General features: G+C 34.2%; 3 protein-coding genes and 1 long non-coding RNA gene across 7 annotated transcripts in view; 2 read left to right on the top strand and 2 right to left on the bottom strand.

The window, feature by feature from the left end:
• Window positions 1-29,777: 29,777 nt before the first annotated feature.
• Window positions 29,778-32,101, top strand: LOC143083724 (uncharacterized). Its single transcript, XR_012980856.1, has 4 exons — window positions 29,778-29,933; window positions 30,633-30,729; window positions 31,061-31,171; window positions 31,881-32,101. It is a non-coding gene; the product is annotated as an uncharacterized LOC143083724 (long non-coding RNA).
• Window positions 32,102-32,565: 464 nt separating this feature from the next.
• On the top strand, window positions 32,566-33,779 carry LOC143084280 (uncharacterized). Its single transcript, XM_076260689.1, has 3 exons — window positions 32,566-32,668; window positions 32,874-33,100; window positions 33,541-33,779. Exons 1-3 carry the CDS (start codon window positions 32,658-32,660, stop codon window positions 33,777-33,779), a joined length of 477 nt encoding a protein of 158 aa, XP_076116804.1. The 5' UTR covers window positions 32,566-32,657.
• Window positions 33,780-37,285: 3,506 nt separating this feature from the next.
• Window positions 37,286-55,817, bottom strand: LOC143081980 (2-oxo-4-hydroxy-4-carboxy-5-ureidoimidazoline decarboxylase-like). The gene is made up of 3 exons (XM_076257590.1): window positions 55,706-55,817; window positions 39,266-39,450; window positions 37,286-38,197 (listed from the first exon to the last, which is right to left on the bottom strand). The coding sequence occupies exons 2-3, from the start codon at window positions 39,447-39,449 to the stop codon at window positions 37,854-37,856; spliced, it is 528 nt and encodes a 175-aa protein (XP_076113705.1). The 5' UTR covers window position 39,450; window positions 55,706-55,817; the 3' UTR covers window positions 37,286-37,853.
• An 8,874-nt stretch (window positions 55,818-64,691) lies between these two features.
• LOC143083723 (nuclear receptor ROR-beta-like) overlaps window positions 64,692-72,089 on the bottom strand; it is a 13,573-nt gene continuing 6,175 nt past the window's right edge. For 3 of the 4 annotated variants that reach the window (XM_076260008.1, XM_076260007.1, XM_076260009.1), the window contains exons 3-7: window positions 71,799-71,955; window positions 70,846-71,132; window positions 68,595-68,823; window positions 66,524-66,763; window positions 64,692-65,002 (exon numbers count right to left, since the gene is read on the bottom strand). In XM_076260008.1, coding sequence (XP_076116123.1) covers window positions 64,761-65,002; window positions 66,524-66,763; window positions 68,595-68,823; window positions 70,846-71,132; window positions 71,799-71,955 — 1,155 coding nt within the window. In that variant the 3' untranslated portion in view covers window positions 64,692-64,760. The remainder of the gene's footprint in view (window positions 65,003-66,523; window positions 66,764-68,594; window positions 68,824-70,845; window positions 71,133-71,798; window positions 71,956-72,089) is intronic. The other variant, XM_076260010.1, reaches the window with a different exon arrangement.

Here is a 72,089-nt window from a genome sequence, read left to right as displayed (position 1 = left end):
AAATGCTACATAAGAAGGAATAACTTTTAAATCTTTAAATGATAATGTGATCATTCACAAAACCCGTGTTCAGTTGCCTGTCTTAATAAAGTATGAACCTTAAATAATAGATTTGGGTCCATTAGCCTTGACTTGAACTCAATAATTGTGTTAGGCGTTGGAATGGCTTTTGTTTTTCTGATGTAAATTTTCTATTTTGCCGACACAACTGACAATAACTTGCATATATGTTTATGTCTCCATTATCATAATAATATATTTCGTGATTTTCTAGCAAAGTTACTGTATCTTTAATTTCATTTAAATAAGCTTAAAGTTGATAGTTTTATTTTCATTGATTCAATACATCTAGCTTGTACTTGCATAGCCCCGTTCTAGCTCTGTAAGTTCCCGTCTAATACTTTTGATTTCTCTTCGAAATGTGTAATAAATATTTGTTTTTAATATAACAGAGCTCCAGATAAACTGCTTATTTTCGTGATTACACAATTAAAATAATCATAAACGACTTCCTTATTTCAATTCAGAGTTCTAAAACAGAACCAATTTTCATTTCAAAACAATGCGTTCTCAATCAATCTTTCCTTTATCCAATGTGTTATAATTTCTAATCGTTTGTTGTTGTCGCGTTAACTACTTAATGAAAATTAGTCTTAAACAGTCATTTGTATCTAAATATCGTCTGGAAAAATCTAAACAAAAAATAAATAAGTCACTTTCAGTGTCTTAAGCTGGGGTCACACATTCACGATTGTTACTTTCGTCCTTGACAGGACCATTCCTGATTAAAATTTGTCAAAATTCTGATCAAGATCCTGTGAATCGTGAATGGAAATTCAAATTTTAACTAAAATTTGTCAATTTTTTTTTTAATCACGACAACAATCATCTAGTGTTTAGGAAGCGTCGATATTCAACCGTTTCCAAGCGAACTTGTCCTGATAATCCCGTCTCAATCCGATTCTAATCCGATTGGTATCTTTCGCATGGTAAAAATTCGACCGAGTCTGTCACGACTGTGTCCCGATTCTACCGAATGTAATCCGACAGAGATCAGACAGTGACCAGACAGTGAACCGACGCAGAGGAAAGTTATCCGTTAGAAAACTGTCGGAATATTCGGGATGATCAGGTACTGTCGGAACGTTATTTCTATCATGGTCCGCTCTACCACATTGCAAACGGCTTTGTCTGGCAAAGTTTGTGTTCTGTAATTGACGGGACTCTGACGTGGGGATCATTGACGAATTTCGTATTAATAACGGGATTGTTTTAAGACGGTTTCTGCAAAGACGGTTCGCATTCGACAAGATCTGGATGCAATCATTCCCGTTTCACATGACACCGTCCAGAAAACACAGAACATTTTTAAGATTTTGATCCGATACAGCAAAATCTGTCACGACATAGTCACACTTGTAATCCGACTAGAAAAAATCGGCTGAGTTTCCCCGAATATTACGGGACGCACCTAACTTTCGGGGTGCTTGGCCGAACTATCCGGACCATTCCCGACCCGTATGAATCTGTTACGAACTTAAACGACTGCGTTCAGAAATTGATAGGACATTCCAGATAATTGAGAATAGTAATCCGGCATTTTCACTTTTCGTGTATTATCGCTGTCTGGTCTCAAACGGGAGCAATAACCGGCAATGTGTGAACGCCGCATTACAGTCAATTTTCACTATCAAGTGCGGTTATCTCAGTACTGTTCAGACAAATCGGTTGCAGTCAATTGATATAAAAATAAGAGATGGTATGAATGCCATTTAGATAACTATCCACCAAAGTTCAAATGAAGTTGATATAAGCAATTATAAGCAACAACAATAAGAAAAACCAATATCGTATAGTCGGCTATAAAAGACCCCAACATAAACAATGTGAAACAATACAATTGAAAAAACTAGCGGCCGAATTAATAAAACAAATAATTGACGAAAAACAAATATGACAGACATAAACAAACGACAACCACTGAACTACAGGTTTTTGGATTTGGACAGGCTTCTGACTTGGGACAGGCACATAAGGACTGTTGCGGGGTTGAACACGTGTGTGAGCGTTGACATCTGGTACAATGATGTTACAACACCACACAAAACAAAAACAAACTGTAAAAATCAATTGCAATTGGCTTAACTCAAAAGATCAGTAGGAGGAACAAAAAGAACTAACAGTACTGTTCAGTAGCTTTTCGGACAATTCAGTATGAAGAAGTGTGAAAAGGTAGATAACACAATAGATGTATATTAAGTAATATAAACAAAAACACCTATGGTATACATTGTGGCTTAACTTATAAATTTAACACTTTTAAAAATAAAGTGACTTGTAAGAGTTTTTGAATGCAGATATACTTTTTGATTTTTTAATTTCACTGGACAGTGAATTCCACACTTTTGGATCACTAAAAGAAAAACTTGATTTGTATAATTCTGTATTTGATTTAGGGACAATAAAATTATCCGATGATGAAAGTCGAGTATTGTACGCTTGTTTGCTACTTGTAGGCACAATAAGATTTGATAAATATGTTGGTGCCAGTTGGTGTTTTGATTTATACATTAATAATGATTTGTGGTAAAATATTCTCTAAGGAACAGGAATAATTCCAGATTCCGTAAATAGTGCAATAAATGGTCTACGAATATCGTGTTCGTTTAAAATAATTCTAGCTGCCCTTTTTTGCAATTTTAGTAAACTGCCAACTAAAAACTTGTTACAGTTTCCCCATACTGAACGACAGTAATCAAAATGTGGAAGAATATACGCATTGTAAAATAGAATTCGTGCATTGTGATTCAAGTATTTCTTGATTCTTTTTTATAAAGCTAATGAAGAATTAACTTTTTTGATTATATGATTAATTTGATCATGCCAAGAAAGAGTTTTGTCAACAAAAATACCCAGGACGTTATCCCAGTGACTTTCATTAGACTTTTGACCATAAATGGATACATTCAATGTGTCATTACACATCACAGACAGTTTTTTTTTTAACCTATACACATTGTCGTAGTTTTTGACACATTAACTAACATTTTGTTTTCATCAACCCATTGACAAATATTTTCTAATACAACATTGAGTGTCTGACTTATATATATATCTTTTGTCTTTTCCAATTACAGAAATAGTGCTACCATCAGCAAAAAGATCAAGATTATGATTTGGATTACGCAAAGGCAAATCATTAATAAATATTAAGAATAATATAGGAACTAAAACGGACCCTTGAGGTACAGCTGCTTTTAATGTAGATACATCTGAAAAAGTATTTGAAATTGATACGACTTGATGTCTATCAGCTAAATACGAAGTAAACCAATGAATTGAATTATAAGAACATTTATATTTTTGTAATTTTTGAAGGAGCAGTTTGTGATTTAGAAGATCAAAAGCTTTACACAGATCTAAAAATACTGCCCCTACTAAATTTCCTTCATCAACGGCTTTCAATCATTTATCTAACAAAGAAGTCATAGCAGTTTGACAGGAATGGTTTACACGAAAGCCTGATTGCATGACATACAATAGATTATATTTGTTAAGCAAATTCATCAAATGAGTTTTTACGTGTCACTCAAGGATCTTAGATAGTAATGGTAAAATTGCAATAGGTCTGTAGTTAAAAATGTCATTTTTTGAACCTTTATTTTTAAATACTGGTAGAACTTTAGCCAGTTTGAATAACGATGGGTATACTGATTTTCTGATGCTTAAATTAAAAATGTGGCATAATGGAACTGAAATTATGTGACATTTTTAAAAATTTTGCACTGATATTATCAAGACCTGTTGCTTTTTTCTCATCAAGTGTGATTAATTGGTGGAGAATAAATTCATTACTTATTCGTGGTATTGTAAAAAAGATATTTTCTGATACACGACATGAAATATAATTATCAAGTTTTCCAGAACAACTGGTGCTTGAGTTTGAATTAAGATTAACATTTTCAGTAATATTTATAAAATAATTATTGAAAGTATCAGTAATGCTTTTAGGGTCTGTAATTGGTTTATTGCTACAGTCATTTAAGATTACATGGTCATGATGATTTTCACTACCATTTACATTATGCAAGTGTTTCCATAATTTGCTGCTATTTCCTTTTTCTTGTTCTAATACTTCAGTATAAAAATTTTGTTTTGAATTTTCTATGAGGTATTTAACCTTGTTTCTCCAAAATTTATAGTTATATGTGTCTTTTTTCTTATGATGATAATCACGTTTATTCATGCCCTCCTTAATTTCATCATTTATTCCCTGATTTTGATAAACATGTTTAACTCGCTTTTTAATGAGAGAAGCATGATGATTTAACACTTCAGTAAACATATTTATAAAACTTAGTAGCGCTTCATCAGGATCATCAATTTCTAGTATACTGTCAAAGGGACATTGAGATAAATGGTGAATAAAATCAGTCTCGTTGAAATATTTTGAAGATCTATAAGTTATATAATCATGAATTTGCTTTTTCGTTTTGAACCCTCTTTTATGAGAAATACATACTGGATAGTGATCACTGATTGAATCTTTTGGAACTGCAATATAATTAATATTTTCTGGCAGATTACAATACACATGGTCAATTAAAGTAGATGAAGTTTTAGTTACTCTGGTAGGTTCTGTAACCATTTGACTCATGTTGAAAATATTTTTGATGTGTGACCACTTAGCATGTTTTTACTTGACATTATATCAATATTAAAATCTCCCGTAATAACAGACTTGGGGTAATTGTAATTGTAATCGTTAATCAGCTGTAATTAGGTCTTTCCACTTTTCTGTGGAAAGACCTATTGTTTTTCTTCTGATTATTTTTTTTTCTTCCGCCTAATTTTGTTCTTGCGATAAACATTTGTTTCGCAATATGTCGCTTAGATATTTTGTATATGATATCGAACAGTTTATGCGCTTTTGAAATTTACCCTGCGTAAACGAATACTTTTCTTTGTAGGAGTTATCTCCCCAAACACTGTTTTCCTTGTTATGGCATCTCCTTCGCAACCGTTAAAGATTATGACAAATTTATTTTACAAAATTGTTCGGTACATCCTCAGTAATTTTTGGCGTATTTGGATCGAAGCGATTCGAAGAAATTTTATAGGAGTTATCTATCTTTTCGGAATAAATTTGTCGGTATGTTTTTTTAACTCATAAACCGTTAACCGTATAACCCTGGAATGTTTTTATTTGAGTCCCCTGATTCCTAACTTAGAAAATTAGGTCAAGGTCAAAGGTCAAGGTCATATTTTAGATTTTCATATGTCTTTGATTTCCCTATAACTCTGGAACGGTTATAGATACAAAAAAATTAAGCAGTGAAAAATGCTTGGTACTTCAAGGGGCAACTTTTTTTACATTATGACTATATTGATTTTACCATCATGTAAGGGACATAACTCCCATCGATGGTTTTTAAAAGGCCATTTTTAGGCAAAACTCTTAAACAAAAGGTCCTTGACCCATAGGGTCTTTTGCAATGACCTTGTGGAGCAATGACCTTGACGAAGGTTACAAGGTCAAAGGTCAAGGTCATCAAATTATGTGGTTTTGGCACTATTTAAACAGTTTTATGTGTGTTTGAATTTCAACCAACCAACCAACATACCAACCAACCAACCAACCAACCAATCAATCAATCAATCAATCAATCAATCAATCAATCAATCAATCATGATCATGATCAATCAACCAATAATGATCATGATCAATCAATCAATCATGTTTCCGTCTCATGTGTTTCTTATAGGGTTCAACCAACCAACCAACCAACCAACCAACCAACCAATCAACCAATCAATCAATCAATCAATCATGATCATGATCAACCAATCATGTTTCCGTCTCATGTGTTTAATATAGGGTCCAAGATCTTCTTTGTGTCTTTTTCCGTGTTTCAATTGACCCTATCCAATGTGTTTAACCAACCAACCAACCAACCAACCAACCAACCAACTAATCAATCAATCAATCAATCAATCAATCAATCAATCAATCAATCAATCATGATCATGATCAATCAATCATGTTTCCGTCTCATGTGTTTAATATAGGGTCCAAGATCTTCTTTGTTTCTTTTTCCGTGTTTCAATTGACCCTATCCAACGTGTTTAACCAACCAACCAACCAACCAACCAACCAACCAACCAACCAACTAATCAATTAATCAATCAATCAATCAATCAACCAATCAATCAATCATGATCATGATCAATCAATCATGTTTCCGTCTCATGTGTTTAATATAGGGTCCACGATCTTCTTTGTTTCTTTTTCCGTGTTTCAATTGACCCTATCCAACGTGTTTAACCAACCAACCAACCAACTAATCAATTAATCAATCAATCAACTAATCAATCAATCATGATCATGATCAATCAATCATGTTTCCGTCTCATGTGTTTAATATAGGGTCCAAGATCTTCTTTGTTTCTTTTTCCGTGTTTCAATTGACCCTATCCAACGTGTTTAACCAACCAACCAATCAACCAACCAACCAACCAACTAACCAACTTATCAATCAATCAATCAATCAATCAATCAATCAATCAATCTGTATGACTGTTTAATCATGACAGTTTATTGAAGGAACAAACTCTCAATTATTCAAGAAAAATTGAAATTTAATATTGTTCTTACGTCACTTCTGAAAAAAAAATCCACATGTTCTCTGAAACTACAAGTACAATCGACCTCAAAATTTGCAGTCAGCAGGGCATACATGTACTAAACGTTTATAAAAAAACTTGGTGCAGATATCTCTCAAAGCTTTTCCTAGAGAAAAGAAATGGCAATGCCGTAAAAATAGCTTGCTAGGTCCGTAAATCTCAGTAAAAACCTACAATAAAATGTCCGCTCCGAGTTTGAAATACTAATCTGTGTTACAAACAGGTGCTGAAAAATGTACATTATCAGAAAATAATCAATAAATGTGTTTTAAAGTTACACCGGATCAATTAAATCCAAAACATGCACTACTTGTGAACTGTCATCAAAATGTCAATTTCCTACAATGACAAAAGAAATTACATTGTGTACATTCCATCTCTATAGATGTTGTCTGTTTAACGTCCCCACCTAAAAAGACTATCTTTTCGTTATTATAAACCCGTGTCACGTGATGTGGCGCGCGCGCTGTACCTAAAATAAAAGAAAAACTTTCCAAACTAAACATGAAACTTCTCCGGTAACAATAATATAGACCCCATACAGAAACAAACAAACAAACAAACAAACAAACAAACACCCCCCAATTCAATTAATTTTACAGGGGGAAAGACCCCCTACAATTGCTTTTTTAAAGCAATTGATTTATATTTGATTACAATTTTTCAAGTAATCAGTGTAATCATTAATCAGCCAAAAATCTAATTACATGTAATTTAATTTAATCAATTACTTTTCAAAATACCCTGTAATTATGATTACTTTTTGATTACATTCTGATTACAATAAAAAACAAGAATGTGTCCAAAGTACACGGATGCCCCACTCGCACTATCCTTTTTCATGTTCCATGGACCGTGAAATTGGGTAATTATCTAATTTGGCATAAAAATTAGAAAGATCATATCATAAGCAACAAGTGTACTAAGTTTCAAGTTGATTGGACTTCAGCTTCATCAAAAACTACCTTGACCTAAAACTTTAACCTGAAACTCCCACTTTCATTTTCTATGTTCAGTGGACCGTGAAATTGGGGTCAAAAGTCTAATTTGGCTTAAAAATTAGAAAAATCATCTCATAAGCAACAAGTGTACTAAGTTTCAAGTTGATTGGACAAAAAACATGTTGGACTTCAGCTTTATCAAAAACTACCTTGACCAAAAACTTTAACCTGGACGGACAAACGGAACCACAGACGGACGAACGGACGAACAGAGCCACAGACCAGAAAACATAATGCCGCTCTACGATCGTAGATGAGGCATAAAAATCTAAAATTGTGTTTTTGGTCATAAAATGAACCTCTTTGTTATTCATATTTGATAAATTTTTAACATACTAAAATGGTTTGGTTACTTTAAGCATGTCTACTTCAGTAAAAAATAAACTGTTACAGTATTGAAAAGTCATCATTAGCCTAAGCAGAGACATATAATAAAATTATATACCTTTTATCTTGGTAAAAGATATTGTACATGCATGTATATTCATCGTTTTATAATGATCTTCATATTAATATTTGATAATAACTGTTATATTCAAGTAATACTTTTCTTTAACCCTGAATTATAATCTTTTGTTAATTCTTGTGATTTTTGTCAACTTTGAATTGACAGGAAGGAGACTAATTAAGGTTTGTTTTTATTGCAATTACCAATTGAGTATAGCTGTAGGGAAATATATATGATAAAAGATAAATCAGACATGAAAATATATCTAATTAGCACAAACTAAATTAAAAGTTGGACAAAGATGTTGTTTAGAATTTAAAAAAATTGGACTGGACATGTAAAATGCAATGATTTTTAGTACTTGCATATTGTTTACAATTTGGTTAAACATTTCTATTAAAACATAGTTTTAACCAGTAACTTTAATTCATCCATATTTAAACTTCCATAAACTGCAACTTGGAATACATATAAATTATGAAAGAGGTCAGAAGACATACAAAAAACTCTTATGATATATCTTTATTAAATTTAATTCAAAATAATTCAGAGATCATTGGTGAAAAAGTGTAATGTATTTATATGTAGTTAAATTTGGTGTTTATTTAAATAGATGAAGTTTAATTTGAAGTTATCTCTTTATAATTGAACCAAATAAAATACTTTCTCAAAAATGCTATAGTTATATTGAACGTTTATCATTCACATCATTCAAAATGTTTTGTTTTTAAATTCATTGTAATCAGATGTAATCATGATTACTTTGCCAATGTAATCATTAATTTAATCAGATACTTTCAGAAATGATGTAATCAATAATTTAATTTAATCGTACAAATGACAAAGTAATTGTAATTTAATCAATTACATTGAAAGTAATCGGTCCCATCTCTGCGTAATAATAGTTTCCTTTTCTTCAGTGTCAACTTTTAGCATCATGGTTTCAAACTTAGTAACCCAGTGAGCATTACTATTAGGTGGTCTATATACATAACCTAGTAAAATAGGCTTTTGATGATTTTCGGTACTTATACATCTTCGGATTTCAAATGTTTGGTTTTGAGCGTTCCTGATGAAGGTAAATCCAGAAAAGCGCTTCGGACGCAATAAATTATTAAACGTGTTGTTTTATATTTTTACATCACTGGGTCGATACCTCTGCTGGTGGACTATCAGTCCCCGAGGGTATCATCAGCTCAGTAGTCAGTGCTTCGGTACTGACATGATTAAACAAACTTTACTAAAATTGTCCGTTTATAAATTTTGAAATTATTATGAAACTAAGGTTTCAACTCCCTCAGGCAAAGTTGGCTTTAGATGAATTTGGCTATTTATTTTAGGTATTTTTAACATATAGCTCTTCAACGATTTTCGGTACTTATACATCTTCGGATTTCAAATGTTTGGTTTTGAGCGTTCCTGATGAAGGTAAATCCAGAAAAGCGCTTCGGACGCAATAAATTATTAAACGTGTTGTTTTATATTTTTACATCACTGGGTCGATACCTCTGCTGGTGGACTATCAGTCCCCGAGGGTATCATCAGCTCAGTAGTCAGTGCTTCGGTACTGACATGATTAAACAAACTTTACTAAAATTGTCCGTTTATAAATTTTGAAATTATTATGAAACTAAGGTTTCAACTCCCTCAGGCAAAGTTGGCTTTAGATGAATTTGGCTATTTATTTTAGGTATTTTTAACATATAGCTCTTCAACGATTTTCGGTACTTATACATCTTCGGATTTCAAATGTTTGGTTTTGAGCGTTCCTGATGAAGGTAAATCCAGAAAAGCGCTTCGGACGCAATAAATTATTAAACGTGTTGTTTTATATTTTTAATAACTTCTATCCACATTGACTCAATTTCTTGCATTTCCAAATCGTCCCTTCTAAGCGTATTTATTTGTTTTGAAGTATAAAGTAAAAGCCCACCCCTAGATTTATCAATTCTGTCTTTTCTATGTAAATTGAACCCTAGAATATTGATCTCTTTATTTTTGACACTATTTGAAAAAAATGTTTCACTCAAACATAAAATATGCGTGTTTGATTTTGATTCCCAAATTAAGTATTGTATTTCGGCAAATTTTGGTAAAGCATGGTTTATATTTAAGTGACAAATGTTAAGAGATTTGTGTGGGAAAATAAAAGGATTGATCTGGGTATACTTGAAGCATTCTGATTTTTGCTTAAGAAGAAAAATAGCAATACACACATATACAATGAGAATACCTATAGAATGACATAAAATACAATCGTGTGCTTGACTTGAGCAGAGTTCAAAAGTTTTCTTCTAATTCCAGACGTATGGACGAAATGAATGTGGATGTTGATAATCTTGAGTGGTTGTCTCTAATGGTGCATATCTCCTCCCTGTTATCCTCTGTTTCAAATTGTGAATTTGAATCGTACAATCTAAGCATTGTGTTAACACAAGAAATAACGTTATGGCTTAGAACTTTAGCACCTTCTACGTTGGTATGAACATGGTCCTGAAAAAGCAATTGATTAGGACGATTGCCGTACAAAAAGTCTAACGTGTTATCCAATATTTTTACTTGATTATCTTCAACTGTTAGTAACTGATGGTTGACTTCAGAAATAGTATGGTTTGACTTGTAATCTGTAGGCATGATGAAATAATTATTTGCGTTTCCGGTAAGCTCTGTTTTACCGTGTGAAGAAGATTTTTATAATCATTTATTATAGTACGAACAGTATCTCTATCAGACACATTGTTGGTTCCAACATGCACAGCTATGACATCAACAGAGTCGAGTTTGCCATCAGATATATATTCTATAAGGCAATTCTCAACATCCCTTATGCTTTCTCCACGGATAGTCTTTACTTTTGTTGTGATGCTATTTGTTGTCATTTTTCTGGCCGACATTCGTTTTAGTGTAGAACTTCCTATTAGAAATAAGTTTCTCTTGTTATTGTTTTTCTCAAATAATGGATATTTAGGACGTTCCACTTCTGTCACATGATACTGAACGTTTGGTATTTGTTCACACCTTTGTCTCAAAAACGGTTCTGGTGTGTTTGGAGTAGTTGATTGGCTTGTTCTATACTGTAATCCACTTTTAACTGCATTACTGTATGTTCCAGGTGTCATTTTTGTTGTGGTTAAATTATTTTTTTCCCTTTTGCTGTTTGGGATACTGGTATGTATTTGGGCAACTTTTTCTTGCATAGCCATATTTTCGTTAGATGCCTTTGATGATTTAACTTCTTGATATACTGAGTTAAGTTTATCCCATAAACTCTTAGATTTGTCAACAAACGTTTTGTATTTAGAGTTAATGTCCGCTTTTATGATCTGGGTTTGTTCTAACACTTCTTCAACAGACGCTGATGTTGAACTAGTTTGCACTTTTACTGTGTTTGCCAAGGAAACAAATTTATCATTGATATCTTGAAATTGTTTATTTGAAGTGTCAATGTGACAGTTTACAGTGTCGTTTAAATTTGAGATATCTTCAGATGTAGATAGAAGTAAACCTTCAATTCTTCTTAATGCGGAAATAACACCAAATGATGGCGAGCTGGTCTTATTGCTAATTTTCTTTGTTTTTTGAATTGTAGTACTCCGGCGTGGGATAATTAGTTTCATCGGAATTGTTTCATCATCATTATCACTACATTCACTTTCATCAATTGTATGAATTGTGATTTGTTGTTGACTTTGCATAATGTTAGTAGATGGTGTTTTAATATTTAGTGCATTTTTTTGCAAGTTTGTTGACCTCGATTTGTTCACTTTCAGAATCTCGCGGAACATGTACCCAAGATACATTTAAATTTGTTGACAAATTGTCAATCTCTGACCATAATTCCCTGTTTTTTACATCCTTTCCGGAGGATTTGAGCTTCCAGTTGTTGTTTTTCTAGTATGTAATATCGCTAGAGATCTCCCTTACCAAATATTCGCTATCAGTTTTTATGTGAATATTAACTATATTAAGTTGATGAACTTGTTGTAAGCACTTAACTGCAGCAAATAATTTTACAGTATTATTGGTTTGCTTGTATGTTTCAGGAACTAGACCAGAACTATTTCTTGTACTATTTTTCTCCCAGAATATTCCAAAGCTTGCCTTTGCTGACGGCTTTCCGTTATTTTAACATGCACCGTCAATGTATAATACATCCATTTTTCAATGTTTATAGACCTTAGGTTGCGAAAACGTTGACGTCTTTTTCGCGGAATTTTGCACTATGACGAGTAGGACATTGTTATGAAAAACAAATAAAGAATTTCATAGTTATAATTAAGTTTTAGTTTTAATTAGTGTTTGAAATAGTATTAATGTTCATACCGTTAACTTTGTATCCAGTTTTACAACTTGTAAATTTGTCTGATATGTCCAGATCTGTATTTCCGTGACGGTAAACTTTGATTCGGTCGATCACTTTGAATAAAGTTTAAATACACTCTTGGAAAGTTCCTGAAATTGAACTAAAGTCTTGCATTTGGTATTTGTTCTGTATGAAAATAATTGAAAAACTTTGATTCATGAATATGCTTCCGAAATTGGTAAACTTCTATCCGAATCAGATGAGCGAATTTTTAAGCAGCCATTATGTTTGCATGACGTCACAAGTATCAATAGTCGGGAAATCGGGAAATCGAGAAAGCAAGAAAGCAAAAACGCGAAATCGAGAAATCGAGAAATCGGGAAAGCGAAAACACGAAATCGAGAAATCTATTTCATTTCCCGTTTTCGCTTTCGCGTTTTTGCTTTCTTGATTTCTCAGTTTCGCGTTTTCGCTTTCTCGCTTTCCCGATTTCCCGATTTCCTGATTTCTCAATTTCTCGATTTCTCGATTTCCCGATTTACCGATTTCTCGATTTCGCAATTTTTTGTTTGGAAAGTGAAAGGAGAAAAGGCGAAAACGCGAAAAGGCGAAATGGCCACATCCGGCCACCATATTCAATAGTTTATTGTTCAGTCTTTTAAATCAACATAGGTCTACTAGTTGTTAATCGTGGACCCTGTAAGCATTTTAAAAATTGTTTACCTTTTAATTTTCCCTTGCAAACAGTTGTCATTTACCCAATCGGTACCAGTTCATATAAGACTGGGATAAACTTTAATCTATTTTTCGAAGTCCGCATATCACTCATCAACTGATCAATTGGTTTACCGTCATTATCCTAATCATTATTGTTTATGTTAGATATGCTATTCGGAATCTTCACATTGAGTGAGAAGAGACACAACCCGATAAGGAATATGAGCCCATAGTCCATATTTCTTGTGAGGCCGACCGAATAAAATTATAATATTATATTATACTAGTAACCATATGATAGATGTCAGTTATATTATCCTATGAAAATTACTAACTAAAAGTTTTAAAATGTAGATTCAAAAAAATAGTTTGATGATATTACAATACTATATAATATTTACTAATAACTTGAAAGTAAAATATTTTCAGTTTCATTTTGTGTCTAAATGTTTTGTCCATATGATACTTAAGGGGGTGTAACTGGTTGGTTTTGGGGAATTGTTATTAAAAATCCTGTAATGTCAAGTCTGTTTCAGTTGTAAAACAAAAATTATCGCATAATATAAATACCAATCGTTTGGTGCAAGCATTGCAGAATTATCTGAATGTAGTTAGTTTTTGTTTTGTTTTCTGTTTGGTTAGTTGATATTTTGTCTGTACAAAAACGATTCATATAGTGTTTTTTTATAAATTGAAAAAAACTACAGCATGTTCAAGATAAACATAAGCAACACTAGTTCATGACATAAATCGATTTAACAGACAAATCAAGGTAACACTCAAAACTAAGAGAATCGCATGAACTCCGAATGGATCGATCCCGGGTACATCGAGAAGGAAGGTATCTTCTGCTACAGTGTATACATGCCCAAGTCAGGAGCCTCTGACCTTTGTTAGTCTTGTATGATTTTTAATTTTAGTTTCTTGTGTATAATTCGGAGTTTCGTATTACGTCCATTATCACTGTATTAGCATACATATTTTTAAAGGGGCCAGCTGAAGGACGCCTACGGGTATGGGAGTTTCTCGCTACGTTGAAGACCCATTGGTGGCCTTCGGCTGTTGTCTGCTCTATGGTCGGGTTGTTGTCGCTTTGACACATTCCCCATTGCCTTTCTCAATTTTATCACCTATCATGCTATTTTACACCATTTCAACTATCACAATTAGAATTAGGATACAATCGGTAAAATTATAGATTAGACAACAGTTTACTACTCTTGTATCTAAAGATCCGAGATTGCGAAAACATGTCGCTAATGAGTAGAGGCACATCTACATTATAACGGTCTACCAGTTTGTGAGATGACGGCAAAACTGATGAAGTATCGATTTCAGTTGAAAAGATGATATATATCTGTGATAAGCAAGACACTTTTTTGAACTTGCTTTAAATAGTTTTCCTTTGTCATAATTTGAGAAAGAATGTTTTCTTTTTGTCGCAATTTTGTAGGGCAACTTGCACACTTTTTTTCAGAAAACTTTAAATTCTGAATCATCTTGTTCTCCTGGCCGCTCCAAATTTTAAACTTAGTCTTTGAACAATTATAATCTTCAAATAACCCCAACTTTAATTATGTCAATTGCAAGCTATATAGTGGATTCATACCAAATAAAGTCAAAAGTTGAAGAGCATCGTAAACCCAATATTCTTAAATGTTTTGACAAATACAGCTAAAGTAATATGTTCTTGTGACAGACAGTTATCCCCTGTTTGAAGTACAGTGTTTCTCATTCGAATTGCCTCCTTTTTATATGAGAGAAACAAATGCGCATCCATATTAATCAAATACCAGTTATTGTCAGAAATTCGCAATTATTTGCAAATATATTTCACAACAACTCCAATTTGAAACATTCTTTTACCTAAAAGGCTTACCCTAAAGAAGGTTTACCTGTTAAACACTACGGACTTAAAATTTATATCGCCTTATAACTGACAAAAATATAATTACATGCGTAGTTTTTTTGTGCATGGAACTGAAAAGGATGAGAAAGTTACCGTCATCTGTAGATTTCGCCACTAAATGATAGAAAATTATACCAAATCTGAACATAAATTTCATACTCAGTTTTGTTGTGGTACATGTAAGAAGAGACGGAGGCATGTCAAATAAACCAAATATATTGTCATTCATTCCAAAAATTCCGAAACTCTTTTTTTTTTGCTAAATCTGAACGGGTCATGACTTTGTCACTTGAAATCAATTAATTTTACTGAGTTGTGGAAAGCATAGAATACGATTTTCAAATTTATAAACCTTCTCATAAGACATTTGCGTTCTAAGGCAAGCTTTGATATTACTTAGTCTGAAAACAGTAAGTTTTCTAAAACCAAGGACGTAAAAAAGTGATGACGTCATGTCCCGTATGCATATCATTCCATGAAATGTTAAAAAATGGAAAACCTGGCATTTTCTTACTTTAATCAGACGCAATTTTTGAATGAAATAAGATTGTGTCTGAAGATAATAACAGTATGCAGTACTTACGGAACGCGTTCGTTATTGCATTACATGTCAGGTGTGGTAATTGGTTACTGAGGGTAACTGGTCCTCGACCAGTAATATAAAAGAGATAATGCCCTCTAGCAGTTAAAAATATCCCTTTTCACTGTCTTGTTTAGTGTCGTGTATCTAAATTTAAAAACTTTGTCTTACATTTGCATTTAAAATAAAAAAAATTCTTTATATTTGTTATGGTTACTTGGTTGGGTCTGTCTAATTAAACGGATAAAATATTAACCTATTTAGAAAACGCAGACATAAATGGCTTTTTGTAGACCTCAGGATTCCTAGCCAAGATAGGATCTACCAATTTGGTCATTCATGTCAGTTTAGCTAGTCAGAGTTTCTTAAAAATCTTTCAATTTCCAACTTATTCTGCCAGGAGCATCGAAGAAACATTTAATTTAGCAGAATATTGAAAAAAGGCATCGATACTCAATCGTTATAGTTCTACTATAAAATTAATGGAAAAATCAGACAAATTTAAAAGCAAAATATTTATCAAAATAATTTTGATATTCTTTTATCATGTTTCGTGTGTTTATAGATAGACAAATTACTCTGTTTGTTCAATTCACCGTTTCAGAATCTAATGCATTCTGGGTAATATTTTTAAAAGTGTACACCAAAGCGTGGTGATTGGTTTAAAACGTCCTAAACAATCGAAATTCAACCAATGACGTAACGTTATTTTCATTTTGGGGTACGGACAATGAAATTACCCATAGTCCTTTAGATTCTGAAACGGCCAATTCGACGTTCGTAACAACCGCATTGTCTAAGAAATATTTCCAGGGATAATTATATCAATTATTGTGTGCATGTTCAAAAAATGTTTGATATTTCTTTTTTTCTTTTAGTCCACAAAACTAAGGGTAACTAGATCGTTCAATATATATATTATTGATATTTTACATTATTTTGATAAATATGATACAATGATTAAAAAGTACAAAAAAATTTATTGATAGTCTTGCATAAAATATGTTAAGGAATTAATTAATCTTAACGAAAATTTGCTAATCAAATGGCAACACCAAATGATAAAACACATCAAACGAATGGACACCAAATGTCATTTTCCTGTAAATTTGACCATGCCACAGTCAATTAGATACATAATAATTCTTAGATCAAGAAAGAAGAATGTATTCCTTCACAAGTATTACACACAGTTATTAACAGCAACCCAGCAAATAGAATGAAAGTGAAATATGAGCGAGTTGACACTTTAGCTCTAGCTAAATTGAATGATAAAATTAAACTGTCCTATTAAAACCAAGCAGCATTGACACACTAGCAGATGATTCTACCCTATTGGACCTACAGTTCACCATCGTTGTTATCGATCCAGTAATAGTCACAAAGTCCAGGTCAAATGTTTTACACGACTGGAGCAAATATATCCTCCAAAACGTGTTCTATCCTCCTACTTTGTATAGACTTTGGAATCTGATTTAACCAGGTATCAATTTTAAACTGTCCACAGTAGAAAGGTAAACCGAGGTCTTTTCTAATGTAATTGTACATTATCATGGTACCTACAAATTAAAAAAGTGAATTATTAAGAGGACATACGTGATGGAGTAGAAACTGTTGGCCGTAGTGATCTAGCTACAAGGTGTGACTCTAAAGTACATCGCTTCAGATATTCAGAGTAAAAAGATGGTTAAAGAATGAAAATATTTAAAGCTTATTGACGTCAAAATATGTTTCCTTCAATAATATTTGCAATACAAGAGTTACGGGATGTTTCCCGTTGAACTGTGAAGGTAGTATCAGCGATTTATTGTTTTTCTCACTGGCAATGCAATATATTTGCACTTTTCCCCATTTCTCTACGTTTTTGACCCACTCAATATGAAAAGAACGCGTGGTTGTTCTGTAGTAGGACATTCTAGTACATAACCAGGTAAAAGCAACAAATAGAAGTAAAATAAAACTTACAATTACTGCAATATGTTGCACTTTTAATTATTTTATGTTTTCTATACACGACAAAATCATCGAACACATTTAATACTTTCCCCTAGTTGCACCGAATGCAAGCTTGCAGTAACTTCGTGTAGTTGCTCTCATTTGACTGAGTACCAGAATGTCCTACCAAATAGTACAATGTATGTAACCTAGCGAAAAATCATATGTCCTGATGTAAAAAGTCGGTAATATGAAAATAGTCTTTTAAGTTTATTACTGACAACCACAGGACTGGTACAAAGTACACACATGACTTAGCGGCAAGGTAAGAACGAGTTAAGGAATAAACGTTTGAATTAGCAAATTACACTTGTATAGATATAGTTCTATTCCCTTTTATTTTTTTTTGTTATGTGTGTGTGTGGGGGGGGGGAGGGGGGTCGGTACCATTGCATTTTTTTTAAATAAGATAAACTTAAGATAACTATTTGTTGTTATGTTTTGATTATTGGCTATTACATTTAATTCCAAGGAAACTTTACAACATTGGTTGATGTTAATTTGATATTAATGTCGATTTCATCTTTTTCTTACATATATTTGCATATTCGTTTAGTATAATGAGTGTAAATCGAAAAGTGGATACAAACTATTTTTCCTTTTTACTAAAAAATTAAAAAGTTTAATATTCTTTATTCGGTCAATTAAATTATGGACTTCCCCTAAGATTTTAATTTGCCTTGGAATTCGGTATTTGTGTTATACATTTTTCCCCATTTGCTGTCAGTACATAGGATTATCATGTATTAATTTTAGTATGCGATTAAAATTGATCAAAGTGAAAAGTGAAACCTAATGACAGTTGTTGTAAGTGTATCGTTAATAAAGAGAAGTTATTGGTTATTTGAATTGAACTCACTGAAAAAGTATAATAAAGTAGAAACGTAAATAAGAAAAGTCGTATTTCCTTCACCGTGTACAAATACGCCACGAACCTTTACCCATCTGTTGGGAAGCATCGACACCTCCATTACATGCTAATCTGTATAGTGCGGACATTTTGTCTGAGATCTGTTGCTTCACTGCTGACTGCTCTTCCACTGGTCGGGTATCCGCCACCTTGGCGGCCATATTTTCAGAGGAAAATAGTAATTCGTACCACAATATTTTATCTAGAGTTGACTCTATATCTGGGTATTCTTGTACCAAAATATCAATTTCTTTCAAAACGAGGTTTCGAATATGACGAAGATCGACTCCTTGTACAGTGAGTAGAAGTAGGTTAGCTGTCATCATTTGTAGAATTTCTGTCACTTCTGCTGTGATTCTTGCACTTACCAAAGCCATTGAATTAATTGACTGGTTATGCATTTCCGCACTTAATACATGATTACTCATATGGTTGACACAATGATCGATCTCAGACATATACGATGCCATTGCTATGTCACAGCCTTTAAATCCAAAATCATGGTTGATGTCACATCCACTCAGATTCGGTGGCCATCCAAAATTCAATTTCTCATTCACAACTTCTGTAAATTGAGCAAAGAGCAGCTTTGCACAGGTTCCAAGCGCTTGACGTGTTTGGTCCATTGCGATTGACATCGTTTCACCTTGGAAATTTCCGTGACTTAAAATCGTGTCTGTACGGTGATCGATGCTTGGATTATTGTTTACACTGTTTAGTTCAATAGTTATTCTTCGACATGCTTCGTTTAAAGTTTCAATTGCTGATTCAAGCCATTGAGGGTAGGTACGTAAACTGTAACGATCTTGCTTTAAGACTCCATGTCTATCTGGGAGATGCATGTCCAAAGTCGTAGTTGCTAATTTACTGTCTTCTAGAATTGCCAACATATTCTTTGCAACCTCTTTCTGACCTATATGTGGTAGACATTCGTGGATAAGAGGATGGAAGTTTTCTGTTCTTCCTTCCATAGCTTCAATGGACAATCCAGTACACACTTGTGTAAGAAGAAGGAGCAGGTTTGTGTCATACAATACCGGAGCTGAGAATCCAGCAGTGAATGAACATGCATTTACCATTCCGAGCCCCTCTTTCGGTCCGAAAATAAGTGGCTGTTTTCCAGCCTCTGTTAGAGCTTCTAGACAAGACATAGTTTCCCTTCTTTAAATACTTTCACATCTTCTCTACCGATCATGACTGCTGAGATATAACTAAGAGGTATCAGGTCTCCACTGGCACTAATAGATCCACGAAGAGGAACTTGGGGAGTAATATTTGTATTGACAAGATCTAATAGAGTTGTAAGCACGACGGCATGAACCCCAGAATATGCTTTTGTCAGACAATTTGCTCTCGTAACCATAGCAGCCCTTACCTTGTCTGATGTAAAGATTTTGCCAATTCCTACATTCATAAGACAAATAAGCGCTTTTTGTAAGTCCTCGGGACTCTCAGAACGAACATCTGCACTGCCACCAAAGCCAGTGTTTATCCCATACACAACTGATCCGTTTTCTAACTTTCCTTTCAAATACTCTGCATTTGCTGTTAATTCTCTGAGGAAGTTCACATCAACTCGAACTTTCAATATTGGCTCAATGCTGATCGCAAGGACTTCAGGAATGGTCAGAGTATTCCCATTGAGAGTAATACTGGCTGATATGTTATTGCGTTGTTTGATGTATATATGATAGTGTCATACGTGTATGAGAATTAGCCATTTCTGTCTCGCTGTAAAATTAAAAATAAATTATACACTAGAGATAGAAATCAGAGGTATCTAGTGTCTTTGACATACTATATGGCGTTGTATTACTATCAAATTTAAATCACACGTTAGCCATTATATCTCATCATGACCTGCCATGACATTCTCAGATTTATAAGAGGTGTATCGCAATTTGTTTGAATTATATGATAAATATATGCTCACAGTCAATGTTGCGTCACATTTTGTGAGGGTCAAACTTATAAATTTAATTAGTAATTAGTAACACTGCGTTCAGACAGTAATGAATTAATACTTTTAAAGAAAATCCAATATCTATTCTTCGGATGTTTTGCTTCAATATATTCTTTGCCATAATATTCATTAGTAACTAAAAGGTTTTTCAAATGTGTGACATTTTTATAAACAAATATAAAAAACGCACGACGATATCAATGATAAAACGTGCTTGGTATTTTTAAATATTCAACACTTAATGTTTCTCGTACCTCATAGTTTTTAAAAACATACATTTTTTGAAAATTTCATAGTATAAATTAACAAACTTATAAAGATCGTTTGTTTATGTTGTATCTAGAAACAAAAAAAAAACACGTTTTAAAGTGTCTTTATGTTCATGTTGTGTACGCTTCGTTGTCGTTACACCTTTTTATACTGTACGCTTCGTTGACACAATATTGCGTTTGTCAATGAATTTTGCATGTATTAAATTATGCTTTGGTATGATTATAACCAATATGCATGTATGAAAATAATAATTTCCCACCATAACATGCAGACAGCAACCCATAATATCCGTTATATTGTCGAAACACTCTTGGAGGAAATTTGTACATGTAAAAAAATCCTTATGTATACGAAAGTGTAAATTGGTAGAAATAGTTATCAAAGGTAGGAACATACAATAACTCGACAGATGCAAATATGGCTAAGCATACAGATACACACGTCCGATTTACAAATATATAATTTGATAGCATTTTTGAAAGTGTTTACCATACGACATTTAATGTACGGTTAGGTGGTGGTTTTGGTGCCCGCTAACATGTTCACCCAAACCACCACCTAACCGTATTCTGTATGTGCCTGTCCAAAGCCAGGAGCGTGTAATTCAGTGGTTATATATATTTTTTTTGTTCACTGTTTTGTGCATAAATTGGGCCGGTAGTTTTCTCGTATGCATTGTTTTACATTTGTCATTTCGGTGTGTTTTATAGCTGACTATGCGGTATGGGCTTTGTTCATTGTTGAAGGCCGTACGGTGACCTATAGTTGTTCATTTTTGTTTCGTTTGGTCTCTTGCGAAGAGTTGTTTCAATACCACATTTTTTTTATATAGACAGCAATCAAAAACAATCAATGGATTATAGGTTAAGCCTTTTGGCCTGAATCTCAGAGGCGGATCCTACGGGTCATAGAATACAATAGAGTTACATTAAGGCTAAAGAATATGTATATACAATAAACATGTAACTGATAGCAACAATAGTCATACAGTTACTTTTATGTGAAGATATAAAGATGAAGAGATAATTCTTAATTATACCTGGTTTGCTTTTTCAATTATGTTTTTTTGTTTGTTTAATTTTTAAGGTATAAAGATTATGCTTAATTTCCTCGAATATTACAGTCTTTCTACTGTGGTGCCAAAATCTAAATGATTGGTCATTCTGGTTATTATAAGCACCTTAAAGTCTATACCCACCCATATACATTTCATTCAAATTTTTACTATTTCGGAGAAGACCAAAGGGACCATATTTATATTCCCCAGTTACCCCTGGCGTCATGGGTAAATTATGCAGATGAGCAAAGCATCAATCAAAAAAAATGAAACGTTTCGCAGTTGGTACTGAACAATTTCTGGACCCTTTTATTTGTTGATGACACGCGTACGTAATGGCTGATTGTTAGTTGCTTAACGTTCACTTGCAAATATGTCATGCATGTTCAGGATAAGCACAAAGTAGCAACACATACTACATGTAGGTCCTGGAAGGAGACCCTCCGGAATTACGTTAGGGAAGTTTGGACTGCCACTGGATAAAATGAGGTATATTGAATAAGGACTCAAATGTTGCCTTTCAACAGGTCATTTATGGACATCTCATAAAGTTTTTGCAGGGGTTCGTACAGTATAGTTAGCGTAGTACTCTCTTTACACAAGACATTGAATTTTATATTCCCATTCGGACTGGACGTGACTGCGTACTTTTACATCCGACACAACTAAACGGGTGGCCGACTTCAGTCAGGTTTTACTGCCGTTCGGAAAAAACCAAAATGACCATATCTAATAGTATATTTCCCAGTCATCCTTTACCAAATTCTTTCATTAATAAAAAAAATTTGGCTACAATATAGAAAGTTATGCTGTACCGGTTAATCACTTCACATTATTACAATATATGCACACTTATGAGAACTCATAATACCGTACATCCTCTTGATACTGTTTATATTTGGCATTGCACAAGTCCATACGTTTTATTACGTCTTTACCTAAAAGCGTTGGACATATACTGATTAATACTTTAGATACATGATTTACCTCTTAGTTGTAATTCGCTTTGAAATAACTATCAGTTACTTAAATTACTCCTTTGTCGATATTGTATATGGTTTTTCTGCCTTGTACCGACATTTTGAGTTGAGCCAATTGCAACTGTACAGGTTTTTTTTTATCATGTTGTGCTGTTACACCAGTGTCTCAGGTTAAGGAGAGGGTTGGGGGCTCACGTGTTTAGTTCCGCCGCAATTGTTTTGTGTCGGTCCAACGTCAGGAGCCTGTAGTACATTGGTTATATAGATCTGTCATTTTTTCTTCTTCCTCAATACATAATTCATAAGTTATAAAAATAACCGTTAGTTTTATCGTTGTTTTTTTTGTTTTTTTTGTTTTTTTTTTTTTTTGTTTTTTTTTGTTTTTTTGTTTTTTTTTTGTTTTGTTTTTTTTTTTTTTGTTTGTTTTTTTTTTTATCGGGGCCTTTTTTAGTCGACTTTATGGTATAGGTTTTCCTCATTGTTAAATGTTGTACATTGGACTACAATAATTGCTTTATACACCCACTTCATTTAAACTTTGGTTGAAAGTTGTCTCACTGGCCACCACATCACAAAGCTTTATTTGTGACGGTTTTTGTCAACGAGTGTACAGTGATTATTTAAAAACGCACAACGAACGCGTCACATTTGATTGAACGAACAATACAGTAAGAGAAAATTTATTTAGTATGATATAGCGTTTATTCTAAGTTCTAGGGAATATTTGAAGACACGTAGTAATTCAACGTATAGTTATTTATTATTGTTTAAGGTATTAATATGCAAAGGTGTATGCACGAAAAGATATTCAGCATTGTTTACATCATAAAACGTATGAAATTGCACCATGTCTGTGCGTTTTGCATCTAGCAGTTTTATCAAACGTTCTATGCAATATCTAAAACGTACAACAACTGTATAATTGAATAAATAAACTAACATGCACATTGACATATTTATATATACTCAAATAAGTTCTAAAGAGGCATTCGAAATTGTTGTCACACCAAATGTTGTCCTGATTATCGCTTCGAACGCGTCAACGTCCGGATTCATTTGTATCGGGGTTATACGGGGTGCTTAATCATCGGTCACACCTTACCGGATAGCTCGAACGGACGCCTAACGGATAACTTTTTTTTCAATCCGTTTATGTCCGTTAGCCGTCCGTTCTTATCCGTTAGACATCCGTCCATATCCGTTGCATGTCCGTTAGATATCCGTCCATATCCGTTGCATGTCCGTTAAACGTACGTTTTATCCGTCGACGTCCGTTCTGTCCGGTGGAAAATATTGAGCATGTTCAAAACTTTGAACGGACGTCCAACGGATAAAATGTCCGTTGAACGTCCGTTAGGCGTCCGTTTTGTACGGTATTCGTCCGTTTCGTTTCCGTGTTGTATCCGTTACGTGTCCGTTATACATCCGTTGGAGGTCTGTAAGATAAATTCACCAACGGACTTCTACCGGACGTTTAATGAATAAAACGGATGTTGAACGGATGAGAAACAAACTTCTACCGGACGTATAACGGATAAAACGGATGATGAACGGATCTGAAACGGATAAATGCCAATTGAAAATTTAGAAATGCCAATTATTGGTATGTCAGATTTCTTAAGGTGTGTGAATTCTTATTATTCATAATCGATCTTAGAGTATAGGCACGCTTTCACAATCAAGCAGTTCTTATTCAGGCCAGACACTGCCCTTTGACAAAATTTTTGAAGAACAAACCAAAACCAGTTACACAGAAACATTTTGAATATTTATTCGATTTACATATATTATTATTGCACAAGGATAATAGTTACGCTGAACGGTGCCCACTGGTCACCTGAACAGAAACGGTTAAAATTGAGTCTATACGCGACAAAAAAATAATTGCTGCTATACAATACGGATATGATCTTAATGCAAAGTTCTGGAATAACCATATTTCAAAGGATACTGTTGAGAGAGATACAAAAAGTAAAAAATAATAGACAAATAATCAATAATCATAATGATTAACTCAAAACAAACAATTGAAAATTTATAGAAGATTCACCCTTTACTCTATTAATATCTTAAAGTGAGTGACATGGCTTATTTTTCAGAAAAAAAATAACCTAATGTCCTATATTGCACTCTCATGACATATAACTAAAAAGATGGAATGCCTCGAACTCAGGTACCTTGAAACTGCCATTGGTTACCTCTGGTCACCCTACACATAAACTAATAGTGCTTACAGTTACACTGGTTATTTTATAAAAATACATAGTTACTTTATTAACCTTATTCCTTTTGCAGATAAATTTACAGTGGTTTTTCTAATTACCTGACACAAATATAGATATTGAATGGCCTCCTACACAGCTATTGAATTTCTTTACATCTTGTCACCTTTTACATAATTAATTGTGGTGCCCTCTGGTCACCACATATATTGAATTTGGTAACCTCTTGTCACCCTTCAGATATTTTGAATTTACCTACAAATTATAAGATACTGAATTTGGTAACCTCTGGGCAACCTTGTCGACCTAAACAGATATTGAATTTTGTTATATCCTGTCACGTTTTACATAATTAACTGTGGTGACCTCTAGTCACCCTACACATATAATGAAATTGGTTACCTGTTGTCACCTAACACTTGTATTGAATTCCCCTAAAAATTGTAAGATATTGAATTTGGTTACCTCTGGTCACCCAACACATGTATTAATTCCCCTCAAAATTATAAGATATTGAGTTTGGTTACCTCTGGTTACCCTGGCAAGCCTTCACAGATATTGAATTTCGTTACATCTTGTCATCTTTTACATAATTAATTGTGGTGACCTCTGGTCACCCTACACATATATTGAACTTAGTAACCTCTGGTCACCCTTCATATATATTGAATTTACCTGCAAATTATAAGATACTGAATTTAGTAACCTCTGTCAACCTTGTCACCCTAAACAGATATAGAATTTTGTTACATCCTGTCACGTTTTAAATAATTAACTGTGGTGACCTCTGGTCACTCTACACATATATTGAAATTGGTTACCTGTGGTCACCCAACACATTATTGAATTCCCCTAAAAATTATAAGATATTGAATTTGGTTACCTCTGGTCACTCCGGCAACCCTCCACAGATATTGAATTTCGTTACATCTTGTCACCTTTTTTTATAATTAATTGTTGTGACCTCTGGTCACCCTACACATATATTGAATTTGGTAACCTCTGGTCACCCTTTACATTTATTGAATTTACTTACAAACTATAAGACACTGAATTTGGTAACCTCTGGCCAACCTTGCCATCCTAAACAGATATTGAATTTTGTTACATCCTGTCACGTTTTACATAATTAACTGTGGTGACCTCTGGTCACCCTACACATGTATTGAAATTGGTTACCTGTGGTCACCCAACACATGTATTGAATTCCCCTAAACATTATAAGATATTGAATTTGGTTACCTCTACTCAGCCCGGCAAGCCTTCACAGATATTGAATTTTGTTACATTTTGTCACCCTACACATATATTCATTTTGTTATCTTTAGACACTATGAATAAATATTGAATTTAGTTACCTTTAATAACCCTAATTAGATGTTTAATTTGGTAATCTATGGGCAACCTACCAAGAATGTTGAATATGGTAAACCCTGGTCACCCTACAATGATGTTGAATATGGTTACCTCTGGTCACCCTACAAGGATATTGAATATGGTGACCTCTGGTCACCCTACCAAAATTTTGAATATGGTTACTTCTGGTCACCCTACACAGATATTGAATAAGTTTACCTTTAGTCATCCTACAAAGATATTGCATATGGTTACCTCTGGTCACCCTACACATATATTGAATATGAAAACCTCTGGTCACCCTACACAGATTTTTGAATTAGTTATAAAATTGCCATCCTACACAGATAATGATCACGGTTATATCTGGACACCTTTCACATACTTTTAATTGAGTTACGTTCGGTAAAGAAACGTATATACTGGCTTTTACTACCTCTTGTCACATTAAATATGTCTTGATGTTGGTAATCTCTGGTCACCCTACTAAGACAAAAACAATCAAAACCAAGGAGTAAACAGATATACCAAAAGACATTTACAACAACATTAAAAAAGTAAGGAACAACAAAAATCTTCTTAATCATGTGAGTGAGGTTAGATGTTTTGAAAGCTCCCATCGTGTGAGTTCTGTAATAATGAAAGTGTACTGATGACTGTTGAAGAGTTTTTGTATAATTAATTATACATGTATTACTAAAATATTGAATTTAGTGACCTCTGGTCACTCTATACATATATGAACTTTAAATACCTCAAGTGACCTTACACAAATACTGAATGGGGTTAACTCTGGTTACCCTTCACATATTTTGAATGTGGTTACCTCTAATCATACACAGATATAAAATTTGGTTACCTTTAGTCACCGTGCATAAATATTGAATTTGGTTACCTATATTTAGCCTACTCAAATATTTAATTTTATAAACTTCGGTCACCCTACTCATACATTGAACGTGGTAACCTCTGATCAACCTACACAAATATTGAAAAAGGTAACCTCTGGTAAACCATTACATATATCGAATGTGCTTACCTCTGATCATCCTACACAGATATTGACTATGGTTACCTCTGGTCACCCTACACAGATTTTGAACATGGTTACCTCTGGTCACCCACACAGATATTGGCTATGGTTACCTCTGGTCATCCTACACAGATATTGAAACACCTTTAGTCACCCTACAATAAATTGGCTTATGTTACCTATGGTTACAATTCATCAATAATATAATCAATATAGTAACTTCTGGTCGCTGTACACATATATTGAATTATGTTGCCATTGTCAACAAATATATATATATAGCAATTGGCTCGTTTTGAATGTGGTTACCTCGGGTCAACATACACAGATATGAAATTATTTATCTTAAGACACCATGCATAAATATCGTAGATTATTTTCTTCCGGCGCATTTTTTCATAATTTGCAAAGATTATAATTAATGAATAGGTTAGAAATAAATCAAGAATAAAATGATTAGGATAAAATAGGCTTGCCAGAGAGTCATTTAATGCATCTACATTAAATATCGGACGCTTGTACGAAATATTTTAATAAAAAAACAAGTTTGAAGCTGAATAGCATTGATAAAAAAATATTCCAGAAGACATATATTGATACAATGACATATATTGATACAACGACATATTTTGTGCTGATTTGAAAAATCCTTAAGCTCAAAAAGATTTTTACTAAATTTGAACTTAATTGTAATTGCGACGAATTTAATTTCTATTTCTTTATCAATAGGGGAAAAAACCAGCGGAAATATTGTGAAAAGCATGGAAATGGGCTAGAGTTCAAAGGCATTTTGATGTGCACGATAGAAGATACTATCTGACACCAGTTGACATTAAGAATATATGTCAACGTTACAAAATGGATAAAAGGTATCAAAACATAATCAAAAGATTTACTTAAAATATGTACTTACTACTTTGTTCTTGTCAAAAATCCAAAGAAACAGGCTTAGTCTCTACGTATCCAGTCATCGAAATATAACCATTATCCGGACGTAAGCTACCTCTGATTACTTGAACCAAATCTTTATATTGAACGTACACAGACAAAGACTTTGCTACCTCTGATAACACTTAACATATATAAAGATTTTGGTGACCTCTGGATAATTAACACAGATATGGACCTGGGTCGCCACTTGTACCCTTAAATGTTTGCAGAATTTGATAATCACTTTTCACCATTTTGTTAACTCTGGTCACCTTAAACATATATATAATGATACACAGATATTGACTAGGGCTACCTTAAACATACTTGTGTTTCCTATGTCTATTTTAGATATGTAAATAATCTATATTCCTTTTGAAACCGTACACATATATTGACTTTGGTTACCACTGTTCACCGCAACTTTGTACCAATCCAATTGTAATTATGCACTTCACACAGTAAATGAACTTTGGTGTTTTCTGGTCAAATTATACAGATGTACTGTTGACATTGGTTCTGTACATGTCAGTACTTGTATTGATCTATGATATTTCTACAAAAGTTGGTTAAATTTTTTATTTCCTCATTTGTTTTAGAATTAAACAGAATGATGCTGTAGCTGTACACGAGCTATGCACACAAATACTGAAGGAAGAGATAATTTTCTACCAAGAATTGAAAGAGTAATTGTTCTTATATAATAATGTACTTTTGTAAATTATAATGACTGATATAAACATAATGCTGATAAAGAGTAATTCAGAAATTACTGATTGATATCCTGTTTTGTTCTTCAGACATGACTGGATTGCCTTATGTTCAAATGACATTTTTTTATAGTACTCGTCTGTCCAATTTCGAATATGATTTTGTCCGTAAAATGTTTCAATGAGAGCTGTACAGATGAGTTTTCTGTAGACTGAACGTATATCTGACTTCTTATAATAGATGCTTTGTATTTTTGGTTTTTATCCTTTTAAGTGTTTTTAGTGCTACACTTGTTCACAAGTCATATATTTTGTCAATAGATTTTACATTTTTGTCTTTTCAGTTTTAATTGAGGTTATATAATATGAGTACAATGTAGCTAGTTTGTCGTCTTCTCTTTCATTAAATGAACATGATTTCAACATAAAATATATAATTCATACTCATACTTCTAGACATTAAATATGTAACATTTAGGGGAGTACAGCCATTAGAAATCATTTACCAGAATGAAGCACAAAGAAAGAGAATGATGAAACTAGCAGAAAATGTGGTGTTTTTAGATGCTACATATAAAGGTATATACTTATATATAATCATGGAAATTTCAATTTACAATATTGATACGTGTAAAAAAAATGAACTGTGTGACAATAAACTTACAGCATATTTTTTCTTTGTTTATGGATTAACTGCCTATGGTTATTCATTCTATGCTCTTGTTGCAAGAGATGAACAGCAAGGCCGGGGCACTCCTCTTTCGTACTGTATCTCGTCAGATGATACTGGTGAAGTTGTCAAAATATTTCTGAGATCTCTGAAGACTACGGTTGAAAATCATGGATTTGATTTCTGTCCAAGGTTTGTGGGTATCAAAGTTGACAATATTTCGAATTCAATATCATTGCTTATTAACACTTTTCATTTTCGTCTTATTATTTGTTTACAATTAGTTACATTATTCGGAGTCAACACCAAACCTGATATGGATATAAAAGATAAATGAAGGCCGTTCAATTATATCTTTTAATTAATTTGTCTGTCAAAATTACAGGTTAAACTATGACATTATTCACATATTCTTGCAGTGATATTTATTTGACAATTGACCAATAGACAATGCTATGAAAGATTCATCTAAAGAAACATTTTTTCCTGCATATCAAAATTAATACAATTAAGGTCAACAACAATTTCAGTTGAATTTTGGCAAAGAATATCAGATAAATAATTTTGCATAATAATATTTATCTCATGGACTAATGAAACTTACAAAAACATCAATTTCCTTAAAAACTTTTGAGAGTGATCTATGGAAGGCCATAAAACCAAAGCATGTAAGATTAATTCATAGTCAGGTTTACATATAACATAATAATTAAAGCTTTGTTGGGCTTGTTTCCAAAGTTTTCAATCACAAATTGAGAATCTAATTGATATAAAAAAAAAATAAGAATTTACATAATTATTTACAAATGAACAAATAGTATTATAGAATAAAACCAATATGAGATAAAGGTACAAATTGTTGATACTGCAGTGTTACATTTTGTTTACTAGATCTTTTATGGTAGACAGAGATACCAAAGAAATCAGCGCAATTAATGAAGTATTCCCAAACAGCTCCGTTTTACTTTGCTGGTTTCATGTTTTACAGGTATTATATCATTTAATATATTTATCATACATTTTACCTTATTCTTTATGGGAAAAAAATCAGTTATGAAATGAGAGTTATTCTGTGAAATTTCACTCTATTGAATCAATAGGTATTAATTGCATTGGATTTAACATTTTATATCTTGTTTTTGTTTATAAGCCTGAGGTCAGTTTTGATTTAATAAATCAACTCTTTCGCATTAATACTCATAGATCAAATATTATCTTGTTGAAAAATAATTAGTCATGATATATTTAAGACAATATTAAATTATTATTATCAAGAAATCTTTAAGACATGAACTAAATATAAATGATTTGGTTTACAGGCTGTGTACAGATGTTTGAATAAAAAAGAATCTGGTGTATCAGGACCCATGCACGCACAAACCAGAAAAAAAGTTATTTACTATATCAGAACTATGAAAATATGTACCAAGGTAATCAAACGTGCTAGTTAAGACAAATAAAATATAAAGAACCTATGATACCACAGTAAAATAGAATAATTTTTAAATTGGTCAATAATTTTTAGTTGTTCCTGACAAATTCAAATAATGTATTCGAATATTAAATATGTACTAGGTGAATGTTAATTTACATTGTATAACTGGACCTGAATCTGATATTTTTTTTTATAACAGTCTTATATGCAGAGGATGTGAAACATTGTTTTTAAAAATTAATCACGAGTTTCTGGCTTCACAATGAAACACGATTGGTTATTGATATGTTAATATTATAAGAAAAATCCCTGTAGAAATGAGACATCAGCATGATCAGTGGGATCTTTTTCTCTTTTTCCAATATTGTAATTGTTTAAATATCAAAAGATGATAAATCATATCAACAAGATTTTTCAAAATGAGTCAATTAAAACGCAATAATAATAATAAAAAAAATATAATCAATGAATTCTAGTGGATAAAAGATAAAAAAAAACAAAAAAAAAAAAACAACAGTAAAACATATAGCAATGAATCTCTATTGAATTATATCAGTAAAATAATTTAGAAAGTACAAAGAGTTGCTTAATGCGATTTAAAGATCTTACCTATAAATGTACAATGCTTATGAGTACATGGGTGTTTAATCTATAAATTCTGTTTCTATACTCAAAAGAAATGTGTCAATATAATTTTTTATCAGAAAGAAGACTTTTCTCAAAAAGTTCAAATGTTGCAAGAGAAGATGCATTCCAAACAAATAACAGACTACTTGTTAGGCAACTGGTGTACTGACAAGTGGGGATGTCGATGGGCCAACTATGGAAGACATGTTTTTATGAAGATCAAGATACAAATAACTTAGTTGAAAGGTTATTAATACATTATATTACTATACACCTTATATATTACAAGATCGAAATTTTAAGCATCATCTTTTTATTATCTGTTTGATAATAGTAACTAAGTATATTTTATTGTGGGGATAAATTTTCTGAACTGTCTCTGTTTTTATGACCTGAAGTATTAAAAGTGTTACACTTTGTCTAAATCCTACTTCTTCGTGGGTAACCAAAGACTTAAAATGATATAAACTATACAATTTTTAACTATACGGAGAGATTATTGCCGTTTTTTCATGATAGGGTTATGCAAATTTAATACAAATATCATAATCGTCAATGCAAGTCGATAATTACATAAAAGCAGACAAAATGAAAAATGTAGTTTAGCAAAACCTGATGTGTATGAGAACATTAAAAGAAAAAATATAATGCTACTTATAACATTCAAATGTATACACATTAAAATTTTATGTACTTTCTATTTGTACATTCAAACATAAATCATAAAACTAATTCAAAGTCATTAAAATTTTGCCGTTTTCAGGTTTTTCCTGGGCATGAAATACCACTTCCTTGGTGGGTATGCCAATATCAGAGTAGAGGACTTACTAATCCTACTCCATTGAAATGTAACTATGTTTTATGAGTAAGTAATTTTAAATTTGTCACAATCCTGTTCTTCTTATCGTTCACTTGAATCGTCTGAAATTAGAAAGATCATTTCAATTTAAGATGCAAATACATTGAGTATTAAATACTGTAAATTCAATTTTTTAAGAAATAATTTATTAATAGGTCTTTGAATTATGTTTTCATAATCAAAAATAAATAAAAAAACATCGTAATTTTAGCTATCTAGATGAACTCGAAAAGATTGGTCGCCTGAAAAATATGGGAGGACAAAGGGAAGACAAAAGTAAATTGACAGCAGAGAATATGCTCAAGGCAGGACTCGACCAAACTGTGCAATGGACTTCTTCCACAGAATGCACTGTTCCATCACAGACAGCATTTGGGACGTTTTATAATGTGGACATTGTCAATGTAGTGTGCAACTGTCCAGCTGCAACAACAAGAGGTAAGTTTTTTTATTATCTTAAGTCAGTTCAACAATGTTCAAAAGTACACCATCAAGTATGAATTGTTGAAATCAAGATAATTAATTTCGGGTGCCGTAAATGGTCCCGGAAATGCTTACCCTTCTGGAGCACCTAATTTTTCTTCAGGTTTATAGTTCGTGTTGTTTATTATTGTTTTTTTACTGTTGTTGTAAATGTCCTTTGGTTTTATGAGTCTCCCCGGTTTTGTTGTCTTCCAACAAGGCTTTATCAACCGTCATCGGGTTATGCAAGTGCAGATAATCATTTGCCTCATCAACTTGTCTAAAACGATGCGATCCAATTTAAGTAAATCTTTACTGAATGTTCATTGGTGGTTTTGTTTAAAGTTTGTACAATTGGAAGTAAACCATAAGCTAGGGTACAATGCATTTATTTATGTTCCATTACTATTTTTCAGGAATGTGTAAGCATGTTCATTTAGCTGAATTGATTGCTTCTAAAAGGAACATCGACCTCACTGTAGAGCGCAGATCAGAAGCAATGAATGTATTTAATGCAGAACAATATTTTTATGACAAAGATAACAACCAGGTAGAGGTTTTGTCCAGATTGGGAAATGTATCAGTTGTTAATTTGACCTTATTCAAATGTATATGTTTTGCCAATAGCCATGGTATACATTGTATCAGTTGTTAATTTGACCTTATTCAAATGTATATGTTTTGCCAATAGCCATGGTATACATTGTTTTTGTGTGATGGTAGCAAAAATGGTAGTTCCATCACCTGACATAGAGTCTACTTCAATTGATGAAACAAGACAACAATTAAAGGAAGACAAAGAAACAACCGACCAGGCTATTACAAGAAAAAATGAGTAAATCAATATATATGTAAACAATAAAAATTTTCAGACAATTGACGTGAAAAAAAATAAAACTATTTTACAAGCACTCACAACGGCATTACATATGTGTAAGACAACCAACTTTTCCAAAACAACAAGAAAGCGAAAGCAACAACCACTGTTTCCAATCAGAAAATCCAAAAGTTCAAAAACTGATCATGACTATTCAGTTAGCCGAAAGTGTGTTCTGAAAAAAAACGGGGGCGTACAGATAATGATGATGGCAGTTTTAAATCTACCCACAGAAAGAAAGGATCCATTCGTAAACCATTTCAATGTAAAAAATAATGAAATATTATACTGATTTTGAAAAACTGCTTTTTCTTGATATTCATTCAAAAATTGTATATGTTACATTGGTGCCTAAAGGCTTTAAATGTAGGACATATACAGTTTGCTCTTGAAATGTTTTGCAAAGATACTGATGTTACCAAATGTATATAATTTGATACAACAATACCTATTCCTAATGAAGATTTTGTCAAGCAGATACATTGGCTAATTATTACATTGGTCTAGGTCTGTTTGCTGTCTCAAGTAGGTTATATTTTTTAAGCAAATGATCAAATATGTTTTAAGTTAATATAATGCGTGTGATGTGTCTAATAAATTATTACCTGGCAGCATTGTCTCTATTGTCTTCCAAAAGGCCTCAAAAACTTTCCCATGCATTGCCTTGTTAACATTTGTTTTATTTAGTTCGCCTATAATATGGTCAATAATTTCTCTGCAAATATAAGTTAAGACAGCAATTTTATTATTACAGGACATTTCTTTACCTACATAATTTTATATAATGACACCATTTTAATTCTTCTAGTTTCAATAAGAATCATTTAATCTAAACAAAGAAAAGACTTTACAAGAATGCATTTTATTTTATTGACTTAAATATTCTTTTTAAAATGTTTTAATATGTTGGTACTATAATGTTTAATTTATATCATTAATAACAAAAATTGTATTCAATAATTTCAAATGTTTCCTAGCTACAATAAAATAGAGCATGTTAAACCGTTGAAAAATACATGAGAAAAGCAATGTTATACATATCAACAATAAAACATAGGACAAAGTCGAATTGTGAGGCCAAATTAAATAGTAATTTGTACATCAATAATTATAAGTCAATTGTTCTACCTAGCTTTCCGATAAAAATGTAGTGTGGATTGTTTCAAGTTTATGACCAGTAAGAAGTAGATTGTATATGAGTTTATAGTTAGTATTCCAACGATGCTAATAATTTTAAAATGATTGATTACATGTCAGTTTGCTTTGATAGGTTTATTATTTAGTACACAGAGAAATATGAAACTTGCACAACCTTGAGTTGTTGTGGTCGGGTTGTTGTCTCTTTGACATATTCCCCGTGTCCATATAGTTATATTCAAACAAAATCTATTTTTGAACAGCTGGTAGTATGTTTGTGTTTGAATCATGTTTTTTTTTTCAATTACTTATGATGTGTCATTTCTCTGTATATTAAAATGATAACTACACATTTCCATTTGCAGTTAACACACTTGTTCATTTTCTATATATACATTTGTAGACCTCGAGTACAAAAAGATAGGTTGCATTATAGACTTGATTATGAATTTATGATCTGAATTTTGTTACAAATTAAGTCTAGAATAATTATTGAAACAGATAGGCAATTAATTGAATAGATGAGAATACTCAGTTTATAATTGATTGTTTAGAAGATATCACCTTAACTAGAAATGGGATTTGATAACCTCTGGTGTCCTTAACATGCTAGAATGGGGTAACTTCTGGTCACCTTATTCATATATTGGATTTGGTGACCTCTGGTCACCTTTTGTTAATATTGGATTTGGTGACCTCTGGTAATTAGATTAAGTTACCTCTGGTCACCTTATGTTTAAATTGGATTTTCGATTATGAAACGCAGTAGCTCCAACTGGATAGCCCCGGGATCCTCACCACTTAAGACTGATCGTAAGATTTGTGCGCTTTTTCCTACCGTTTCCTCGGCACCCTTATCGCACACTTCTGCTGTGTACTGTTCGAGTAGCGCCTCGGGAGTTAGATGCTCCCTTGCTTTGGTAGGTAGCGGCACCGCCGTCGCGACGTGGTCCGTAACACCCTTATCCGGTTTCGACTTGCATGCGTCTTTCAAACTTTTACGTTTGTCGGACACCTGTTTATTTGTCTTTCCCGGCAAGTGCAAAGCTATTGCCTTGTTAATGTTTTTAGTACCGCCAACTCTTCGCATAATGCTTGGAGCTTTTTGACTTCGTCCTCACTCCAGACTCCCCTTGGTTTGGATTTGGGCTTTTTGTCAGTATTTGAGCCGACTTCTTCGATTCTTGTTCGATTCACCCGTTTCCGTTCTTTATCCTGTTTGACATTTTGGATCCGGTGAGTGTTCCTCAGATCCGGATGTGCATGTCGTTCGTGTTGGCCTAGGCCTATTTTCGACTTGAAGTTTCTCTCACAGATTGTACAGGGGAATTGCGCCTCCGTACTTTCTGCCACCGAGGGATCGGCTTCGACCTGGTCTTCTGGTGCGAGTGGAGATGTGGCTGACAGTGAAGCGACTGCGTCTGATGGATCTGCTTTTCGTAGCTCCCCTTCGTGTACAGTCTTGCTTGTATCGCCCTTCTTGCCGTTTTCTACATTTAGGGAAGTGGCAGGCTGTTTACCTCAGACGATTTCGGTTTGTACCGCATGCGGCACATTAGAAAGACAGGAACACGTTGCTGTGTTGTGTCTCGAAGTGTTTGGCCAAGTCCTTTGCCTGTGTAAAGATTTTCCTGCATTTTATGCAGGTACTCCTGTGAAATGGAATAAAGATAAACGCCGTGTTATCATCCTTGATCCGAACCTCCCTAGTGGGTTCATTTTCACAGCTTTGTGACTGAATCGACTTAGGCTCATCTGCACTGGTGATCCCTAGATCGTCGTCGTGGGCATGCCAGCTTGGCAATTTGTTCCTCTCTGTCCTTTTTTCCTTCCAAGAAACAGAACCCATGTGTGATCAGGATGGATGGTATCATCCCGATCTTGTTGCATGTTATGTCCGCACCAGAGCCCCGCAACGGTTGCTCCAGTGTAAGCTCTCGTCCATCCATGATGACACAGGATTGAGCCGTCCCGGCCATGGAAAATCTAGATGCTGCCATCTAAATTGAGTCTAAGTCTAGAAACTATTGAAATAGATCTGTACTCGATTTTATGTGTTTCTGTCAAGACGTCGGATGTAGAACACAACCTATCGTATAAGGCTTCACTCGTCTATGATAGTACGATTCTCACATATCGGGTATGTATTGTTTAAGAGAGTCATAGTTACTCCCGCCGTTTACCCGCGCTTGATTGAATTTCTTCACTTTGACATTCAGAGCACTGGGCAGAAATCACATTGCGTCAACACCGGGTGACGGCCATCGCAATGCTTTGTTTTAATTAGACAGTCGGATTCCCCTGGTCCACTGATAAAAGCTGACCTCCATGATATAGCCAAGAGCGTTTAAAGTGGCTTTTTGCAATTAAAATAAAATCAAAATCAAAATAGCATATTTTTACCACACTCTTGGTTTTTGTTTATTTGAAATTTTTAATTTTCGAGGCTCATTATAAACAATTTTTTGGAATTTCTAGACACATATTTTAATGTGTATGTTGTGAAAAGAAGTGGGCTTCATTTAAATTCTTCTTTTACAATTTAGATACCAGTAAAGGACAATATTGACAAATCAAATTTTGTTTTTAATCTTTTTATAATCACCATTTCCATTGATAGTTGGTAAAATTAATTATCTCATTTAAAAAAAGTACATCTCTCTCTCTCTCTACTTATTATATATAACAGGTCTTTGTCTCAATACACTATATATATCACAGCTTTGAGGAAGAGGCCACAATATCTAAAAGTCTCAATCTACAGATCTTTTTAATTTCCTCCACCCCTGTTACTGCCTCAGTTTCACCAGAATTCTTCAATCTATTCTCAAGCCCAGTCAAAATGGCTTCCTTCTTGTTTTCTCGAGCACATATGACAAAAGGGAAGCCAAACTTTTGTTTATATTGTTGATTTAAATCATGCATGTTTTGTTTTTCTTGTTCAGTAAGTGTATTTAGACCTGCACTTTGTTGTTCTTTGGTGGATTCCTTGCTCAGTCCACCAGACATGGCCAGTCTTCCTGCCAAGTCTGGAAGTAGTCTTAAAATGCCTTCTTTTCCTGAAAAAAATATTTAGAATTAAACATTATGATTTTGTTCATCTTAAATAGCAATGACATATCTGTCAGTCAATTCAGAGTAGAAAGGAGATATGGTACTAAAGCCTTAATAACTATGGTTTGAATGGACTGTATAGCTGTGATGTATGATATTGGTATCGGACTCAACCTGGAACTTGTTACTTTTTGGTAATACTAATTATGTGGAAAACAAAAGGGCTTAGAATGTTGTATTTTTAAAAAAACATCCATTGTCCTACAAAGTTTATTCATTGTTTTTACATCATGTTGGCTAATGGAACTCCCTTTTTTATTAATATAGACACTGAATCATTTAGCCTAAATATTTGCATTAAAAGTATGCAGCTTGTTTGGTTAGGCTACATTCATTGATGTCTTGTGAAACACAATCACCTGCACTTTTTATCTTTCACAAAACTGGATGAATGCTCTTTTATAGTGTTATAGTGTGGAAGATACCAAAAGGACATTCAAACTCATGTGAAAAATAAACAGACAATTCCATGGCATTCAAAAGAAAAAGACCATAAGACAAACAACAGTATACAAAATACAACATAGTAAAAATCACTTTTATTTATAAATTATTGTTGATCATCTGAACAAGATTGATTTTCTTGCCTGAGCCGGTACAACGAAAGCGAGAAACGCAATCGAGTTGAGATGACCAATGATAATCTGTTTATCGCTATTTTACTTATGATGACCTTGTCAATTTCATGTCAATTTTATTAGCAACGCCACGTGCCTCCTTAGTTTATAGTGATAATTTTCCATCTCAAGCGAGTAGCATGATATGAAAAATTATCACAAAAACAGATCAAAGGAATAATACCCTTCCTGAGCACCTGAGATTACCCCAGTTTCTGGTGGGGTTCGTGTTGCTTAGTCTTTAGTTTACTATGTTCATGATGTTGTGTCTTGTGTACTATTATTTGTCTGTTTTTCTATTCCTATTTTTAAATATCCATGGTATTGTCATTTTATTTTTCGAAGTTTGGATGTCCCTCTGGTATCTTTTGACACTCTTTTACATGTAATACATACCCCCAATAGAAAGTTGATCAGCAAACTGACAGAAAGACTTGTGAATACTGTTGACGTCAGAGAAGGGACGATCTCTCCATACTGCTGCAGCACATAAGGAGCAGTGCTCTATCACATTACCAAATGTAGAAATGAAATCTTCATAACTCATAGAGTTCACAGCTGATATAGTTTTAAGTGACATTCTGAAAATAAATAAAATTTAAATAGACTTTTTAGTTCATAGTGTTATCATATTATGGTTATAGGTGTCAGTGGCATTCTGAAAATAAATAAAATATTCACATCCAATGAGTCACTAAACTGCAAATCAAAAAGGAGGATTAAATAATTAAATCTTAATTAAAAATATGTAAACATGGATTAACTAAGATGTTGCTGGTTAATGACGTCTGTCAAATATTTTAAGTATCTTCTTGTATCATATTTGAATGTGAATTTATGTGGATAAAACACAATAAAGGGGACTTTACAAAGTGTCTTTGTAAAATTTACTCCAGAGATAACTTGTATATATAAACAAGCAACTTTCATGACTTTTCTAGGAAGAATCTGCTAAATTCATAATCCAGTCAATCTAGCATAAATTTGACCCTAACCCAAAAGTAATTGCCACAGAAGATTTAAAAGTTTTAATCTTTAGCATTATACCCCAAATATATATATATACACAGAAAAAAGTCCCATAAAATCTAACTTGAGGAAGATTGGTTGGTGCTTGGAAGCATCACAGAGAGAATGGCCTGGCGCTTATAGGCACCACCAAGTTGCCACAGAGAGATTGATTGGTGCTTGGAAGCACCACAGAGAGAATGGCCTGGCGCTTATAGGCACCACCAAGTCGCCACAGAGAGATTGATTGTGCTTGGAAGCACCACAGAGAGAATGGCCTGGCGCTTATAGGTACCACCAAGTCGCCACAGAGAGATTGATTGGTGTTTGGAAGCACCACAGAGAGAATGGCCTGGCGCTTATAGGCACCACCAAGTCGCCACAGAGAGATTGATTGGTGCTTGGAAGCACCACAGAGAGAATGGCCTGGCGCTTATAGGCACCACCAAGTCGCCACAGAGAGATTGATTGGTGCTTGGAAGCACCACAGAGAGAATGGCCTGGCGCTTATAGGTAACACCAAGTCGCCACAGAGAGATTGATTGGTGTTTGGAAGCACCACAGAGAGAATGGCCTGGCGCTTATAGGCACCACCAAGTCGCCACAGAGAGATTGATTGGTGCTTGGAAGCACCACAGAGAGAATGGCCTGGCGCTTATAGGCACCACCAAGTCGCCACAGAGAGATTGATTGGTGCTTGGAAGCACCACAGAGAGAATGGTCTGGCGCTTATAGGCACCACCAAGTCGCCACAGAGAGATTGATTGGTGCTTGGAAGCACCACAGAGAGAATGGCCTGGCGCTTATAGGCACCACCAAGTCGCCACAGAGAGATTGATTGGTGCTTGGAAGCACCACAGAGAGAATGGCCTGGCGCTTATAAGCACCAGAGACAAATGAACGTGGCCGGCCTATATAGCGGGTTACCACGGGTGTAGACCGCGGTTAGGTACGTGATCGACCTGCTAGCGGGCTACCACGGGTCTCGACCGCGGGTAGGTACGTGGACGGCCTGCCAACCGGCTACCACGGGTCTCGACGGTGGGGAAGGTACGTGGTCGACCTGATAGCGGGCTACCACGGGTAAAGATACGCGGACGACCTGCTAGCGGGCTACCGCGGGTAAAGGGACGTGGTTGACTTTCAGCGGGCTACCGCGGGTAAGGTGCGAGGACGGCCTGATAGCGGGCTGCCGCGTGTAAAGGGACGTGGTCGACCTTCAGCGGGCTACCGCGGGTCTCGACCGCGGGTAAGGTACGAGGACGGCCTGATAGCGGGCTGCCGCGGGTAAAGGGACGTGGACGGCCTGCTAGCGAGCTATCACGGGTCTCGACCGCGGTAGCCCGCTATAAGCCGGCTACGTACCCTTACCCGCGGTCGAGACCCGTCGTACCCCGCTATCGGTCGACCACGGCCCTTTCAACCGCTGTAGCCCCCTATCAGGCCGTCCACGTACCTGTACCCGCGGTAGCCCGCTATCAGGCCGTCCACGTACCTCACCCGCGGTCGAGACCCGACCCGCGGTAGCTCGCTGATAGGCCGGCCACGTACCTTTCACCCGCGGTAGCCCGCTATCAGGCCGTCCACGTGCGTGCGGCGGTACGTACGAGACCGACCTATCATCGATGACTTCCGTTACCTATGTCGGACATAAGCGAGACGTAAGCATAGAAATGCCTGACAATCGGACATTAGCTTGGACATTCGTGGACATAAGCGTGACCGAACGGGCACAAGCATAAAATAGGACATAAGCACACGAGGTAAGGCGAATGTCGAAGGTGTAGGTAGGTAGGTAGGTAGGTAGGTATGTGAAAAAGGTGTTATTATCATGCTACTAACATAATATTTGGTACCAACCTTTGTTATATACTACTGTTGGATATATGATATAGATAAGATGTCTTCAAAAACCCTACTTCCGGTAAAATCTAACATGGCGGATATAGTACTAGAATAATTATTTTTTTTTAGGGAGGGTAATTGAAATATGTTTTAATGTAATGCTACTATCATAACATTGGGCAGGAACCTATCTTTTGTGCTTCTCGTGGATACAATGTATAAGACATCTCTTTAAAAACCTTACTTCCGGAAATATCCAGAATGGCGGACATAGACATATCAATTTTCTATTTTAATATTCAACTTTTTTCAAAATGTAAAGAAAATGTTTTTGTTTACTTCAAAAACAGCAGAGAAAAGCAAAATCTGTTTAAAGCCAAAATATAATTATTGACAGGATGTAGGACCATAATTAAGCAACTAAAAAAGCAGAAAAAATGAAAGGTCCATGAGCTTGTTTTCAAGATATAAGCCATGGAAAATCGGGTGGGGGAAAGAGATTTTATCATACATTTAATATTAGCACTTTTTTCTTTCAAAAAATAACAAGATTTGATTTTGACAGGGATGAGGCCATATTCTTGAAGAAAATCCAGGAATATCAGGAACATTTAGACAAGTTTGTGAAAGATCCAAGTCAAAAAATAATGGAGTTTCCTGCATCATTAAACTCATATGATCGACTTATAATACACGAGGTATGGTGTATACACGTATTTATAGATTATCGTTGATCATCTCAACGAGATTGATTTTCTCGCTTGAGCTGGTACAGCGAAAGTGAGAAAAGCAATCGAGTTGAGATGACCAATAATAATCTGTTTATTGCTATTTTACCTATGACGACGTTGTCAATTTCATGTCAATTTCGTTAGCAACCCCACGTGGCCTCCTTAGTTTCTAGCGATAATTTTTCCATCTCAAGCGAGAAGCATGATATGAAAATTATCACAAAAAAGGATCAAAAGAAAAATGCACAAAATAGCGATAATAGTGGATACATGTTAGATAGATGTCTTATAATAAATATAAGAAGATGTGATATGATTGCTAATGTGACAAATATCCAGCTGAAACAAGAGGAAGTTGATGTAAGCAGCTGTAGGTCAATACATTACCTTTAACAATGAGCAAAACCTATTAAAGAGAGATATTTAAAAATTGTTCCGACATGAAAACATGTGAAACAATGCAAATGAGAAATCCAAACATCTGATTTATGGATAAAGGCATGCACTTGCCGGTCCGATCTCTCGTCCAATCCTACGGTCCCAAACAGTTGGTAAAGGCGACATAGTGGCTGCACGACCCTACGCCTCCGAACATGATGAGTAGATATCAAATAATTTCCACTCGTCCCACTGGCCAATCGGCCCACACTATATCGCCACTTTATATAAAAAAAATGCCCCACTCTCGCCCCACTCTTGAAACCGACTCGCCCAACTTTAAAAAAGTGTAAAATCAAATTGAATCAGTCTGACAACTCATTTATTTAACGAAAAGGGTTTAATTGTTTGGTGATATAAATCTTCGATAGCGGTAATGATCCTTCCGCAGGGTCACCTACGGAAACCTTGTTACGACTTTTATTTCCTCTAGGCGTTCAAGTTTGCGCGTCTTTTCGGCACACCGGTACGGTTGTTGCCAACCATTTCCGGGTCCAATCCGAGGCGCTCACTAAAACGCCCAATCGGTAGTAGCGACGGGCGGTGTGTACAAAGGGCAGGGACGTAATCAACGCCAGCTTATGACTCGCGCTTACTGAGAATTCCTCGTTCATGGAGAAGAATTACAAGCCCCAATCCCTAGCACGAAGGAGGTTCAACGGGTTACCCGACCTTTCCAGGCAAGGGCAAAAACACGCTGATTGCTTCAGTGTAGCGCGCGTGCGGCCTCGAACATCTAAGGGCATCACAGACCTGTTATTGCAGAAAAAGAAACAGAGGAAAAGCAATATGTCACCCGACATTGTCGATCGGGTGACATAAAAATAATAAGAACTGAGCAAAAACAATAAGTCTCCAAACAATTTGACTTGTTTTATTGTCCCATACAAGAATATATATGGTTTAGCGGTGGGGATCTCAACCATTTAAAAGTTTTTCATACATGTGGGGTGGGGTGAATCCCATAGACTCTCCTATATTTCATTTGTTGTGTTTTATTCTTCCGTACAAGAATATATATGGTTTAGGGGTGGGGATCTTGACCGTTAACAAGTTTTAAAACAAGAGGGGGTGGGGTGACCCCCTAAAGACTTCCCTTTTATTTTATTTCATTTGTTTTATTGTCCCCTACAAGAATATATATGGTTTAGGGATGGGGATCTGGAACGTTTAAAAGATAATAGCACATTCTTAAATTGAACAGGGTGGGGGTGACCCCAGGGCTTACCTTGAATTTCATTTCATTAGTTTTATTGTCCCCTACAAGAATATATATGGTTTAGGGGGTGGGGATCTGGACCGTTTACAAGTTTTCAAACAAGAGGGGGTGGGGTGACCCCCAAGGGACTTCCCTTTTAATTCATTCAATTTGTTGTATTGACCCCTACAAGAAGATATATGGTTTAGGGGTGGGGATCTGGACCGTTTACAAGTTAATAGCACATTCTCAAATTGAACGGGGTGGGGTGACCCCCAGGGACTTCCCCTTTGTTTCATTTGATTTGTTTTATTGTCCCCTACAAGAATATATATGGTTTAGAGGTACGTGGTCGACCTGACAGCGGGCTACCACGGGTCTCGACCGCGGGTAAAGGTACGTGGTCGACCTTTTAGCGGGCTACCACGGGTAAAGGTACGTGGACGGCCTGCTGGCGGGCTAGTGTTTCTTTGTCTAATACGTTCTCCTATTTATTTGTATTGTAGTCCTGTAATATTATGTTGTCATTTCAATGTTATATTTAACATTGCCATTAAAGTGCGAGGTTTGGCATGCCACAAAACCAGGTTCAACACACCATTTTTCCTTTAAAAATGTCCTTTACCAAGTCAGGAATATGGCCATTGTTATATTATAGTTCGTTTCTGTGTGTGTTACATTTTAACGTTGCGTCATTTGTTTTCTCTTATTTTTGAGTGTAAATTCACATTGAGATAAGACGTGTCACGGTACTTGTCTATCCCAAATTCATGTATTTGGTTTTGATGTTATATTTGTTATTCTCGTGGGATTTTGTCTGATGATTGGCCCGTTTCTGTGTGTGTTACATTGTAGTGTTGTGTCGTTGTTCTCCTCTTATGTTTGGTGCGTTTCCCTCAGTTTTAGTTTGTTACCCATTTTTGTTTTTTGTCCATGGATTTATGAGTTTGAACAGCGGTATACTACTGTTGCCTTTATTTATTGTTGTTCCTGTATATACTTCTTTATTCCAATTACAAATAACAAATCTAAAGCAATTGAAATGTAAAAAAGTATATAACTGACCATTAGACCTTTTCAACATCTCTCGACACCTACAGTTGAGAGATAAAATGTGAGGGGTCGTCTCAAAATTTAAAAAAAAATGAAATCATTATTGATTTTATTGCTTTCATTGACAATGATAGAACTTTCCTACAGAGTTCAAATCACATGGATTTTTTTAAAATTTATTATAAAGAAAATGATGGGCTTTAAGTCACATTTCATCTTTTTAGACGTTGAGCTTCTAGCTGTCATGGTGGAATTTGGAAAATGAAAAGAACAAAGCATGTTTAATTGTATTTGATATTTAATTAAACAATGTTTTATGTCTGTTGAGAAAGGCGGCACATGTTTCCACAATGTCTGTTAGATTTGGCCTTGTGTGCCTCCGTAATGTACTGAATACTTTGTGTATATTTTTAATTCACCAATTTGGTGTTCCACTTGAATTCTGTATTCACCAATCACGCGTTTAAATTTTCTGTTCTTTCTCTTAAATGTTATGGCTTACGATTAATTTGAGGTGTTATAAATGGTGTAACTAAAGGATGACGATATGGATAAACTTTGTCTCTAAGGGAAATGCAGCGGATTATTTCTCCCTGTTTTGATTCAAAACCTCCCTTATGTATGGTCATATATGAGATACAAAAAAAATCTAAAGTACGAAAAAACTTGAAAAAGGTACAAAACTTTGTTCCGGAAATTGGATATAGAGAAATAAATTCTGACCCCATGAAAACAAAACAAAATATAGCAATGACAGTGTATAAATAAAATCAACGAAATTTGATCAACTTCTTGTAAGAAACCGAAAGGTCATTTTCAGGAACGGGGGAAGGACGCTATGACGAAGGGACAATGTATGTTGTTTTCAGCCGTCGGTTTCCAAACCCCTGCTTAGCACTGTCCATGTCGATTTTGCAATGTCAACAAGCCCTATAGTATTAATTAACATCTTGAAATATAAATTTCATACGCAGGTACGTAAAAAATGCACTGCTTACAATGTTGTAACATTAAAACGAGAAGTCAAGTATATTTTTTTTCAAAATTTATCATGAAAAACATCAACGCTAACAAAATATCTTGAAGCGGAGAATTTCCTTAGACCTTCGAAATCAATATGTGATTATCCCTCTAGAAATTGAATATGTACATCAACTAAGGAAGGTGAAGATCGGTTGAAAAATACCAATTTGGTCATGTTCACAAATGTGATACGGACGTACGGACAGTCCAGTAATTATTTTTCATAAATTTTGGAAAATTTCATAAAAGCTTTTACACCAACAAATTAATCGTTTTTTACATGCGGCAAATAATTGGTAAAGGACTCGCATAATCATAAAATTGAAGAGAAAGCGGATTAGGAAGCAGAACGGCGGTTGCTGTATTTGTTTTAATCATTTAACATGAAATGTCGTGTAAATACATATAACATAAGAATATTATTTGACAGTGACATATATTTATTTATTTATTTGGTTGATATAATTATATTGTGAAGCTACAAAGTCAAGACAGTATATATCCGCCAATCCAATATATTACGTATTGATAATCATGACGGTTTTTGTCTTGAGACGACCCATCCATTTTACCTGTAAACTGTAGGTGTCATTAGTCGGTGTTGAGAGATGTTGAAAGGATCTATTACTAAACTTATAGTCCGGCGGCTACAAGCATATTTCAGACTTATTGTGCACATCCTGCTACAAGCATGAAATTTGGCATAAACCTTCCTCAACTATTACTCTTTTACTTCAGATAGAAAAAAAATGTCTCACTTCCGGTAAAATCCAAAATGGCGGACATCATACTTGAATCAGCCTAATATCGAAGGCTAGTATGTGAAAAGGTGTTATTATCATGCTACTAGCATAATATTTGGTACAAACCTTTGTTATGTACTACTTTTGGATATAATATGAGGCAGGCATAACCTGTGAATGGGGACGAAGTCTATGATTTTTTTTATAAATCAAACAAGTTAAAAAGAGAAACGGAATTACCGTAACGTTTCCGATTTTGGTTCTATTGTTACGGATTTAGTTGTGACGTTATGACGTCATATTCAATGTAAACAAAGAACGTAACGTTTCCGATATTGGTTCTGTTGTTAGGGATTTTAGTTGTGACGTTATTTAAGTTATGACGTCATATTCAATGTAAACAAAGAAACGCTGTCATCAGGTAACGTTTTTTTTTTTATAACAAACAATTTTTAAAAATGAATTAGTATTGAGTTCCTTTCTTAGACTGATAAATATACATTTTATTCAAAGTCTCATGCAAACAAGATCGGGAACGGAAGTAGATTTCTGCGCAGATCCGGAAATTCAAAAACGCGACAAAAAAAAAAATTGAATGATTTTGAGTTCATTAGTACAATGAAAATATCGGGAAAATTTTCCCGATTTTTTTTTTATTGAATTTTCTGCTGTTATTGGGGACTTCGTCCCCATATTATATTGATTAGAAGTCTTCAAAAACCCAACTTCCGGTTAAAATCCAACATGGCAGACATTGTACTTAAATAAACTTATTTTTTAGGGATGGTAATTGAAATGTGTTTTAACGTATTGCTACTATCATTACATTGTGCAGGAACCTTTCTTTGGTGCTTTTGATGAATACAATGTATATGAAATATGTCTTAAAGACCCTTACTTCCGGTTATATCTAAAATGGCGGACATAGAAATCAATTTATTATTCAAATATTCAACTTTTTTTAAAATGTAAAGAAAATGATTTTTTTTTGTGCTGGTCATTAAACTTTTGGCTTTCAGTTATCCCCAAAACCACTTATTCTATCATGTTGTAAATGTTTGAATATAAAGTTGACACTTTCGGTAAAAATATGACGTAAATTTCAAAGATGAGTCCTCAATCCATTTCTTCGATGTAGAGTTTTGGATAGATTGATTAAAACAAAATAAACGCACCATAGTACACAAATAAATTTTCAAATTTCTACTATTTGGCCAAAAAAATCCTCAAAATTGGAAAAGTTTTCTGAGAGATGACAACAATAAGAAAGAACTTTTTTAGTTTTCATTCACAGCAGCTTGCTCAATACAATTTTGAGGAAAAATTAGTTGTAGCAACAAATGCTCAGGATTTTCAGTGTTATCCACCACTTTATGATCTTTCAAGTTAAGCACCATGTCTACACGAAGAGACTGACACTAGAATCAAGATTGATGTGGCTGGTGGAGTGAAACACAGACTTAACTGAGTCCTGACTCGAACAGTCAATACTGATGTCATTGCTGTTTCGCTATTCCGTGACATAGGGGCGGACAAAGTTTGGTTTGGATTTGGAAGTGGAAAAGGTTTGAGATATATATATATATATATATATATATATATATATATATATATATATATATATATCCATGACCTTTCATATGCACTAGGCATTAAAAGATAAGACGTTTGCTGGAAAAAGAACTGCGTTGGTGACATTAATGGCGTTTGAAGATGTGACTTTAGCATTTAGAATGATGATTGATCAGCCAACATCACCAGATTTGGATTTGATAAATTTAATGTCATTGAAAACGATACGTGGTTTTGTTGTAAGATAGAAACAAACTTATCAGATGGGGTTAACAAAGCAAGAAAACTCGTGTTTTTGGAAGAATAAAGACTTATTGAGGCTATTCCCACGACTCGGTCTAGTCTTTTTTCAGCATGTAAAGCGTCCAATATACCATGGCGAATGTGAATGAGTAACAAGTTAGGAATAGGTTCCTATACTAACTAGTCAAGACGCGTATGAATGGCGAAGGAACAAATATGATCCATTGGAACCCTTTTGAACAACTCTTTGTGAGGCCTCTTCACCTTATCAGGAGCTTTTACATTATGGATGTGAGAAACAATACCACAGACTTTGTAAATGTGGAAAATCAGCTCTCCGATTGTGAACTGCGGCCTAACGAGTATGCTGATTGGGTATTCTGTCCTTACCTTAATAAAATATCTTGACACTGTAATACGAGTGGATGAAGTCTTGGGTGCGTATGGCAGTTATAGTAACAAATGCTCAGGATATCCACCACGTGATGTATTTCAAGTTTAGCACCAAGTTCACATTACGAGGCAGACACTAGAATCATGGTGCATGTGTCTGATGCAGTGAAACACGATTTTAGTCATGATTCGAACAGTCGTCAATGATGATGCTGTCATTACTGTTTCGCTATTCCGTGACATAGGGGTAGACGAACTATGGATTGTGTTTGGGAGGGCAAGAGACTTTGGATTAATATCTATCAATGGCCTTTCAAATGCACTAGGCAATGAGTGATCACACGCACTTATTGTTATCCATGCCTTTACCGGTTGTGATATGGTTCTCTCTTTGTTTAAATAAGAAAAGAAAAAGACTGCATGGGAGACAATAATGGCATTTGAAGATGTGACTTTAACATACAGAATGATGATGGATCAGCCTAAATAACCGGGGTTTTACTGTTAGATCGCACAAACTTAACAGATGGGTAAAACATGGTTAACGAAGCAAGAAAATAACTATTTGCGCAAAAGGAAAGCTTTTTGAGGCTATTCCCTCAACTTGGTCTAGTCTTTTCCAGCATGTAAAACATGCAATATACTTAGGCAGGTGTTTAGGGAGACGAGCTTGGGATTGGCTCTTATGCTACCCAGTCCAGGCGGGGACAAAGAGGATAACTCTTTTAGAGGCCTTATCATTTTGTCAGAAGCTTGTACATTGTGGATGTAAGAAATGATGCCGCGGTCGTTGTTAATGTGGAAAATCGGGTCTCCCGTGCACTGCGATGTGTGCATGTGGTGGTGACCATTTTTTTTTGGGCCGAAAATTGTAGTAATTTTAAAAATGTTTTAGTACTTTAGTGATTTGTTTTGTGGTAATCAATCTACACTCTACATCAAAGATATGGATTGAGGACTTATCTTTGCTTTGAAATTTACGCCATATTGTGTTTTGAGAATGAACTTAAAGCCAAAACTGTATGTAATGAACAGGGAAAAAAACAAACATTTTGAAAAAAGGTTGAATATTACAATAAGAAATTGATAGTTCTATGTCCGCCATTTTGGATATTAGCAGAAGTAAGGGTTTTAAAGACATAATATGTGTAATACATTATATCAATGTGAAAAGCACCAAAGAAAGGTCCCTGCACAATGTAATGATAGTGACAATACGTTAAAACTCATTTATTACCATCCCTGAAAATAAGCTTATTTTAGAACAATGTCCGCCATGTTGGATTTTACCGAAAATAGGGTTATTAAAGACATCTAATCTATTTAATTTATCCAAAAGTAGGAAAAAACAAAGGTTTGTACCGAATATTATGATAGTAGCATGATAATAACACCTTTTTACACACCAGCCTTCGATATTGGGCTGATTTAAGTATGATGTCCGCCATTTTGGATTTTAACGGAAGTTAGACATTTTTTTTTCAAATGCCTCCCTATCTGAAATAAAAGAAAAAAAGTAGAGGAAAGTCTATGCCAAATTTCATGCTTGTAGCAGGATGTGCACAATTTTTCACAAAGCCGCCGTACTATTACTACGAGAATAAGGTTCGTCAATTAACAGAATTGACCACCATAAAAATAAATTAGGATTTTAAGATCTATGTCAAAGGTTAATATAAATTTGCACAAAATTTGCGTTGATATTTTACTGAAAATCGAAATATAATTATTTTAAACTGTTGCTAAGAGTAGGTATTTCCATTAAGGCTTTCATGTAGGCATGCATTATCTTGTTTGGCGATCCAAAGCGCTATTTGAGTAAATTAACGGCTGTGGTGTAATTGGCATTTGTCAGTGCGAAACCTTCAATAATGTTGGCGGCATGACCATGAAGTTGGACCTTCAAATAACTAAATAACTAAAAACTAAAAGATTTGCCTTTGATAAATTTTCAGATCGAAGTGTGGTAAATCTAGTTTATGTAATCTGTGGTTTTCACTGCTATTTGATACCGAAGAAAACCTTGTTGTACAAATTATTTGTAGATTGCAAGTCACTATGGGTATTTTTCATGGAGCGGAAAATATAAAAATGGATTTGCTGTATTTTAATTCCAGTTTCATTTCTGTGTATAACATTGGCATCGGTAAACGATGAGTTTGAGGGTACATTTTTAAGATGGCGTAAAACGGTTTGCATTTTGAGAAAGTGTTTCATAATGTGATATTTTTCTAATTTTTCGAAGCTTGGACTCTTATTTAAACATATATTCATCGGACTCTTGAATTTCTTCCGCTTCATCCTCCTTTTGATTTGATTGTTTCCGACAGTCAGGGCACCAAAATGTAGTGGCAATAAGAGATATATAGAAATAAAGCTGTTCAAGTCTACTACTTAATAACATATAGTTTTAATATCAGGCCACGCCGACCTCAATGACGTTCCGACGTATACAAACAAAAAATTACATTACCATAGCCTCTTAATTAAAATGAGAATGATCATATCATAGGGGACATGTGTAATAATGTTCAACTTCATCAGACGGACGGACGGACGGACGAACGAACGAACAAACGGGCGCACATACCGACAAACATAATGCCTCTAGGAGGGACATAAAACAACAATCAACAATATAAAGGAAATCGAAGGAACTCTAAAAATATATGTTTTAATATAATACATACATAATGCAAATAGTTTAAACTCTAAGCACTTTACATGAAGAAAATGGTTTTTTTTAATTTGATTTAGAGTAACGATTTTGCATTGTAGTTACCATTTAATTTTGTATAGTTACCATTTTTCAGTGAAGTCACCATTTTTAGATTGTTACAAATTTTCATTATATAAAGTTACGATTGTTCACTGTAGTTACGATTTTTTACTGTTATTATCTTTTTCACTTGATTGTAATGCTAACCTCCATCCCGCATAAGTGAATAACTTAATTGTTTAACCGTTTGTACATAGGACGGGACAAAAGCTCTGTTAAAATTCTCATCTGGATCTTTTTGGTGGTCATAAAGTTCAACACCAAGCGATACATTCCACTCAGGCTAATATGTTGGGGCTCCTATAAACTTTGCCCACTCAGTGTATCTATAACGATCTGTTCTTATCGTGTATCCCATGATGTTAGTTCCATTTATGTTTCTAGGATGTTGAAAAAATGAGGCGTTCTTCCATGTTGCGTTCGTTGGTGGGGCGGAGCAAGAGCGTACACGTTGGGACCCGAAAGATGGTGAACTATGCCTGAGTAGGACGAAGCCAGAGGAAACTCTGGTGGAGGTCCGTAGCGATTCTGACGTGCAAATCGGCATCATAGGTGCCTGTGAAAAGTTCGCGAGGTAGAAGGTTTTATAATACATTTAAATAGCTCACGAGGTAGGCGGCATAATAGGTATAGTATTTTAAAAAGTTCATGAGGTAGGGCGGCATCATATATTCATGTACATATTCAACGAGGTAGGGTTATCACATAAAGGTACATGATATTAAATAGTGAATAAGGTAGGAGGCGGCATCATATGTTCATGTAGATGGTTCGTCAAGGAGAGCTTTTCACGAGATAAGCGGCTTCATTGGTTCATGTAAAAAATTCACGAGATAGCCGAGAGAAAAAAAGAGTGAACAGATTGTTGCAAAAAGAAACCCTTAATGTTTTGTCTGAAGCAATTGAAATAGACATTGCAGTGTATATTAACAGCCAATACAGGTAAAAAGTGTTTGTTCTCAATCTGAATATGAATGAAATGCCTGTCACTGGACGTTGAGCGGACAACTTTAACAGACATACCATTGTTGATTTCTTGGAATAAGTAACACATACAATATATACGACTTTAGAGATATTGTGAGATATATTTTCTGAAAACCTTTTTCAAATTTAGGACATTTTCCGTTTTGGTGTTCGCATAGTATTCAACCTTTTATCATAACTTTGTAACCACTGAAGATATTTTGTTGCAACAAACGGTAAAAGAAAGATGAATAAATTGTCTATAGCAATGAACCAATAATGTAGTTCAAATTAAGTTCACTTATTAACTATCAATTGATAAAAACAGCGAAATTTTAAATGAAACAACATAACGTGAAATTTTGCCCATTTTCAGCGTGTATTTTAGTGTTTTTTTTTCAAAACGGTAACACCTATACATGATATTTGATATTCATTGTGAAGCCCTACATTCTCTTCTTCAGTTCAAAGATGTATTACTTATGTAAAGTTTATCTTCTTGTCTTTACAAGCCTATAACATAGACCCAATATGAAATGCACATCTGATCTTGGCTAGGCCGTATGGGTTTTATGAAAATCTAAAAGAAATTATTGGGGGTCTATACTTTGAATTATTCGATTTAATTTTAATGTTATTATAAGTCTTGTAAATGTCATTTTTTTTAAATGCATTAAACAACTCCAATCAAATCTTTACCAAAACAAAAGTCTAATTAAGCGGAAAAGTCACAAAGAATCACTGGTGTCTGAAGAGTCATCCAAACTGGATCGAGTTGTCTTTTAACTGATCCGAGATGTGTTTGTCCGATTTGTCTTTGGTCCAAGATGTTTTTATCCGATTTGTGTTTGGTCTAAATTGTCCTGATTTTCCCATCGTATAAATACTGTATTTCCAAAAATCATTTCCTTGATCATGGGCAATACTAATATGAATACTTGACTCATAAAGGCATTTATCGCTATTTTACGAAATTTTCCTTTGATTTAGCTGACTGATAATTATAGATTATCGTTGAACATCTCAACGAGATTGATTTTTTCGATTGAGCCGGTATGGTAAGCAATCGAGTTGAGATGACCAATGGTAATTTGTTTTTAGCTATTTTACCTAAGACGACGTTGTCAATTTCATTCATAACATCACGGGCTCCTTTAGTTTCTAGCGATAATTTTCATATCACTCGACTCCGCTAAGAAAGAAAATTACCAGATAGTAAGATCAAAGGGAAATTTCGTAAAATAGCGATAATTTCCTTTCTCAGCGGAGTCGAGTGACATGAAAAATTATTGCTAGAAACTTAGGGGTCACGATAAGACAGAAAAAATATTATAGTAATTCCTTATAATTTAATTTTAAAACGGAGTAAATCATAAAAAATAACGTTGATGACGTCACGGTCACATGACACAAAATTACGTCTTTTAGCTGATAGATAAAACACTGTCAGCCAATCAGATTGAGAAGACGTGTTACATCCAAAATTAAATTATTATAAACAATCACGACAATAAAAAACAACAGCTATAACATATTCAAGTATGTTAATTAAAATTGCAGTATAAAAACAATATTCGGTCAATGTCATAAAAATATAAACTTTTTTTTATTCTGCACAAAACTGTGGAAGGACTCGGTAACACCTCGACTTCCACAGTTTCTCAGCGTCATTCAAAACAGTTTATATTTTTCTGACATTGAGCTAATATTGTATATTGATCACTGATATAAAAGTGTTTCTGTTTTTACTTATTTCTATTTATTATCATTATATATATACATCATTATATATGCACTACTTCTAGATTATCGTTGATCATCTCAACGAGATTGATTTTCTTGCTTGAGCCGATACGGCGAAAGTGAGAAAAGCAATCGAGTTGAGATGACCAATGATAATCCAGCTATTTTACCTATTAAAGTCGACGTTGTCAATTTCATGTCAATTTCATTAAAGTCATTCCTTAGATAAAAAAAAATCAAAGCTACAGCTACTGTACATCTATGCATATTTCTTCTTTTTACACGAAGAAAGTGAAGTTTATCTAGATCAATCCTTTATATTATTTTTTTTTTTAAATAAGAGCATATTTTGAAAACATAATATAACATAAATTCTAGTTCTTGGTCGAATCCTATACATTCCATTAGAAAATTAATTTCATCTTCAATTGCATATACATACTCTACATACTCTTTCATAAAAATGTGTATAACTGAACGTAAATGAGTTTTGATGGTGAAATGTATTTCTTTAAATACAACGTACATATGAAAGCTGTCTATGAACTAAAAACCTCGAACTTCCTCAGTTTCTCAGCCACATACAAAAAAGTTTATATTTTCTGACATTGACATTATATTGTATATGTATTTATGTATCAATCTAGACGCTTTATCAATTACTTCTGCAATCAATGACTTTTAAATATTTTTTTATGACAAAAACTATATGATCAAAAACTAAATTACCTATCGAATGCATACCCTCAACGCTCACTAAAGCATTTATTACATATATATTCCGAGTGCACTTTTGATGTCCTGAAATCACTCTCAGAAAGTACCGGACAGTTTTAATCGTTCCGCAGTTATAGCTTGGCTTCACTTATAATTATAGCTAGGCTTCAGTTATAGTTATAGCTGACAATGCGGTATGGGCTTTGCTCATTGTTGAAGGCCGTACGGTGACCTTTAGTTGTTAATTTCTGTGTCATTTTGGTTTTCTTGTGGATCGTTGTCTTATTGGCAATAATATCATATCTTCTTTTTTATATTCACATTGAATTTTGCGAATCAAAAATCCTTAATTTCATGTAAATTGAAAGTCAATCAGACACTTACAAATTTAAGACTGCTCAGAGAGTTCCTTCAATTAAATTAAATCGAATGATGTTTCATTGTCGTTACAATATATTTATGAAGTGAATATATATTTTTTTACTGTCTATGTACTTTTAGCTGGCAAGTACACAAATTTAAAAGCAATTTTACGGTTTCGAACGGAATAAGAATTAGTTTATAACGCATAAATTGTTAACAAGTTTTTAGTGAGTTTAAAATTTAAAATTCAAAATTATCTGCTCTATAGATTTCTAAAAGTTAGAATCATTTGAATAAATGTACCGTGCCTATTGAATATTTGAGATAAGTATATGAACTTAAAATGTTACGCTTTGCATGCCATGTGCATCAATCTGTAAAACTTAAAAAGAGCTGGTTTATAGTATAATTTGAAATTTTTGCTCAAATAGGTTGTCCGAAACTACTCTGAAATGAAATATATGTGTGCGCTAAATAAATTATGCGTTCGTTATTCAATACACCGAACCACAGGCACTTGTTTCTGTCAATGTCGGGTTTACTATCCATACCAGTACAAAAAAAAAAAACACAAGGTAGCTAACGGAAATTTTCAATGTGTTCGCTTCAACCAATATTTTTTTTTAATTTCCCTTGATTTTTTCACAAATAAAAGTACACCAGTCTGTCGGTAATTGATTTATCTTTACAATGAAACAACTTTCACGTACCTTGAGAATACCCCTCAAACAGAATAACACACTTCAGATGAGAATTATTGACCTTTTTCCACACCATTGAATTTGTAAGCACTTAACTTCCGGTTAACTTAGGAAGTTAATATAACTGTGTAATCCCATTGGTCACATTTTTCTGGTTACTGGTAACTAGTATAAATAAACAGGTAACCAGATGAATTTAACCAATGGGATTGCACAGTTATATTAACTTCCTAAGTTTACCGGAAGTTAAGTCCTTACAAATTCAATGGTCTGGAAAAAATAATTCTCATCTGAAGTGTGTTATTCTGTTTGAGGGGTATTCTCAAGGTACGTGAAAGTTGTTTCATTGTAAAGATAAATCAATTACCGACAGACTGGTGTACTTTTATTTGTGAAAAAATCTAGGGAAATTAAAAAAATATTGGTTGAAGCGAACACATTGAAAATTTCCGTTAGCTACCTTGTGTTTTTTTGTACTGGTATGGCATGTATGGATAGTAAACCCCACATTGACAGAAACAAGTGCCTGTGCACCGAACGAGTTTTTATGGCTTTATACAAAACGCATTACATTTGCGCGCACACATTATTGTGTGTGCGCTTAATTTTTGGTAACCTTTGTGCGCCATTATTTTACATGTAAATTCTCATTAGATTTTACTGATCTCTTAATTCTTTTTGAATTATCACGGCAGTTACAGTGTAGTATAGTGGCCGGCGGAGATTGTGTGTTTTTGAGTGAACCGGTTCACTTCTTTCAAGTGTTACAGTAGATCTCCTAAATAAAATTGTGTACTTCAATATAGATCAGTAAAAATGGACATCACACTACACTAAAAAAGAATACAAGACTAACAAAAGCCAGAAGCTCCTGACTTGAGACAGGTGCAAAATTGCTAGGGGGTTAACAGATATAGGAAGATGTGGTATGAGTGCCAATGAGACAACTCTCCATCCAAATAACAATTTATAAAAGCAAACCATTATAGGTCAAGGTACGGCCTTTAACACGGAGCCTTGGCTCACATCGAACAGCAAGCTATAAGAGGCCTCAAAAATTACTTATGTAAAACCTTTCAAACGGGAAAACCAACGGTACAATCTATATAAAAAAAACATGTTTTGTGAGATCTCAACCATACCTTTAACCAATATAGAATAAAGACACACATAGCAATACGCACACTAAAACTCGGTTTAATTGAAGTCGGAGCCCGATGTTAAAATAGTTAACAAAAGAAACTAAGCATAATGAAAATGATACATTAGTTAACAAAGGGCTACTAGCATGCAGTTACTGACATGCCAGCTCCAGACCTCAATTAAACTGATTGCAAGATAATTTTTTCATCATATAAAAATCAAGTACAATCCCTCCCGTAAGGGGTTTTGTATCATACCATCATAAAATATATTAGAATAACATAACCCGTATCATGCTAAGAAATCTGTTTGTTCACATTTTTTTTTATTTTGTTCACTCGAGAAAATGTGGCCACACTCGAAAAAAAAACCCCGATAGAATCCCTCGAAAAAACACAATCCCAACCAGATACTGTAACTATATGTACCATGGTCATGCCTATTTTTTTCAAATTTCATCCTAGACTCCCCCCCCCCCCCCCCCCCCATAAAAATCAAATGGTAACTCCCTAATTAAGATTTTAACAAGGTCTACTTTTTCATATATCGCGTAGTTAAAAATGTAACATATTCACACATTGGTTGGGTTTCCGTGTGGTATGTTGGTAAATTGGATTACCAAAGGCTCCCTTTGTAATGTTAACTTACGGCGATACTATCGGCTGTGAGAAAAATTCAGGGTATTTTATACAACAATCTATGGGATCTTTATTGACTTTATCATATATATCTGATGGTTTCCCCAACCTATTCAAGTAATTTCAACCAGAAATGTGTCTGGTCGCTTTTTATTTAGGAAATGGAACCCCTATGTACCAGATAAATGTACCAGATAAATATACAATACAACAATGTTAGACGAGGTATCTTTTAAAATACGCCATTAAATCTCGTGGCTAGTCACATATTAGAGGTTTCTCAACATATTACGAACGGACGAAACTCTACGAACGTATCGTTATGGAGCAGTAATTTTGTTATAATAAAATCCATAATAAATGTCTTCCGATACTGCAGTGTGTTTAAAAGACAACAGTAAACAACTCAATATCCTTTTTTGCAACCTTGCATTTTATTGTTATCATTAAACATCCGTGTTCCAATTTATTTTCTGTTGTTGACTGATTCGTTTTCTTACGTCGAGTTCCGTTTGTTGACATGTCGTATATATGCGTTCGATTTATCTCCCTTATTTATTCAAAAAGAACTTTTTTTATAATGTCCTTGATTAAAAAAAATCAAAACATCTAGTTTGCAATTGGTTGATTGATTGTTTGGTGTTTAACGTTCATTGGCAAATATTCCATTCACTTCATTGCGAATTTAGCGTTTGATAAAGGATTGATAAGTGATTGAGTAACACAACTGTAATATATTTCATATATCCACACGTCCCTGCTATGGGTCCAATTGGTTTGAGTTACTATGAGTTTAATTTTTTTCGTGTCGGAGAGTATCTTGGATCTCGTAACATAGCTTTTTTATTTCTGATATTTATTGGGAATCAGTTTAAGAAATTTAAAGGTGCACTCTATCTATCGTTAGAAATAGAGTTTTGTGTGTTTTTGTTGAAATTATGAGTGCTACATGTACAGATCTAACAAAACTGGTAGTCGCATAGTTATCAAAATATATATATTTATAATTTACACCCCTAACTAAAAAGAAAAATGAGAAATATGAAAAACAGAGGAAATATGCACAGTATGCCATAGAAGCTTAACGGAAACAATAAACATGAAAAAAAATATGTATATACTTATAATTATACAATAAAGGAAACTTACACACATATAATAAGAAAGGCCATGATAACAAAAAAAAAGACACAATAATATATAAGTTTAAATATGTATTTCAATATTTTCCTTTATTTTTCTTGTTAAGTCTACCAATTTATAACAATATATCAATAAGAAGAGATCATTTGGATTTTAGTGGTTGGGGCAAAGAAGTTATCCCGGAATTATAATTATTGGGATGTTTTCTTTTCAAATTTAAATCGAAAGGCGTTCATTTCTAGATTTATTTTACCTCATGTCCACGAAAGAAATTTTACCGTTAATCAACTTCTATCTAAGATTCAAAAAGATTCTTATCCCTTTCCATCCATAGATCTATATTTACCTTTTTCACATATACTAAATAGTGATGTTGTCATCATGTTTATTAAAATTTCTTGTACGATTACTGTCCTTTGATTAAATATTATATATTCTTCGTTTAAATTTATAAATCAGTAAGACTTTCAACTGTGTTGATTGAACAGTAACTTGTATATTATGTATTATATAATATCAAATAAATATAATATGTATTTGATTCAAAATGTTTTTAAAAAATCAAGCATGCATATTTTACATATAAAAGACATTTCAAAGGGAAGAAGAGCACAGCCGATAATCCAATATGTTAAGATAAATTACTGCTCCCTCTTTTCTCGTTACGGCAAGTTACGTCAAGTTAGGGCGATTTTCGTTCGTTCGTAAGATGTTGAGAAACCTCTAATATGTACATTTTGTTTAGCATAAATAGAATTAGTGCAATGTGAAATGACTACGCATACCTTAAGGTTTTTAACTAGATATATATTTTAAACGCACATCATCTTTCACGATCATGACTTATGAATCATTAACCTTACTTATCTTACCTCTTATAGATTTATAGAGATATGATTGGTTAAAGGACTACACGTGGTGACTATGTATATTTGATATAGGGTGTCCTAAAAAATATAGGGTTAGCAACCATACATGGTTAGTTACCATATGGGGGTTAGTAAGGAGTTACTTCCTTTTCTAAACAAAAATGATGCCACAACCCTTCATAAAAACAATACTGTGTTGAGGAAAAATCTGAAAGGATTCAACAGACGAAGAAATCGATGATGAAAGGTTGAAATAAGTTCATAAATCATAATTAAAGCTAACAAGTTGTTATTGTTGACATAACGGAGTTACTTCCCTTTCAAAAAAAAAAAGAAACTGAAAGAATTCAACAGACGAAGTAATTATAAAAAAACATGTAATGAAGGCATAAAACAAATTTAAATCTAAAAAGTTGTTATTGTTGGCATTTGTTTTCTGTATAGACAAATGGAAGTATGTCGATCTTAATTATATTAAGTATTGAAGACTTGATTACTTTGATAGGCCGCTGGTCAAAATACCACATTTGAAGAAAGTCGGTAAGATAAATTCGTTACACGGTATGCTAGTGACCTAATACGATATATATGGGGTCAGTAAATTCCATATGTGGATTCGATCTTCGCTCTCACCTAATATGGAATTTACTAACCCCATACATATCGTACATGTATTAGGTCACTATCTAACACAACATGTAACTAATACTATGACTCTATTGGTATATATATATATATAGATATCACAGTAGCATGGGTTCGAATCCCGGCGAGGGAAGAACCAAAAATTTGCGAAAGCAAATTTACAGATCTAACATTGTTGGGTTGATGTTTAGACGAGTTGTATATATATATATATATATATATATATTCTTCTCTGTACCTATGTATTTGGTGATTAGAATAAAGATATATATATATATAGTAATTTGCGGATATGAGAATATTTGTTTTCTGCGAGATTCATTTCCAAATATCATTAAAAGATCCAATAACCAGGAGTTTATGAAGTGTGCATTTATTCTCAAAAATTTTAAAGATGTGGGAATGCACATTCGTCTTTGGCAAATATCTAAACATATCACACATCAAGAAATGATGACAATATAAAAATGAATTGATGATATTGCCCTGTCTCATATCAAGGCCTTTTTAAAGCTAACCAGGGGCGGATCCAGCCATTTTAAAAAGGGGGGTTCCTAACCCAGGACAAAAGGGGGGGTTTCCAACTACATGTCCCCATTCAAATGCATTGATCGTCCAAAAAAAGGGGGTTCCAACCCCCGGAACCCCCCCCCCCCCCTTTGGATCCGCGCCTGAGCTAACTATATGCCATGAGGTTTCACATTGTTGAAGGCCGTACAGTGACATATGATAATTGGTATTATCTCCATCATGTGAACTCTGATTGAACTCCTTATTTTTATAAAAGGTAAACAGACTGTTTCAAATAATTTCCTTTGAAAGAACCCATGACTTAAAATTAAAATAAGCTGAATGAGACGTACCCCACCCCAAAAACAAAAAGATAAAGGTTCATAACATTTTTTATAGGCTTCTTTTTTTTATGAAATTGTTCCGGAGAGAGAAGTGATGTAGTTTTTTATGTAATTACTATGTTGTTTTTTTTTAAATATAAGGATGCTATCGACGTTATTCGAATTATTCATTAATATATATTTCTTTATATATTCATGTTACATTTTTGTCTTTTATTATATCAAATCACAAGGAAATAAATATGGAACGTGTCCATGAGACACGGAGGATGCCCCCACTTGCGTACTACTTTATAAAGGAACATCACTCAGGAGTGACGCTACCCAAAATCGTAATTGATCTGAGTTTTATGGTAATAAACACATTGTCTGTAATTATTATCTTTCATACCATTTGGTTAAATGCAAACTTATAAGTTAGCGATATAAGCAATTTTTATCCATTTGTAAGGGAGCATAACTCTAGGAAGGTTAAAGTGACGACACCAAAATTAAAACTTGATCTATGTTTTGTGGCAATAAGTATTGTGTATAAGATTCATAAGGATAAGTTGGGGCAAACTAAAGTTAGAATACGGAAACGAAAAATTCAGCAATTTTCCATTTGTACATTAATCTATAAACTGGTACAAGTGACGCCATCACTTGATCTGTGTTTTGGGGTAATACAGATTGTGTATAATACATTAAAAGTCTCATAACATTGTGTTAAGGCAAACTTATGTTAGAGAACGAAAACCAACTTCGAGACGGACGGACGGACGTACAGTTGGACAAAGGTAAAACTTAATGCCTCCTCTGCTAGTGCTGGGGCATAAATATCTATTATTAAATGTTCAAGAATACGTAAGCCAAGGCAAACCGTGCGAGACTCTCAATGGTAATCACTATCGTTAAATACTCCCATAGACATGAGATAACTCTCCACAAGAGACTAAAATGACATAGAGTTAGCAACAAATAGGTCACCGAACGGCCTTCAACAATGAGCAAAACCCATACAGCATAATGAGCTTTAAGATAAAGAATGGATATGTCTCATGAATTGATAGGACAAGCTGAGGTAACAGTTTCTACTAAAGATAAAATCAGAAAATAAAATACTTATACACATTGGTATTAGAGTATGAGTGTCTTTAACATTGGCGGTGCCGATAGTTATACTATTACACCACATGAACAATTTTTCAACCATGTTCCTGCAATAGTGAACTTGGCCATGTGGATCATAAGTGTTTCTCGTTTTTTTATATAGATTAGAGCGTTGGTTTTCCCGTTTCAATGGTTTTACACTAGTACTTCTGGGGGCCCGTTATAGCCAACTCGAAGGCTCCGTGTTGAAGACCGTATAATGGTTTACTTTTATAAATTGTGACTTGGATGGAGAGTTGTCTCATTGGCGCTCATACCACATCTTATATTTATTGGCCAACATGTTTGAAAATTCAAACGTTGAAGAATTGTTTTAAAATGATCAAAAGACTAAATTAAACTATATAACAGGACTTTTCACGATTCTATATACCAGTATAGTCGTTCAATTTGCAATTTTACCGATTGTGTCCTAGTATTCCTGATGGTTACATTTTGACTGAGTGTGTGGTTGATGCATGCATAACAGATGCGTATTATGTCAGTCAGTCAGCCAGCTGTTCTGTACCTATTAGAAAGCAAAATCATCAGTTTACATTGATATTTCTTCCTAATTGATCTACAATAAACTACACGCCCGTAGCCAGGGGGTTCGAGGGGGGAACGAAACCCCCCCCCACCCCTTTTTCGCCTTGAAAACAAATAAGCACTACTAAAGTTGACGTTCTGTTTGAATTGTAACAGTTAAAGTTGCGTATAATTTCATTGACCCCCCTCCACCTCCCTTGGAAATTTCGGGTTACGGGCCTGAACTACTGTCGTCTTCATTTATATCGGTGAAAAATAAAGATTACACTGAATTTAATTTCACTCATATATAAGTGCAATGAAAACTTTTGATACTGTTAACTAAACTTTTCTGTTTACAATAGAATGCTTAATCTTCCTGAGCACGTAAACTTTCCGCAGGTTTTTGGTGGGGTTCGTTGTTGTTCAGTCTTTAGTTTTCTATATTTGGTGTTAACTTGTGCGTTTGGCTTCTCTTCATTTTTTTCTTTTGTTTTTGTTTTTTTTGCCATGGCATCGTCAGCTTGTCTTCGAATATGAGTTTTGATATTGTTTTGTTATCTTTCGCCTATCTCTTGTCAGACAGTAAGCAGAGTATTTTATAAAATGTCCATGTTTTAACGTGAACGTTACGTTACATCTTCTTTTGATCAGAAATATACGCCATTCGTTTGATAAGTTATTAAGCATTACCATAACTCAAATACATGTAAACAAAAGTTCCAGTGCTCAAAGTAAGATATTTGTTCTAAATTAAAGTGGTTGATTAAAGAGGCGAAATGGATGGCAGTATGAGTTGTAGATGACGTAACAAGGTATGACGCTCTTTGATTGGAAATATATAAATAATTAGCTTAACATTTTTCCCAAATAATATTTTAGTAGTATATATTCATTGTTAATGAACTACGCCCTTAAAAAAAAAGAAATCCACTCCTTAAATATATTGGGTTTAAAGATATAACTGAAATATAAAAAAAGGAGATGTGGTATGATTGCCAATGAGACAACTATCCAAAAAAGACCAAAATGACACAGACATCAACAACTATAGGTCACCGTACGGCCTTCAACAATGAGCAAAGCCCACACCGCACAGTCAGCTTTAATAGGCCCCGATAAGACAATGTAAAACAATTCCAACGAGAAAACTAACGGCCTTATTTATGTAAAAAAAATGAACGAAAAACAAATATGTAACACATAAACAAACGACAACCACTGAATTACAGGCTCCTGACTTGGGACAGGCACATACATTAATAATGTGGCGGGACACAATTAACGAAAAACGATGACGAAACACCCATGATTTGTCATCATATAAGAGATCTATAGTCATTGTGACAATAACAGTTTGTGACATATTTTATTTAAATGACAACAATTACATATGAGATCAGACAGTTAAATTTAAAACGGCTTTAGTCTGGTTTTAAAATTTCTAAGATAAGAGGATGTGATTGAACTGCCGGCCACTGTGCTTTCATATTCAATAAATCTTTCTTATACTCTGCATAGCTTCTAAGTGTGGAAAATTTGTCAAATATCTGCCAGAGTTTTTCGTCCGGATTTTTATTGTTTTTCTTGCAAAAATATCTTAACATGTCCACCAATTTCCATTGCATTTGTTCCACTCTTTCTGGTTCGTCTAATTTGACTCGATCTGTAAAATATTAAACATGAAACATTAAATTAAGCTTTTATACCATTACAAGTGCAACATTATACAAGGATTGAATGGGAGCCTCGTGGCCGAGTCCTATATGCATGTGAGATAAGAGCGAGGTGCCTGATAGTATAAGGACTTAATGTTTTTGATATTGAAGATGTAAATTGATGTAGATGATAAATATATATGTGCAATAAAATTTTATCAAGAGAAAAAAAAGTAGTTACTACTGTAATCACTAGCCAGTCAACACTGGGGTTGTGAGTTCGAACCCCGCTCATGCAGGTGCACTCGACTCCAATCTTAATTGACTAGGATTGTCAGTTTTCCTTTCGAAGGTCGGGGTTTTTTCTCCGGGCATTCCGGCTTCCTTTACCAATAAAAACTGGCCGGCACGAAATTGCCTAAATGCGGTGCTTAAAAGTGGCGTTAAAACACCAAAAATCAAATCAATCAATCAAGGATTGAATGATAATGTTAAACGCTTCTTTCAGCACTGTTGTGTTATTTCGTGGATCTCAGTTTCCTTGTTGAGGGAGCAAGAGTGCCAGGATATACCATCGACCATTGAAGTTCGTCAACAACATAAACAGTGTGACAAACTGAACATGTTTTAATAATTACATTATATGTAAGTTTCATTATACAACAGTATTCTGATTGGTTACACTACAATCTCGCGTTATTCCTTAATCAACTTCATTACACAATAAAATTTATTATTTATGATGACACGAGGTCCCACAATAAAGTGCACAAGAAATATTAAATGAAAAGATGATAAAAATCGTGTTTTCATGATCCTAGCTAAAAAATATTATTATAAGTATTGAATGCTTCTTTTTGTAACTTCATAGGATTGTAAAAGCGTTGACCGTGCGCACACTCTGAGAATGAAGCGATTCCGCGCTTTATACAAAATGTAATTCGGTCCACGTTTTTACACGCTAATGAAGTTACAAGAAGAAGCATTCAATTCTTAAATACAAAGCTAAGGAGAGACAAAAGGGTTACAATACAGTTAGGACGTCATAATTATTCTGCATTCGTCACAACTCGGCTGATTCCGTACCTTATCTAGAGTAGCGGAGTCACCCGAGGATTGCCGATTGAATCATTCTGCACACCGGAAGCCGATTTGTTTACGATATGAACTAGTTGCAGATATGCTGTGTTATTCAATAACGCAATGCAATTTGTGTTCGGAACCCCACCTTTCAAACGATTTATCATACAGCAATTGGTAAATGTAACGCCTTGAAGAAAATTTTGAATTTATGAACATTATTTATTTTACTAACATGAATTTTAATGATCGTCATTTTCGAAATAAGTATTTATAAACAAAAATGTGTGCCTTGATATTTTTTACAAAGATCAAATAAAATTTATTGTTATTAACGCGTCACATAAATGGTAATGATCACGTGACATGAAAGGTTGTGGAGACATTTACTTCAATTGCTGTCAGTCCTAAAATAAAAAAAGGAAATTCAAAATGTATCTCTTAATTACCTGTGAAAGTCAGCACAATTGCACGAGAAAGAGTAACCTCCTCGACGGTGTATTGACACTTTTGAAGGATGGCTGCGAATTCTGAAAGTTTACCACATTCTTTCTGTCCCATAATGCTATCAAATTCACTGAAGTGTAAACCGTATTCTATGGCAAATGATGGCGATTCTATAGCAATTACACCAAGTTCTATGTTGATTCGGTTGAACATTCCAAGAAATCCGTATTCAACGTAGCCAGCTACAACATAAACCTAATTTAGGACTATATTTAAGAATTGAATGCTTCTATTTGTAACTTCATTGGGGTGTAAAAGAGTTGACATTTTGTATGAAGCGCGGAAGCGCTTCATACTAAAAATGTGCGCACGGCCAACGCTTTTACAACCCTATGAAGTTACAAAGAGTAGCATTCAATACTTATAATTACATTTTTTTAGCTATGAAAACACGAATTTTATAATTGTTTTCTTTAATTCACCTGTGCACTTTATTGTGGGACCACGTGTTATCGTGAATGAAAAGTTTTATTGAGTGATGCAATTGCTTAAGGAATAACACGTGATGTGCAGTTAGCCAATCAGAATAAAGTAATATGATGAAACATACATATAATGTAATTATTTTAAAATAACAATGAAAATTAAGTCCCTGACCACATATTTGATAAACCTGTTTTACAAAATGTGAGTGATGCCCTTCCAAATAAAAAAATATTCCCTGGTAGTGCACATATACAACATGCATATGCTTATGGCATATTCTTTGAAGGAACTATTTGGCCTATCATAGCAGGTTCTGTGAGGAAAGATTCTAAATGAAAAACCCAACAGTTGGAAAAAAATATTATTTTTTCAGTGTAGGGTGAAAGTTGGTGCCTATCAAAATGTTTAAAACCGCTGCATTTTTCCCTAAGTCAGGAAACTGATGTTCAGATATTTTCGTGTACTGATGTGGTTCATATATTATAGAGGTTTTCTTTTCTCGATTTTTATATAAATTAGACCGTTGGTTTTCCTGTTTGAATGGTTTAACACTTGCCATTGTTGGAGGCCCGTCCTTTATATCATGCTGTTCGCTGTGAGCCAAGGCTTCGAGTTGAAAGCCGTACTAAAATGGTTTCCTTGATGACTTAGATGGAGAGTTGTCTCATTTGCGCTCATACCACATCTTCTTATACTATTAAGATCTATCGATTGTTTGCGCGTTTTTCCAGTCAGGAGCCTCTGGCCTTTGATTGTCATGCATGGATTTTAATTTAAGTTCATTTATATATTTTGAAGTTTAGTACGATAAAATTGAGAAAGGAAATGGTGAATATGTCAAAGCGACAACCACCCGACCATAGAGCAAACAACAGCCCATTTCCACTGATCTAGTACACATTTTCGTTTAGTGGCAAGCTGAGGCTCGCCTCTTGGTACCGGGTTTTCTCGCTACCCATTGGTGGCCTACGGCTGTTTTCTGTCTTTTGGTCGGGTTGTTGTCTCTTTGAAATATTCCCCATTTCCATTTTGTTTTTTTGTTTTTTTGGTCTGAGAGTCACATACAGAAAATGGACCAACAAAATAAAAAATAGCGAATAATGAGGTGTTAAAATACAAAAAATAAAGAACCATTCAATGCGAAAAAGTATAAAAAGAATACAGTAAAATGACCTAAATATTTTAAATTTACAGAGATAAAGGACCCCCATCCAGACCCTCTTCAAATGAGAGTCGTGGTGTAGTGCACCGGACTACAAAAACAAAAGTTCCGGGTTCAGTCCCCGCTCCCGACTTAATTTTCGGCTCTCCCTTTACATCATTTGCGAGTATGGTCTTGAGGAAACGATGATAGTCCGTCAGAGATGAACGATTAATCACTATGGCTGACCCGTGTTATGAGAGCGAGGGAGCCATTTATCTTGCGCGTAAAAGACACCCTTGTAGATTTCGAAAAAGCGGAGGCTAATTCCGCAACAAGGCAGCACTCGTACCGGCAAAGTGGATTAAAAAAAGTTGCAATAAATTGTTTCCCAAACCCTATAAATAAATATGTTTAAACTAAACACTCTTCAATGTATAGCATACCTTTCAATAGAGTAGCTTGGTCATGTTTAGACAGATTACAAAATTCTGGAAGCCTTCTTGCAAAATTAATCATGCCACGTATAGACCTGTCCATTTCTATAGCAATCATGCTCATTTTGTCCTTACGGTCATCAAGTTCGATTCCGGTTGCTTTATGGAATTCCTCATAAACACTAGCAGGCAGAACACCCATGTTACCAAATACTTCCTGTTTTTGCTTGTGCCTTTCCTGCAAATAAAGTAATGTAAATTTAATGGCAATAGTAGAGACTTAAAAGGAATGCAAACTACGAAAATCTAAGGGACGACATCAAAAGTTCAATGAAGGATAAAAAACTTAATTCACATAGTTTTTTCACTGACCCCCTCAACCCCCTCCCCCCTTAACTTAATTTGGGAAAAATTGATTGACCAATAGGGATATATGTAAAATCGATTTTAGATTAACAAAACTTGCAGCAATGTTGACCCCCACCCCCAAACTATTTGATTTAAGTTTTTTATCCTACATCGATATTTTGATGTCGTCCTTAAGACAATGAAAAAGAAAGGAGCAAACTGAGGAGCAAATTCAATAATGTATAAAACGTCAAGGAGATTCATATGTGTGACTTTGGTGACATATACAACTTGAAAAATAAGTTACACATACAATGCTAGATCATGTGTCTACAGACCTGATTATAAAAAAAAAACAAATACAAGGTACAAACCACAGGCAGAAGTAGACTAATAGGTTGGACGGTCCACCATTATGGAGCTACATTTATGGCAAATGCAAAGACTTTTAATTACATATCAAAATCCTAACGTTGAGTAGATAGCAGGTCCCCCTTTTCAAAATTCTGGACTGCATTTACAAACGTACCGTCCTACTAAAGTGCACATGGTTTATTGTTCCTTTTCGGGTTTTGATATATAATACATGTATAAACCACAAGGCATTACTGTTATCAAAATAAATTTGCAAAGTTGTCTTAAAAGATATAATTAAAATCGGTCCCCTTGACGATTGGTTGATTGTTGTTGGTAATTAGCACTACTTTCAGCACACAGTCCAAATGTTGGTGGTCGGCTCAATTTGGCGAAGGAAACCGATGGACCCGGTGAAAACTTCTGATACATTTGTATCAACAGGAATACTTGAAATCCTTGTCGAACCCATACCTTAGTGTTACATGTAACAGGCCTTTGACAACTGCACATGGAATTCTGACTTTAACAGTGTTTATTGAAAAATGACAAAAAAAACATTAAAGTTAGGCCACATGTATATCTAAGCTTGAAATATGGGGTAGTCTAGTTAGAGAAATAGAAAACACGCATATTTTTTTATTATTTGACCTAGGTCCAAATGAGCGTTATCAACAATTTTTCTCTTTTTGAAACACAGAAATAGTATTGACATTTTATAATCAAATACGTGTCTGTATATAAATAATTGAACTTGGTGCTATTCCGGTTATCCTACGTAAATGCATAGTTTTTGAGCTCATCTATTTGTTTTACAATGACCATCAACGTACAATGTATATTATTGTTATCCCTTTTTAAACTTGTACCAAACACCTTTACCTAAATTAATTTGGCTTGTTTAATTTTCATCAAATGTGTACAAAAAAATTACCTTAACCATTTGTCAAAAATATAGAAATTTCCAAAATCTTTAACCACACACACTATTGGATATTTTTTGAAACAGACTTTATATAACTAGTATATATATTTATTTAGGGGCCAGCTGAAGGACGCCTCCAGGTGCGGGAATTTCTCGCTGCATTGAAGACCTGTTGGTGACCTACTGCTGTTAGCTGTTCTATGGTCGATTTGTTGTCTCTTTGACACATTCCCCATTTCCGTTCTCAATTTTATTTAATATTTTGATCATTGAGAAGCCTAATATGTACAATATAATTTTATTCAAACGTTTAGCTGATTTTTTAAGAGTTATCTCCCTGTAGTGTTGTACTAGTCTTAAGCCGCACACTTGCTGTTAGCAGCGAATAATTATACCAAGTTTCATCACTGGACTCAAGTGGTTTTAATGTAAGAGAGCGGAAACGATTTGTGACGAAATGACGTACGGAGAACGGACGGACGAACTAACAAGCTGATTACTACGTACAGACATTATATCGTATGACTTTGACGAATTTGCCCTACATGGGTTAATTTTTACAAACTCTGACTTGGATCAGAGATCATTGGCTCTCATATACCACATCTTCTTATATCTATATATGATACATACGTATATTATCTGATGTTTTTCCTTTAGACCACCGGGTAAAAAACCTTGTCGAAAATCGGGGATTATCTCCTCTTGAACTTTGATTAGCTCCTCTACAAGAATATCGGCAACAGTATTGTAAATTGGAATGTCCGACTTCTTGACTTTTTCTGGTTGAGGTATTGGTTTTGTCTTTCTTTTTACTTTTGGGGTTTCTTGTTTTGCAAGTCTATCTTGTTCCTTCAATTTCTTTACTTCTATATAATCACTAGTTCGCTTGTTGTACGAGTACCGACCAATTTTTATGGCTGTTGAAATAATAAAAATTGTTACATTTGTTAATACTTTATATAAAAATAAGAAGATGTGGTATGATTTCCAATGCATTTACTCTACACCAGAGACCAAATGACACAGACATAAACAACTGTAGGTCACTATACGGCCTACAACAAGGATTGTTTTCCGCGAGGATTTATTATTCGTTTTTGTTAAGAAAAATTTATTTTTATCTTTGAAAGTTTTATTATTTTACCAGTGGCAATTTTTTGTCATAATTGTTTTTTTCTGAAATTCCCTCTACCCACTCATCAAAATGTCAAATGGTCGTCGCCTAAAAGACAGATTTCACAACATTTTCCAGGTCCTTCAATCTACAGCCAATACATGTAAGTGTCATTCAAATATCTCAACAGATATAAATTAATCTTTATTAACATTTCTCAAAAAAAGGTTACAATTAATCGGATTTTTGCAACCATTAAATCTCATAATTAACGCTGGTTATTTTTTAAATAAAGAAAGACTATTCGTATTCAAGTAAAACAATATGTTGAGATTCAAATTCCAATTTGAAATAAATACTTCCGAAGATTGACTGTGATATAATCGACCAACCTTGACAAGTTTTTATTAACTATCAACCATGGAATTGACAGCAAGTTTCATCCAATCAAAACATGCAAATTACTAACCATCATGAGACATTCCAACATCTAAACATTTCTTGTATCTACAGTAAGAACACATGGTACGTTTTCCTGTTCCCAGTTTACAATTTCCGGTTTCACGCATACATCTATATTCCTCTTTATTTTGGACCACTTTCACTATACTTCGGCGGAAAAAACCCTGAAAACACGTTAAAATATTATGCATAATATTCTTGAGTACTTAAATTTATAAATGATCTATTCAACACTTTTCTTTTACTCGAGTTAACAACTTTAATAGACTATACCTTAGCATGCCCATTTGTAATTTAC

The sequence above is a fragment of the Mytilus galloprovincialis genome, chromosome 7, assembly GCF_965363235.1.
Source record: "Mytilus galloprovincialis chromosome 7, xbMytGall1.hap1.1, whole genome shotgun sequence".
NCBI lineage: Eukaryota > Metazoa > Mollusca > Bivalvia > Mytilida > Mytilidae > Mytilus > Mytilus galloprovincialis.
The sequence above is the reverse complement of the archived record's forward strand: the minus strand, read 5'-3'. Positions and strand labels throughout refer to the sequence as shown.

Bases quoted from the DNA above. Each gene is read 5' to 3' on its own strand.
- LOC143084280 (XM_076260689.1), top strand. The intron at 33,101-33,540 runs GTAAGTTTTTTT...ACTATTTTTCAG, and splicing joins TCCAGCTGCAACAACAAGAG to GAATGTGTAAGCATGTTCAT.
- LOC143081980 (XM_076257590.1), bottom strand. From the start codon at position 39,449: ATGTCACTTAAAACTATATCAGCTGTGAACTCTATGAGTTATGAAGAT. The intron at 38,198-39,265 runs GTATGTATTACA...TATTTTTTTCAG, and splicing joins TGATCAACTTTCTATTGGGG to GAAAAGAAGGCATTTTAAGA.